Genomic DNA, 72089 nt, shown 5'->3' with positions numbered 1-72089 from the left:
AGATCAATAGAGATTGGTATATGTTCGTCATGCCTAAAGTCATACGATACGTTTTTGGCGATCCTCATATTATATCATACATGATAAATTCTTTTGCAGAATAATTCCCAATTGAATTCTATTCATGTAACTTTAGCTCATTCTAGTTTCAGTAGATACTAAATCCAGCTAAATTCTTTGACATATAATATAGGTTAAGAATCTCATTTAGACTCTTTGATGTTTAACTTAGTAAATGCTTATACATAGTTCAAACATCCTTTACTTAGATTTATTCACATGGGTCGAATATCTCCAATGGAGACTTTCGTGTTTGATTTAGTAAATGCCATTACTTAATCCAAAACAATATCATAAGATCTTTGTAAATAGATCTTAATACCCAGTATGTACTAAGTTTCGCCATGGTCCATCATTCATGAATAATCTCAAATCTAAGTCATTAGCATTTGAATGTTATTTTACAATAGAGAGATATGTGTGTGATACACATAGGACCAATTAAGTTTTTATGTACTCCCACTAAACTTCTTATATATCTATAAGAATCATGTACATTTTATGAAACTAAAATACTTATTAGCTTCACTAAAATACATTTCTAATTTCCCAATTGCTTGCTTAAATCTGTACTTAGATTTTATAAACTAGCTTTTCTTTTCAAGCATTTATTTGGATCCACAAATCCTATGACATACCATGTACATAGTTTCTTCCAACATTTGACTGAGGAAGATGTTTTGTCATCCAATTGCCATATGTACCAATATGCAATCATTGCTTGAATTATAGACTTAAGCATTACGATTTTGCATGAGGTTTCAACACAATCCACATCGTGAATTTGCTTGTAACCTTTAGCAACTAATCTAGCTTTGTGTGTGAACACAATTCCATGTTTGATGGTTTTTATCCTTAAAACAAACTTGCAACCAATAGGTGTGAAACTATTCTTGCAAATCAACAAAATTTCAATTTTTTCATCAAAACATTGAGTATGTTTTATGGCCTTTAACCAATTAAACATATAGTCTATATATGGCCTCTAACCATTTTAGGGAATCTATATTTCGTCATAGCTTTCTTACAAGTCACAAACTCATTAATCTATATGATAATAGTTTGACTGCAAGTTGTAGGTTTCTTCACTATTTAATAGAAGAATCTCATAGTTTCATTGACCTGATCTCTATGTTTCTTCACTATCTAATAGAAGAATCTCATAGTTTCAGTGACTTGAATTCTATGCCTACTTGGGTATAGAACATCAAACAATAGAATATCAATAGCCACTTGAAAGTCCTTTGAATATTCTGTTCTCCTTGAAGCACTTGTAAAGTCTTCTAAGAGATGTCTATTCTTTAAAGCCACTTGTAAAGTCCTTACAGAATAAGTTCGGATTTTCTGAAGCACTTCGAAAAGCCTCCGGAATGTCCGTTTATGTTTGTTGTTCGCCTCGAAGACTTTCGAGGTCTATTTTCTCCCACTTGTCATTTTGGAAACGAATCTCCAAAAGGACATTATTTCGAGCAAACAAACATTATGTTCTCAAAAATTCGTGGTAGAAACAATACCCTTGTGTCTCATTTGAATAAATCATAATGAAACATATATCTATACTTGGGCCTTAGTTTGTCGAATGACAAACACTAAGCTCCCACTGAGTTTTGCAACTCTCAGATATATTTTATGAAAAGTTATTCTGAAATTACTTTTCAATAGCTTTGACGAATTTGGTTTAGTTTGGTGGTAGTTGAGCATTTTGTTTTAGAAATTATAGGAAAAGTCTTTATGATCCATCATTAATCGAATCAAGTACTAATTGACTTCGATTATTCCAACTAAGATATGCCATATCTTATGGACCTAATTGTGAAATTACAACACACAATCATTGATGATCATATTTAGTCTCAAGTAATCATCAACATGATCTAACCTAGATCTTTATGATTTCTTGCCAAGTGGATTTTATACTTCTGAATCTTTGAACTAGCCAAACAGATTCAACTTATATCACATTTGAGTAAATAAACCTATATTCACTCAAATGTGAAATAATAAAGTCATAAAATCTTTCTTTAGCTTTGAACTCTATTGTCTAGGCGTTCTAACAATAGTTCATATCTTTTGTTACTTTCAACAAGTAAGACTAGTTGTCTTAAATTGATCAAGAAATCAATCAACTTTCAAAAGTCCATCAAAATAGAGCTTTTGAATTTTAACTTGTTGACATGGTCTAAGCAACAATGCCAAAGATTAGTGGAACTCAAATCAAGAGATTGATTTTAACCTAGTAAAGTTCTTATTGTTAAAGAGTTGTTTGTTTTAATCAAACATATTGACTCAACCCGTAAATGACCATTTCATTCAAATAAACAAACAAACATTGTTTTTGTTCTTCTGAATGTGAGTCTTTCTGTGTTTGAAACAGAAATTTAGGTATGCTGATTATGGAACAAAATATCCATTAAGTTCCAGCCTTTGAAAGGACTTAAAACAAACTAGATGACCCTACAACTAATGTAGCATTGCCATGCTTCATTTCCCACTTGTAGGTCATTAGTGTAGCCTAGCTTCCATTGTTTGAGTTATTACCGAAGTAAGAACCTCAAGCGGTATATGATACCAAGGAAGTTTGATTGCTAGGTCACTTCTCTTTAAACATAAACTTATAGGTAGAAATGGAATCGTAAATTCCTTTCATTTGTTCCTTTGTTTTCCTATTTCTTGTACCCTTTCTTATAGTCTTAAGAATTGACTTCTATAGTGTTGACTTTTATACTTTGTTAGACATGTCCAATGTCACCAACAAGGTTCTTTACCATTTTAATTTATGTTGAATATTTTGTTTCAACTAGATGATCTTACTAGAAGCTTCTAAAGTTCTCTAAGCATCGATCTACTCGAATGTCTAGGGTCTAGACTCATTCGAGAATTAAATGGAAAAAGATATTAGGTTGTTAACCATTGGTAAAGCTGAGCGTTTAAGCTCAATGCTTTGTGATCTCAAAACTACAATGTATTTTGAATTCACAAGTACCAATTGGTTTGCCATTCGATTTTGATATTCGAAAACAACCATAAAAGTCGCTAAAAGAAACGTACATTTTAAATTGCTCATTTTCTCTCATTTCCGTGAATCGTTCTTGGATTCACTACCAATCGAGGAAATTTACTGTTACCTTTCTAAAAGGATTTACTGCATTGCAAGATATTTAATTTAAAACATACATTGAAGCATGCAAAGTCTAAACATTTATCATGAGTAATAACTTGAAAATTAAAGCAATCATGCAATTTCAACAAGTTATTAGCATTTTATTCGAATTTATTGTTCCGGCAGGTGTGAATAAAATGATTCCAAGATCCTAAAATCATTGAAGAATTAAGCACAGTTTGTCGACTTAATCCTAAAACATCTTAGGTAAGCAAAAGCCTTTTGCTAATAGTCTAGAAACTATTCTTGGTTGATAGGTACGTCTAAGAACTTATTAGGTAAACCTATCGATTTTGCCACGACATAAAAGGACTCCTTACTTATATCGTTGAGTTTCACCAAAACTAACATGTACTCACAATTATTTGTGTACCTTGCCCCTTTAGGACCAATAAGTAACACCTCGCTGAGCGAAAACTATTACTAGATTGATGTAAAGGATATCCAAGCAAGTGTATATTTTGGCATGGCACCTTTTAACTCAATTTTTAAGTTTGGAACTTAAGGCTCTTACTATGTTGGTTAGATTTTAAGTGAACTAAAATCCTTAATCATGCAACATAATCAAGCTTTTGATCTCATGCATTTTAAGACATATTTAAAAGCAATAAATAACTTAAAACATGCATAAGATAAATGTGATCTAGTATGGCCCGACTTCATCTTGAAGCTTTAACTTCAAAGTCCGTCTTGAAAATCTCCGTGGGAGGCACCATTTTCTTCAAATAGGATAAGCTATAATTAAAACTAATTACAACTATTTGATGGTACGCAGACCATATTTGAATCGAAAAACAACTTTGGTACTTTAGACCAATTACATTCAAATTAATGGTACGCAGACCATATTTTCTATCCTATTTGGGCCATACTAGTCACTTCATAACCTACAAAACAGTACATATACAATATATACCATTCACCCATTCATTATCATGAATGGCCCACATAGCTGGTTAGTAAAACACATTATGCATCACATAAACATTTGCAGCAATTAATCAAGGGCACCAATAATCTACAAATTATTCAGTCCTTATTAATTCTAATCAAGTTGTTTTAACCTTAAGGATTTGTAGACCTAATCAAGAGTTTATGACTAAAAAGGGCTCCCACTTAAACCAATAAATTCATATGCTTTACTAATTTTAAACATAAAAATGTATTTCTAGTCTAACCGGAAACATACAAATTTAATTAAAATTTAAAGCTCATATAAATTTATAATTGAATCCAAAAAGTTTAATTTAATTTCAGTCGTATTTAAATTAATTCATGAATTTAATTTTAGTAAAATAATTAGAATAAATAAAATTTATTATAATTACAATATTCAAAATTAAAATCCAAGAAAATAATTTAAATTATTAATTTTAAAATTAATTAAAATTACGTAAACTGAAAATTTCAAATTAAAATTTCAAAACGATCTAATCGCAACGCAATAATCCCACACAACGCACGCCCATGGGCCACACGCACACAGCCATCGCTGGCCATGTGCGCGCAGCCCATGCGCTGCGTCGCATCGCTGCTGCTCATCATCGCAAGGCATCACGCGAGCTGGTGCTCGCTGCGCGCGCCAGCGCTCGACGCAACAAGCATGCTGCCGCAGCCCATCGCAGGGCGCAGTGCTCGTCGCACGTCGCAACAAGCAAGCTGCTTGCCATTGCTGGGCGCAGCGCTCGTCGCACGTCGCAACAAGCACGCTGCACGCCATCGCTGGGCGCAGCGCTTGTCGCACGTCGCAACAAGCACGCTGCACGCCATCGCTGGGCGCAGCGCTTGTCGCACGCACAATAGCGCTCGCTGCGCGCGAGCGATCGATGCTGGACGTAGCACTCGTGGCACGCGAGCTTGCGCTCGCTGCGCGCGAGGCTCCGCACGCTTGCGCGAGGCAGTGCGCGCTGTGGCGCAGCTCGCTTGCTGCCCACACGCGACTGCTCGTGCCTTGCTCTCGCCCTTGCCCATTCGCCCATTGCACACAGCCCACGACACAAGGCAGGGCTGCTGCCTTGTGCTCGTGCACCATGGCCTTGCTCATTGCATTCGTACCGCATGGGCGACGAGCTCCCTTGCTCGTCGTCACATGCCCGCACTATACAACACCCCTTAAGGGTAACACGTAGCGTCCATTGCTTTGTGCGTGCAAGTTATATGAGCGAATCGCATAAAATTTTAAAATTTTTTATTCAAAATTAATGACAAATTAATAAATAATATTAATTTCATAATTTTAGGGCGAAAAAATCGAAAATTTATTATTCAATTGATTTCCGATTAACATGGATTCAAGTCTAGGTCATAAAAATTTAAAATTTAACATAAATTTACAATTTTTATGGTGGTTTTTAATCATAGGTATCTAATTAAATTATAATTAATTATGAAAATCAAATTAATTCTAAATTATTCCAATTTTCAACAAATTAATCATAATTACAAATTAGATTGCATAATTAACAAGGCTAGGCATTCAAACTTGTTAAACATATACTGTAGGTCAATCAAAAATTCAAGATTTATCAACAAGAATCGCAAATATTTAATTTAACATCTTAAATTTACGAAATTTTGCATTCGGAAAACTAAAACCTCCGAAAAGTCATAGTTAGGCTTCGAATTTGAGAATTCTGGGTTCGGCCGAAAAAATATTTTTTGTGAAAATTTTAGACTGCCTTTTACATGCGGAATTGACACAAAAATCACTCGATTTGGATGAGTAACGAAGAAACTGCCGAAAAACTGCGTACGTATAATTAAATAAACGCAATTTGCAATTAATTAACAATTACGAAAATTAATCACCCCTTTTAATTCTTGCAAATTTGTAATATTTAACCATGTTCATGCAATTTAGATTATGAAAATAATAAGAGGCTCGTGATACCACTGTTAGGTTATGATACATATGACAATTCATAAATCATGCGGAAAAACCATAAAGCCAGGAAAACATATTATTTACACATAATCATTTAGCATAGTTTAGATGCATATACTTTGTTGCGTGCCTTCCCTAGCTGCGCCCGAACCGAACAAGAACAAGTCTTTAGGACTCCAAGTGTCGTCCCTCCGTAGATAGTCCACAGCACGTCCGGATCCGCCTTAAGCTTGACCAACTAGGATCGCCCTTAAGGTACTTAGAATTTTCGGCACATATAGGCAATTGTATGACTGAATTTTTGCTCTCAAAAATCACTTTGAATACTTGAATTCTCTATACAAAATAATGACCCTAGGCCTTTATTTATAGAGGTATGGAAAGGGAATCGTAATCCTATTAGGATACGAATTAATTAAACTAGAATCCTAATAGAATTCTTACTTAATTAATTTATCCTTTTAGGTTTAGGAATTTAATCATATGTCGAAACCTGATTGCTTTAGGATTCGTATAGCACACAAACACACACGCAGGCACAGCAGCCCACGAGGGGCGCCATGCGCGCGCGCGCAGCCCGCGAGCTCGCAGCCCACTGCCACAAGCCCACACGCTGCCGCAGCCTTGGCGCGCTGGGCCTGCCTTGCGGTGGGCCTGGCGCAGCCTTGGCTGGTGCGTTTGTGGCGCGCTGGCTTGCTGGGCGATGGCCCGGCTTCGTGCTGGGACTTCGTCTGGCAGGCCTCGTCCGATGCTAATTCGTATGATACGCTTCCGATTAATTTCCCGATTCCGGGATTCATTTCCGATACGAACAATATTTAATATTTCCGATTCCGGAATTAATTTCCGTTTCGAACAAATATTTAATATTTCCGTTTCCGGAATTATTTTCCGATTCCGATAATATTTCCGATTCTGACAATATTTCCGTTTCCGGCAATATTTCCGATTCCGGCAATATTTACCATTTCCGATAATATTTCCCGATACGTACCATGTTTCCGTTTCCGACAACATCTACGACTTGGATAATATTTATATTTCCGATACGATCCATATTTCCGTTTCCGGCAATATCATCGTTTCCTGAGCATTCATTTCTTGCCTGTGACGATCTCAGCTCCCACTGAAACCAAGATCCGTCGATTCCGAATATCCATAGATGGAGTATTTAATGCCATTAAATACTTGATCCGTTTACGTACTATTTGTGTGACCCTACGGGTTCAGTCAAGAGTAAGCTGTGGATTAATATCATTAATTCCACTTGAACTGAAGCGGCCTCTAGCTAGGCATTCAGCTCACTTGATCTCACTGAATTATTAACTTGTTAATTAATACTGAACCGCATTTATTAGACTTAACATAGAATGCATACTTGGACCAAGGGCATTATTTCCTTCAACTTCCAGATGGGCATTCAACAGAAGCGACACATACAGGCAGTGTTATGTTACCAGGAAATATGAAACTTGAGAATGTGTTATTTGTGCCGAAATTAAATTGCAATTTGATTTCTCTAACACAACTATTAGATGCAGCTAAATGTAACGTTCAAATTACTAATAAATTGTGTGTCATACAGGACCGCGAGACGAGGATGTTGATTGGAGTGGCTGAGCAAAAGGATGGAGTTTTCTTTTTTTGGGGTGTCCCTCAAGTGAAGGTTCTAGCAGTTGATAGTGATTCGTCAATGGAGTTATGGCATAAGCGTTTAGGGCATTCATCGGAGAAAGTACTTAGGAAACTTCCATATATGAGTCAATTTAGTAGCAAGAATAAAGATGGTTGTGATGTTTGTTTTCGTGCGCAACAACCCCGTGAGAGTTTTCCCATTAGTAGTAGTAGAGCTAGTAAAAGTTTTGAACTTGTTCACTGTGATTTGTGGGGACCCTATAGGACGCGTTCATCTTGTGGGGCGTCCTATTTCTTGACAATTGTAGACGATTTTTCGAGATCCGTTTGGGTTTATTTACTTTATAATAAACTGGAAGTTGAGGTTATGTTTCTTAATTTTGTGGCATTGGTTGAGAGGCAATTTGGTCAGAAAATAAAAAGGGTGAGGAGTGACAATGGCACGGAATTTAAGTGCTTAAAAGAGTATTTTTTTTCGAACGACATTATATTTGAGACTTCTTGTGTTGGGACTCCTCAACAAAATGGAAGACTGGAACGGAAACATAAACATATTTTAAATGTTGCACGTGCCATAAGGTTCCAAGGTCATTTACCATTAAAATTTTGGGGGGATTGTATTTTGGCGTCTGTAGAAACCTAATTCGTGTCTCCCCTCTGGGATGATGACGATACCATTATCCTTACTAGGCGGTTGGAGCAACTCCGTGCGGAAATCCCAATTGCTAAGAACATCTCCAAAATACAAGATTCAAATCCAATCCCCGAGGTCGTTCCCCTTCTGGAACTCGGTACAAAATACAATTTCAAAAACCAATTTAAAAATCCAAGTACAATCTCATCTAGTAGACCATTCCATTGGTTTTACTAAGCCTTTTTCACTCAAAATCATATAAGGCAAGTCAAATTCGAGCGCCGGCCCACAAAACCGAGCAAGCCGGGCCCCGTCCCGTACAACCGGAATTCAAAACCCGAAACGACTTGTTTTTTTACGCAAAATCAAGTCTTAGCCTCCAAGCAAACACTACGTGCCAAGCATCGTACTATTCGTACGAAGGTACCTCAATACAAGACAAATCAAGGACGGAGCCCGCGTCCTTGATTTTGGCAGCACTCATGCCACGTCACCAGCGCTGGGCGCTGGTTTGGTGGCCGCGCTGGCAATGGCTGGCAGTTTCCAGCCATTTTTCCTATAAATACCCCCTAATTTTCAGCATTTAAGGAGGCAACTTCAATTTATAACGTCGTAATGCAAAAATTACGCCTCAAATTCAAGTCCAAAAATCCTTCAAAAACACATACAAACTTCAAGTTCTAAGCAATTGGGAGCTCTAAAAGGAATTCTTGCCTAAACCTAAATAGGTAATTCCGAATCCCACAATATCCAATCATGTTTCTTTGATTTTCCTATTTCAAAAATGATTAGCAAGTTGGCATTTTTACTACTAAAAATGTCACTTGCAACAATCATACATCTTTTCAAAATCCAAACTTTTCAAAATACAAAAACGCAAACGTTCAAGATTCAAGGTTGTTCAAAGTTGTTTGCAATCACTACTTTGTGTTGGAAACAATGCAAAGAAAGAGTTTTATCATATTGTGAAAAAGTCCCACATTGGTGGAAGTGAAAAGTGGCATTTTCAAGTGGAGTATTTAAAGAAAAGGGTTTTGTCCCACATGGAAAGAAAATGAACTTTTCTCCTTGTTTAAATATAGGGAAGTGTTGTTTACTTCTTGAAGTGCTTCCCCTAGTGGTTTGGGCTAGGAAGGGAATCCCCACACGCGCGCCGCCGCCGTCCGTCCGGCCGATTCGTGTTCGTGGCACGTGCGCGCGCATTTATTACGGAAACGGTTCCTTGATTCTCGCTTCCGTTTTAATTACGAATTACACTTCAGATTTTCGGTTACAAGTGTTTTAAATGTCCCATTTGAATTCTGATCCTTTGGTTTTATTTCAATAATAAATTCTGATTTTCGGTTACGATTTTTGGTTCCTATATAAATCAACTTTGGGAATCAGTTGAGGCACACCGAAATAAAATTCTCCTCTTCATCTCTTCTCTGTTTTATTCTGAGCATATTATGAGTTCCTAGTTCGTTTTATTCTAGTGCACGTTAAAACGAATTGCTGTGTAAAATCTTGGGGGGCAACGCCTATTACGATTGCACCATAGTCGGGGCGAATTTTGCTTCTAAGACAGTGTTTTATAACACGTCACAGCCTTACATAAATTAAATATTCGGCCCACATTATATTCACATTTTCGGATTTTACAGTACTCTTTCTTACACTTTGAACTAGAATCACTTTCAAGTATGGAGTAATCAAAGATAACACCTTTTTAGCTTCTAAAGGTTTAGTCTTTTGAGATTCAAGACTCCATTTTTCAATATACAAGTTCAAGTTTTCAAATTTCAAGATCCCACAATGTTTAGGGTTGCTCATGACTACTTCCCCAAACTAGGATCCTTTCAAAGTAAGAGCACATCAAAGATCTAACCTTTTCAACATTAAAAGGCCCGATCTTTGAGATTCAAGTCTCTTAAGTTCCAATATTTCAAGTTCAAGTTCAATCATTTCAAGTTCAATATTTCAAGATTCAAACTTTCAAGTTCAAGTTCTATATGCAAAATCTAGGATACTTTGGGATGAGCAACTTCTCCCAAGTTGAGATTTTTGGCTTTGAATTCGTGTCGAGCGCACTTATTTTTAAGGAGCCGCTTGGCGTTCGAATCTCATGTGCCCAAGTACAAATTTCAATATCGCAATTTCAATTATGCACCTTTCAATATTGCAATTTCAATTATGCACCCTTCAATACCGCAATTTCAATATCGCACTTTCAATTCCGCAAGTTCAATATCGCACTTTCAATTCCGCATTTCAATTTCGCATCTTTACTTGCCTGGTCCTTCTAGGCAATGTGGACCTACTCCCTAGTCCGTTTCTAGGGGGTCTTGTATTTACTAATTCCGCACTCATTTACAATTGTGATGTTGCTTTATTTGCTTTATTGCTTTCATCACCATACATGATAAATACAACAAAATGCAAGGTTACATCACGCTTAACAAAGATAATTTCTTGGACAAACCGATCTTAGGTTCCCTTAAATTACCTTTAAAGCAAAGTGACCGCCATACAATTAGAGATTCTATTTGCTCTAAAATTCAAACCCACATAGTCTAATCTAGGGTATATTTTCGAAAATGCTATGTCACGTACTCGAATAATTTCTAAAGCTCACGGAATAAGCATCTCGTTCCCATGCCCGGATCTCACCCATCCGTTCCGAGGATTCAAAGCCTTATCCAAAATAGAGTCACTTGCGGTCTTCCCAATTGAGAATTTAAATAATGTTTGGTGGCGACTCCTTCGAGGTACAAAAATACAATGGTTTTCTAAAAAAACCGCCCCCTTGTAGGGAAAGAGCATACTTGTGATGCGACAAAAAAAAACACCCCCTACAGCGGCATGTCACTTGATTAATAGAACTCCTTCTGCCATACTTAATTACAAGACCCCGTATGAATGTTTTTTTGGTAAAGCCCCTGACATGGATGATGTTAAGGTGATTGGATGCTTATGTTATGCTCATAATAAAAAACATAGAGGTGATAAATTCTCTAGTCGTAGCCGCAAATGCATGTTTATTGGGTATCCTTTTGCTAAGAAAGGATGGAGATTGTATGATTTAGAAACAAAAGAGGTTTTTGTTTCTAGAGATGTGAAATTTGTTGAACATGTATTTCCCTTGTCAGAATCGCATGATACTACAATTGAGTCTAGTAGCATTGGGAATGGGGTTAATGGGGTTAATGAGGATGATTTTGAGGAGGTGAATTTTGGAGAAAATAGTGGGACTGGTGTTGGGTTCAGGCAGGGGGTTGTTGAGGCACCAACTACAACACCAACAACAATGGAGCAACGTAAGGAGGGGTTGACTGAAGAGGAAAATATAGAAGATGTAGAAAATGGGGAAGATGTGGTTGATGGTGGAGTTTCGGTAGTGGAAGGGGTGACTGAATTGGGGAGGGGAATGAGGACAAAGTTTCCCAACTCTCGTTACCGTGAGTATGTGACGCATACTATAGTGAAAAAGAAAAGTCCTTCCAATTGTTCACCCTCTACGTCGACTTCCTCAGGTACTCCTTATCCCATTACACACTTTGTAAACTGTGAACGTTTTTCTGACAGTCATAAGAAATATATAGCTGCCCTAAATGTAGGTGATCCTCCTAAAACCTTTAAGGAGGCAATGCAATCAAGAGGATGGAGACATGCTATGGGAGAAGAAATACGAGCACCAAAAGATCAGAAAACTTGGGTGTTACAAGAGCTTCCTCCCGGAAAAAAGGCACTTGGAAGCAAGTGGGTCTATACAGAGAAACACGATGAAGATGGGAATCTAGAGAGATTGAAAGCGAGATTGGTGATTTTCGAAAACCATCAGGTTGAAGGAATAGACTACAACGAGACTTTTGCTCCTGTGGCGAAAATGGTGATTGTACGAACATTCTTAGCAATAGCAGCAATTAAGAATTGGGAAGTACATCAGATGGATGTTCACAACGCCTTCTTACATGGAGATTTGGAAGAGGAAGTATACATGAAAATCCCTCTAGGTTTTGCTAATAAAAAGTCAAACATTGTGTGTAGGATGAAAAAATCGTTGTACGGCTTGAAATAAGCTCCCCGGTGTTGGTTTGTAAAATTAGCAACGACGTTGAAGAAATATGGATTTGTGCAGTCCTATTCAGATTATTCATTGTTCACATTGACAAGAGGAAATATTCAAGTTAATGTCCTTATATATGTTGATGATATGATTATTGCAGGGAACGATAAAATTTCCTTGTCTGCTTTTAAAGCTTATTTGGAGAGATGTTTCAAGATGAAGGCCATAGGAATGTTGAAGTATTTCTTAGGGCTAGAAATAGCTCGTAGTACTCAAGGTATTTTCATGTGTCAGCGGAAGTATGCATTGGATATCATCTCTGAGACCGGGTTGTTGGGAGCTAAACCAGCAGAGTTCCCCATGGAACAACATCATATGCTAGCATTGGCCAATGGAAAGTTATATGAGGATGTGGAGCAGTATAGGCGACTCATTGGGAGGCTTATTTACTTGAGTGTTACAAGGCCTGATCTCGCATACTCTGTACACATTTTGTCACAGTTTATGCAACAACCTAGGGAAGAACATTGCGAAGCAGCCCTAAGGGTAGTACGATATTTGAAAAAGAATCCAGGTCAAGGGATTTTATTGAGGTCGGACAGTGACTTAAGCTTGGAAGGATGGTGTGATTCTGATTGGGCAAGTTGTCCTCTCACTCGGAGATCCTTAAGTGGATGGTTCGTATTGCTTGGGTTTTCTCCCGTGTCTTGGAAGACAAAGAAACAACCCACTGTTTCTCGTTCTTCTGCAGAGGCAGAGTATCGTTCAATGGCAGCCGTTACATGTGAGTTAAAGTGGCTAAAACAATTACTTAGAGACTTAGGTGTAAAACATGAGAAAGGAATGAGACTTTATTGTGATAGTCAGTCGGCATTGTATATTGCACAGAATCCCATTTTTCACGAACGGACTAAACACATTGAGGCTGATTGTCATTTTGTGAGAGATGCGATTACAGACGGACTTATTGCACCTTCATATGTCCCAACAAAGATACAACTTGCAGACATTTTTACAAAAGCCTTGGGAAAAACACAGTTTGAGTTTTTATTGCGCAAGTTGGGTGTTCGAGATCCACACTCTCCAACTTGAAGGGGGGTATTGAGATGTTTATGATCCTTGATTAATTAGAAGTTATTAGGGGAGTTATATGGTGAGTTTCTTGTACTTAACTAGGAGGTGTTATTAAAGAAGTTACCTACTTAATTAGGAGGTATTAGTACGGTAGTTTCATTGCCTTTGGGAAATTGTAACTTTCTTTGTATTTGCATATAAAAGGAATTGTACATAATGAATGAAAGAAAAGACACGATTAAGTTGAATCTTAACAAAAAGTTATCTATTTTTTAATGATAAATTTTTTCATTTGGATAAAAATTATTTCTTCAAAATCAATAATAATGTATAAATTAATCATTTAACCCTTTAAAATGTTTATATATCAACTTTTTATTTTTATAATATAAAAGTTAAAAAAAAAGTAGATTAAAGTTACAAAAAACTACATAAAAGTAATCTTGGTGTACGATAAATTTGTTGTACACCTTGTGCGCGCAAGACCTTTTGATTAGTTATTTTGTTTTTGGAAAAATATGAAACTGTGCTCTCTAATAGCGTTGTAACTACTGCCTTAAAAAAAAAATTGGTGTAACTACTGAACTGAACCGTAAAGAAAAAAAACGTTGTACTTGTAACCACGGAAAATATAAGAAAAAGTGGCATTATTGTCATATGTGAAATGTGGGCAACGGAGTAATTTGTATGGCCAACATGTGTAACTGTCACGTGATAGTTATTTTGTGATTTTAAATAGTAACTATATGCGTATTACAGTAACTATGTGTTTTAAAGAGTTACTATGTGTTTTGTAGAGTTTCATTGCGATTTGTGTCTAGCCCACTTTATATACGTTTTAAACTTTTTCATTTTTCAAAATTCAGATGTACATTCTGTTAATTTCTCTTTCATTTCTCTCTCTTCATTTTGTTAGGTTATGATACATATGACAAAACATAAATCATGCGGAAAACCTTAATGCCAGGAAACATATCATTTACACATAATCATTTAGCATAATTTAGATGCATACACTTTGTAGCGTGCCTTCCCTAGCTGCGCCCGAACCGAACAAGAACAAATCTTTAGGACTCCAAGTGTCGTCTCTCCGTAGATAGTCCACAGCACGTCCGGATCCGTCTTAAGCTTGACCAACTAGAATCGCCCTTAAGGTTCCTAGGAATTTTCGGCTAAAATGGTTGCAAGTGTTTGGCTGATTTTTTCTTCAAAATCTTACCTTTGAATACTTCAATGTTGTGTATAAATGTGTGACCCTAGGCACCTATTTATAGAATTATGGAAAAGGACTTATAATCCTATTAGAATACTAATTTAGTTTAATTGGAATCCTGCTAGGACTCTATTAAATAAACTTTATCTATTAGGATTAGGATTTAATCATATGACGAATCCCGATAGCTTTAGGATTCGTGTAACACGCACACGAGCAGCGCACAAGCACCGCACGCCCGCGCGCAAGCCTTGCGGCCCACGCCGAGCGCACAACGCTGAGGCCCACTACTCGCAGCCTGCCTGATCCGTGCGCGCGCCCAAGCCTTGGCTGGGCCTGGCCTTGCGCTGGGCCTGGTCGAGGCTTGGCGTGTGGTTTGTTGCGCTTGGCTTGCTGGGCGACGACCTGGCTTCGTGCTGGGCCTTCGTCTAGCAAGCCTCGTCCGAGGCTAATTCGTACGATACACTTCTGATTAAATTCCCGATTCCGGAATTCATTTCCGATACGAACAATATTTAATATTTCCGATTCCGAAATTAATTTCGGTTTCGAACAAATATTTAATATTTCCGTTTCCGGAATTATTTTCAGATTTCGATAATATTTCCGATTCTGACAATATTTCCGTTTCCGGTAATATTTCCGATTCTGGCAATATTTCCATTTCCGATAATATTTTCCGATACGTACCATGTTTCCGTTTCCGGCAACATCTACGACTTGGATAATATTTATATTTCCGATACGATCCATATTTCCGTTTCCGGCAATATCATCTTTTCCGGAGTATTCATTTCTTGCTTTTGACGATCTCAGCTCCCACTGAAACCAAGATCCGTCGATTCCGAATATCAATAGATGGAGTATTTAATGCCATTAAATACTTGATCCGTTTACGTACTATTTGTGTGACCCTACGGGTTCAGTCAAGAGTAAGCTTTGGATTAATATCATTAGTTCCACTTGAACTGAAGCGGCCTCTAGCTAGGCATTTAGCTCACTTGATCTCACTGAATTATTAACTTGTTAATTAATACTGAACCGCATTTATTAGACTTAACATTAAATGCATACTTGGACCAAGGGCATTATTTCCTTCACATTTTCTCTCTATGCTTTTCAAAATTTAGCCCAAATTTCTAGGTTTTGTTCGATTTTCTTCGTAAATATCTTATAATTCTTATAATTGGATCTATTAGATGAGGAAAAATTGGAGGAAGTAGTAGATCAAGAAGGAGGTTCGTCGTTGCCGAAATCAAATCGAAGAATTTGCACTCGTCTACAAATCTTCGCAAGAATTTTTAGAGATCACATCTCGGTTTGTTGTTTTTTAAACAATTTTAAGTCTATTTTTATTTAAAATTGAAAATATTTGTTGTTTTGGAGAAATTAATGTTTATGTTTTGCCGAAATATCGTTTTCACTTCGTGAATTCGATCAGTGACTTCACAATTTTAAATAGTAACTATATGAGTAATACAGTAACTATATGGTTTAAAGAGGTACTATGTAATTTTAATGGTTACTATATGTGTACAATAGTTATTATATTATTTTAATGGTTACTATATGTGTACAATAGTTACTATATGTGTACAATAGTTATTATTTTGTTGAGTGATTTGAAATGTTTGTTGTTTTGTTGAAATTAGGGTTAGTGTTTCACATAGTTAGTATATAAATAATATAGTCACCTTTAATTTATGTTGCGAAATAGTGTTTTTAATAGTCACTGGAATGTTCGTTGTGTTTATGTTAGTAGTAGTTTTTAGAGTAACTATATTTTTTTTAAAAGTTACTATAACTTTAAAACAGTAACTATGTGTTTAAACTAGTTACTATATTTTTTAGAAAGTTATTATAAGTTTAAAACAGTAACTATGTGTTTAAGATAGTTATTATGTTATGAACAGTTTATAGTGATTTTTTGATAAATATTATTTACTATACGATTACATTATGTACTATGTTATTTAGAGTATGTTTTTGGCCGCTTCTTAGATAGTGACTATATGATTATAATGGTTACTATATGTGTAAAATAGTTACAATATTATAATAATAGTCACTATATGTTTTATATTGTTACTATATGGTTTATATAGTTACTATATATTTGAAATAAGTACTATGTTTATTTTATCATGATTTGTTACCATATGTTTATTTTCTTCAATAGTTACTATATTATTTATATAGTTACTATATGTTTGAAATATGTATTATGTTTATTTTATCATGATTTGTTACCATATATATGTTTATTTTCTTCAATAGTTATTGTATGTTTTATATAGTTATTATATGTTTGAAATAGGTACTAATGTACTATGTTAGTTTATTATGTTATGTGCATGTTTTTTATGTTTATTCTACATTTATAGTGATGTAGTTTCTATATTGTGAATCGAGTTACTATATTATTATCACACCAACTATGTCTGCAACTTTTTGACTAAATGACCATCAATAATATTTATAGGTACTATATCTTGTATTATAGTAACTATATGTTTGGTATAGTTTTTTATGTATATTATAATATTATTTTTATGTTGTTTGTTGTCCTCTATGTTAGTAGTAATAAGAGTTACTATGTTATGATCACAATATGTAGACACCTACTTTTGTCCCCATTTCCGAAAGGGAAGGTTCGATGATGAAAACGTAAATCTCCACTTGACAACGCATCTCCTATAAAATAACGAATCTCATTACCCCTTTTCATTTCACCCGAAACCTGCTATTTATAGAAACCTGCTATTTATGGAAACCTGCTAAAAATAGTAACTGCCGTAATGGGTAGTTGTTAAAAGTGGCAAGTCATAAAAGATAGAAACCTGTCAGAATTAGGTAGTTGTTAAAAGTTGTTAAAAGTTGCACTCCAACATAAATCCTAAATGAGATAGAAATTGCGAGAGAATCCTATTCCTAATATGATTCGAAAGTAAGAGTCACGTATTAGTTAAAATCCTAACGAGCCTAGAGTTCGTAACGGGCCCAGACGCATCCCGTCACAAGGTTAATACGCACTAAAAGACTCAATTACATCTCAAATACTCCGGATTCTAGGAATCCGAATCTGACTAAGAAAAACAGCCCAGATCCTATTTTCAACGCCTGGCTCTGGGCGCCGAAATCTTCGGCGCCCAGGCCTGGGCGCTGAAAATACCTGGTACGTGTTTTTTCCTAATTCCTCGTGGATTAGAGTTCTGCAATTCTATCTTTCCATGAACTCTTTTCTATAAATAGGGCCTTAAGTTCGACGTGAAACACACAACACACAAATATATTCTGAGTATTGACTCTAAACCCCTAAGCCTAAGCCTCACGCTGCAAAACTGATCACGCGTTCTGTCGCAATCGATCCATAAATCGAACAGAACGTATCCCGTCCCATAATTTGAGATTCGTTAAATAAAAGGAGAAATAGCAAAGTCAAAGTGGTTAGTTTTCTGAGAACCGTGACGCACCTCTCAAGGGTGCGTCGTAATGTGTCCCTTTTCCATGGTTTAATTGCTTTCCTCGCCCTTTTATGAACTGTTAAACTAACTGAAATCTGATTGTTCGATCACGCTTAATAAATATGATATTTTTGGGAAATTTGATTATCATGCTAGGTCCCTTAAAACAATCTAAATCAGATAATCGCGTTCGATCTAGTACTATATGTTGCATATTGATAAAATCAACTCAGATTAGTTAAATAGTTAACGCATGTCCCTTCTATTATTTATGCTGAGCTAGTAAGGATATCCTGCCTCTGGAGTTATCGAAGAGCGAGTACTCCTCTTAGTAGTTACAGTCCCCCGAACCCTCAATCTCTACCCTGCGGGTGTACGTTGAGCGATCCCCACCACCAGGGATCACAAGGGAACCTACGGTCGTCGTGGTCAAACATAATTGCACTCCCTTTATGTCACGATAACCGGGTTTTGTCAGTTTTTCTCATTGTTGTTAAAAACTGAATGGCGACTCCTATATTACTAGTCAATTGGGTGTAAACTCACAGGAAATCCAATTACTCTTGATTTGACAAAAAGAAGCGTCACACCCACGAGGGACGAGGTCACGCATTAGCCTCGTGCTTCTTCGACCCCCTCACAGTGGCGACTCCACTGGGGATAGTGAAGGAAATACTCGTGCTTGTAGGTAATCAAAATAGCCGAAGGGTGAAACGATCCTACCCCGCGTTTATTTCCCAATCAAGTTGGGACGACCTGAAAATCAGCATATTAATGTGAACGGACAGAACCGCATAACGAATCTTGGCTCCCTTGGTGTTTCATCTTGGGAGTTGGGACTAAGGATACCCATCGCCAACCGGGGGGTGCATACGCTTCGAATGTTGTCCACTCGGCACTTTCTCTAGTAGTACACCCGTCCCAAACCCAATCGCTCGCTCATTAGGTCCCTCTCGCCTACATGCCCCCTTGGCTTGCACTTGCGGGTTGGCCTCTTGAGCGAAATTCGTCTGCTGAAGACACTACCTCGACCGGGGCATGTGTTGGATCTACGATAGAAGCGGTACCAAGCCAGGCGCAAATAACTACCCATAGAAGCCTATCATAAACTACATGACATATTATTATTGCCTCATGATGGAATGTTAGTTATGTGTAGCGAAATATATGATTGTGTGTGACAAACTGTCCTAGAAAAACCAACGACCTTAAAAATTGCCCAAACATTCATAAACCAATTTGCCAAAGAGTTATACCGAAATACGTGTTCCGCAAACCCGAACGATCGCCAAAAAAATAAGCGACGCTCGGGATGGCCTGTAACGAATCCCACAAACGCTGCACAACGCGTAAAGGACGTTATTAGGCAAGCACGCAAAATCGAAGTCGCATAAACAAAAGTAGACGCAAACAGAAAACGAGAACCAGCCAGGGACGCATTTTCAACGCCCCTGGCTGGGCGCCAGAATTTCTCACGCCCTACGCTAGGCGCTGACAATATTTCCGTTTCCGGTAATATTTCCGATTCTGGCAATATTTCCATTTCCGATAATATTTTCCGATACGTACCATGTTTCCGTTTCCGGCAACATCTACGACTTGGATAATATTTATATTTCCGATACGATCCATATTTCCGTTTCCGGCAATATCATCTTTTCCGGAGTATTCATTTCTTGCTTTTGACGATCTCAGCTCCCACTGAAACCAAGATCCGTCGATTCCGAATATCAATAGATGGAGTATTTAATGCCATTAAATACTTGATCCGTTTACGTACTATTTGTGTGACCCTACGGGTTCAGTCAAGAGTAAGCTTTGGATTAATATCATTAGTTCCACTTGAACTGAAGCGGCCTCTAGCTAGGCATTTAGCTCACTTGATCTCACTGAATTATTAACTTGTTAATTAATACTGAACCGCATTTATTAGACTTAACATTAAATGCATACTTGGACCAAGGGCATTATTTCCTTCACATTTTCTCTCTATGCTTTTCAAAATTTAGCCCAAATTTCTAGGTTTTGTTCGATTTTCTTCGTAAATATCTTATAATTCTTATAATTGGATCTATTAGATGAGGAAAAATTGGAGGAAGTAGTAGATCAAGAAGGAGGTTCGTCGTTGCCGAAATCAAATCGAAGAATTTGCACTCGTCTACAAATCTTCGCAAGAATTTTTAGAGATCACATCTCGGTTTGTTGTTTTTTAAACAATTTTAAGTCTATTTTTATTTAAAATTGAAAATATTTGTTGTTTTGGAGAAATTAATGTTTATGTTTTGCCGAAATATCGTTTTCACTTCGTGAATTCGATCAGTGACTTCACAATTTTAAATAGTAACTATATGAGTAATACAGTAACTATATGGTTTAAAGAGGTACTATGTAATTTTAATGGTTACTATATGTGTACAATAGTTATTATATTATTTTAATGGTTACTATATGTGTACAATAGTTACTATATGTGTACAATAGTTATTATTTTGTTGAGTGATTTGAAATGTTTGTTGTTTTGTTGAAATTAGGGTTAGTGTTTCACATAGTTAGTATATAAATAATATAGTCACCTTTAATTTATGTTGCGAAATAGTGTTTTTAATAGTCACTGGAATGTTCGTTGTGTTTATGTTAGTAGTAGTTTTTAGAGTAACTATATTTTTTTTAAAAGTTACTATAACTTTAAAACAGTAACTATGTGTTTAAACTAGTTACTATATTTTTTAGAAAGTTATTATAAGTTTAAAACAGTAACTATGTGTTTAAGATAGTTATTATGTTATGAACAGTTTATAGTGATTTTTTGATAAATATTATTTACTATACGATTACATTATGTACTATGTTATTTAGAGTATGTTTTTGGCCGCTTCTTAGATAGTGACTATATGATTATAATGGTTACTATATGTGTAAAATAGTTACAATATTATAATAATAGTCACTATATGTTTTATATTGTTACTATATGGTTTATATAGTTACTATATATTTGAAATAAGTACTATGTTTATTTTATCATGATTTGTTACCATATGTTTATTTTCTTCAATAGTTACTATATTATTTATATAGTTACTATATGTTTGAAATATGTATTATGTTTATTTTATCATGATTTGTTACCATATATATGTTTATTTTCTTCAATAGTTATTGTATGTTTTATATAGTTATTATATGTTTGAAATAGGTACTAATGTACTATGTTAGTTTATTATGTTATGTGCATGTTTTTTATGTTTATTCTACATTTATAGTGATGTAGTTTCTATATTGTGAATCGAGTTACTATATTATTATCACACCAACTATGTCTGCAACTTTTTGACTAAATGACCATCAATAATATTTATAGGTACTATATCTTGTATTATAGTAACTATATGTTTGGTATAGTTTTTTATGTATATTATAATATTATTTTTATGTTGTTTGTTGTCCTCTATGTTAGTAGTAATAAGAGTTACTATGTTATGATCACAATATGTAGACACCTACTTTTGTCCCCATTTCCGAAAGGGAAGGTTCGATGATGAAAACGTAAATCTCCACTTGACAACGCATCTCCTATAAAATAACGAATCTCATTACCCCTTTTCATTTCACCCGAAACCTGCTATTTATAGAAACCTGCTATTTATGGAAACCTGCTAAAAATAGTAACTGCCGTAATGGGTAGTTGTTAAAAGTGGCAAGTCATAAAAGATAGAAACCTGTCAGAATTAGGTAGTTGTTAAAAGTTGTTAAAAGTTGCACTCCAACATAAATCCTAAATGAGATAGAAATTGCGAGAGAATCCTATTCCTAATATGATTCGAAAGTAAGAGTCACGTATTAGTTAAAATCCTAACGAGCCTAGAGTTCGTAACGGGCCCAGACGCATCCCGTCACAAGGTTAATACGCACTAAAAGACTCAATTACATCTCAAATACTCCGGATTCTAGGAATCCGAATCTGACTAAGAAAAACAGCCCAGATCCTATTTTCAACGCCTGGCTCTGGGCGCCGAAATCTTCGGCGCCCAGGCCTGGGCGCTGAAAATACCTGGTACGTGTTTTTTCCTAATTCCTCGTGGATTAGAGTTCTGCAATTCTATCTTTCCATGAACTCTTTTCTATAAATAGGGCCTTAAGTTCGACGTGAAACACACAACACACAATTATATTCTGAGTATTGACTCTAAACCCCTAAGCCTAAGCCTCACGCTGCAAAACTGATCACGCGTTCTGTCGCAATCGATCCATAAATCGAACAGAACGTATCCCGTCCCATAATTTGAGATTCGTTAAATAAAAGGAGAAATAGCAAAGTCAAAGTGGTTAGTTTTCTGAGAACCGTGACGCACCTCTCAAGGGTGCGTCGTAATGTGTCCCTTTTCCATGGTTTAATTGCTTTCCTCGCCCTTTTATGAACTGTTAAACTAACTGAAATCTGATTGTTCGATCACGCTTAATAAATATGATATTTTTGGGAAATTTGATTATCATGCTAGGTCCCTTAAAACAATCTAAATCAGATAATCGCGTTCGATCTAGTACTATATGTTGCATATTGATAAAATCAACTCAGATTAGTTAAATAGTTAACGCATGTCCCTTCTATTATTTATGCTGAGCTAGTAAGGATATCCTGCCTCTGGAGTTATCGAAGAGCGAGTACTCCTCTTAGTAGTTACAGTCCCCCGAACCCTCAATCTCTACCCTGCGGGTGTACGTTGAGCGATCCCCACCACCAGGGATCACAAGGGAACCTACGGTCGTCGTGGTCAAACATAATTGCACTCCCTTTATGTCACGATAACCGGGTTTTGTCAGTTTTTCTCATTGTTGTTAAAAACTGAATGGCGACTCCTATATTACTAGTCAATTGGGTGTAAACTCACAGGAAATCCAATTACTCTTGATTTGACAAAAAGAAGCGTCACACCCACGAGGGACGAGGTCACGCATTAGCCTCGTGCTTCTTCGACCCCCTCACAGTGGCGACTCCACTGGGGATAGTGAAGGAAATACTCGTGCTTGTAGGTAATCAAAATAGCCGAAGGGTGAAACGATCCTACCCCGCGTTTATTTCCCAATCAAGTTGGGACGACCTGAAAATCAGCATATTAATGTGAACGGACAGAACCGCATAACGAATCTTGGCTCCCTTGGTGTTTCATCTTGGGAGTTGGGACTAAGGATACCCATCGCCAACCGGGGGGTGCATACGCTTCGAATGTTGTCCACTCGGCACTTTCTCTAGTAGTACACCCGTCCCAAACCCAATCGCTCGCTCATTAGGTCCCTCTTGCCTACATGCCCCCTTGGCTTGCACTTGCGGGTTGGCCTCTTGAGCGAAATTCGTCTGCTGAAGACACTACCTCGACCGGGGCATGTGTTGGATCTACGATAGAAGCGGTACCAAGCCAGGCGCAAATAACTACCCATAGAAGCCTATCATAAACTACATGACATATTATTATTGCCTCATGATGGAATGTTAGTTATGTGTAGCGAAATATATGATTGTGTGTGACAAACTGTCCTAGAAAAACCAACGACCTTAAAAATTGCCCAAACATTCATAAACCAATTTGCCAAAGAGTTATACCGAAATACGTGTTCCGCAAACCCGAACGATCGCCACAAAAATAAGCGACGCTCGGGATGGCCTGTAACGAATCCCACAAACGCTGCACAACGCGTAAAGGACGTTATTAGGCAAGCACGCAAAATCGAAGTCGCATAAACAAAAGTAGACGCAAACAGAAAACGAGAACCAGCCAGGGACGCATTTTCAACGCCCCTGGCTGGGCGCCAGAATTTCTCACGCCCTACGCTAGGCGCTGAAGTTGCTGCTTGGCCTTCTGGTCAGGCGCAGCAGCCTCGGTGCCCGCGCAAAAGGAAAATACGTAGCACAAAAAAAAACGTCCGTAAAAAGAATTGCTACGAGGGCGTAAGAAAAGCACTCGATTTAAAAAGCGACTCGTAAAAAGTTAATAACTCTTTGCGTCGTTGTTAGGCCTCCTACGACGACAATGCTTGGCACTAAAAACCGAACATGCTAATAATTATGAATGTCACACGGGCAAGTGTTTCGAAAATCCAAAGAATGACCAAAAGAAAGAACTAAAAAGTGTACCAACAAAAGAAAGAGTGAAAAACCAATAAGAGAGAGTCGAAGTCTAGACTAAGTAATACTTGAAACTTTGGGACCTAAACTTTAGCTTATCTTATGCATAGGACTGGTCCTGCCACTTGGTGTCGATCAGGAAATCAACGGTTAGTGCGCCTCGAAGATACATCGCCAGCACCAGGTTTAGTGACTCCAAGCTCCGTCCGTCATCCCTCATTTCAAGGATCTCCGCTTCCCCAACCTCGATTCGCACCCTCAAACATGTCCATCGAAGAATTGCAAGAGCAGATGGCTCAAATGACCCAACTCATGGGCCAACTGAAAATGGAAAACGAAGCCTTAGCGGCTGCGCAAGCCAAAAACGACCTCGATAACGAGAAGAGGATTGAAAAAATGGTCCTACAGCAAACCATGGGGAGCAAGTACTTCTCCCTCGATCCTGAACCTTTTCCTGGCAAACTACCAGAAAAGTTTAGTTCATCAGACTTACCAAAGTTTAAAGCCACGGATAATCCCCGTGATCATCTATTGAGCTTTGTGAATGCCATGAACTTGAAAGGCGTGGACAAGTCCATGTATTTACCTACCTTTCCTTTGTCCTTGGAACCTGTGCCGCTCAAATGGTACTATCACCAGGACCCTAAGCTCTTCCCCACTTGGGAAGACTTTGTCAATGTCTTCATCAAGCAATACTCGTCGAACATGGATTTTCAAGTCACCATGCGCGAGCTGGAAGTTCTCTTCCAAAAGAAAAATGAGGGTTTCACAACCTACTTTGCTAGATGGAGGGATCAGGCGGACCAGCTAATCAATAGGCCTCCCGAAACAGAATTGGTCCAAATATTTATTGACAACCTGGACCCGGCCTACAGACAGCACCTTAGGTACCTGGGACTTGACACTTTCAAAAGAGTTTATGATGTGGGAATAAAGATCGAGGATGATCTCGCAAAAAAAATACAAAGTAAACCCGCATACAAAAGCAATACCTACAACAGGGGCAACACATCCCAAGCCCAAGAAGTCCATGCCGTAGAGGAGACTCCCGCCCGAAGAAGCCCTGGAAGATGGGTCCGAGACCGAAAGTTTGCCCCACTCGGGTCGACTTTGGTAAAAGCCTTTGAAAGACTAACCAATCAAGGAAAGTTGAGACTTATAGGCCCCACCCGTGACCCTCCTGTCAAGAACAAATATTGGGTCGAAGGTACTTACTGCAAATTCCATCAAGGAAATGGGCATGACACCGAAAACTGCTGGAATCTAAAACATACGATCTAGGACATGATAGAGGATGAAGTGATACCTCTCCCTAACGTTGGCAAACCCAACAACAACAAGAGCCCACTCGGCTCTTGTCACATCTCTCTCGACCAACCAGAAAATGAGAACTTTTACCCTACGGTGTACATTACGCCCCAAGGTGCACCACCCGCTGTGGTCCCTATGGATCGAATCGAGAGAGAAGTGTGCGGTGTGTGGGATGATGATGCTGAAGATATTTACCTATCTCAAGTGTCGGGCCAGGACCTCTTTACTGAAACTTGGCCCGGGTATGCTCTCATTGACACCACCCCTCAGGAGCCCGAGGTCGACAACCTCACCCGATCCGGAAGGATATACCAACCAGATATTCGCCCACCTCCTATGGACGATATCCCAGTTAGGCAAACTCCTGAGAATGGACGGCACACCACCGTCGCGGAAGTCATTGAAAATCCTCTCTTGAAACAACTAAAAAGAACCAAAGCCGAAATTACCATCTGGGATCTCATGTGTACTTCAAAGGAACATCGCGAAAAGCTTATTCGCTCACTCGACCTCATCTCAGTATCTATAGATATCACACCTGACTCACTGGTTAGCCATGTCACGAGAGATGCCGGAGAAAAGGCCATAGTTTTCACTGACAAAGACTTGCCCAAAGAGGGGGGTGCTCACAACAAAGCCCTTTATCTAGTGGTTGGATGCAAAGGACAAAACATCCCCCTAGCGCTCGTAGATAACGGTTCGGCGGTCAATGTTTGCCCATTGCGAACCTCCCATTTCTTGGGGCTAGGAAATGATGACTTCCAAACCTCCACGCAAGGGGTACGAGCTTATGATAACTCCCGAAGGCCTGTGTTGGGAAAAATCAACCTCACCATACAAACCGGGCCTGTGGCACGCACCACGGAGTTTCAAATAATTGACATCAAGCCCACTTTCAACCTCCTCTTGGGGCGACCTTGGCTCCATGACTTAGGAGGTGTGGCTTCTACCTTGCACCAAATGGTTAAACTTAACCATAACGGGGTAACACTAGAAATCCGCGCCCCTCCTCTCGACGTCAGTTGTACTATGGTTGGAACGGCCGAAACTGCAGACGACCTTTACGGATTTCAAATGGAAGAAACAATCCAGTTCATAGAAGATTATGATCCAGCATTCCTAGACCCGCATGCATCCCGAGTCATCCCTAGAATGCTGTTAGCTCAAGGTTATTTCCATGGAACCCCATTGGGCATAAGGAAGAAGGAATGCACATTCCATCCTTTACCCAACAAATCTACTCCCTTTGGCTTAGGCTATGAACCAACGGAGGAAGATATTGCTGACCGCCTGTCTAGGCTACGCCTTAACAAGGCCAAACAAACCACCCTCCTTCCCCCATATCAAAGAACCCTTAACGGGATGTTCGTTCGGGAAGGAGAAGGACACCCATGCTGTGATTTCCCTGAACCCTTCGTTTAGGATGGCTTGCTAAAACCAGGATTTGAAATCTTCCATCACTGCCACACCTTGGATGAGGCACCCCACCTCACCAAGACTAAAACAACTGAAATATTGGACGACCAGGCTCTATGGACATTGTTTAACGAATCGAGGCCTATGGAGGACGAGACTGTGACGACTACCCTAGCTTTACAAGATGAAGGTTTCGATCCAACCCGGTTAATCGCTCCTGCATCAACACTAGAAGAGATCGAGAACGGATGGGTGAAGACATATCAGTGGGTCAATGCAAAAGGAATAGAATTCAAGATGAGTACCGGTGAAGGACCAAAGTTTTACGAGACTAAACCCAAGGCTTGAGCCACATAGAGCACCGTAGTAAAAAGCGCCTAGTAGTTCTTTAGATTGGTAGAAAAATAATAAAGACTTTAGATGGTCCTAGGACCCCTTAGAATATAGGTCAAGTTTGTTTCAGTGTGTTTTCCTTACTTTCCAAATTAATAAAGGCGTAATATTTCTCCTAAAATTTTATTCTAACACTAAGTAAACACCAAATGTACTTGCAAAATACAAAAATAAAGAGGCGGCCCACTCTAGGTCCAACAAACGAGGCCCACTCGGTCTTGAAATAGTGCCATGGGAACCAGTTCCCGAAACCCACAAAATAAACCGCACCATCCCATTCATATCCCCAAAAACCTAAAAAGTCAACCAGTGTTATCACAAGAGTCAATCCATGCAACCCAAAGAAATCAAAGGAAATCAAAATCCAAAACAATGCAAATGTTACCAAAAAAACAGATTCATAAAACATAATTCCATCATACCCTTCACTAACAACGCGCACCTCAATCCACCCAAAAAGCCTACACAAAGATCTTCATATCTTCCACACCTTAACCCCATTTTTAAAGCCGTTTCGAGTCACAGGATAGAAAAAATTAATCCGGACAAAAATGCATCTCAAGCTAACAGTCAAAAAGGCCTCCGAATTAGCCTCGAAATTGATTTTAAATACGAACAAAATCAAAGCACTAAAAAAGAGAAAAAAGAAATAAATGCAAGAACACGTGAAGCAAAGCGTCAAAAACGACCGCCCAAGTCATTTTCAGCGCCCAGGGCTGGGCGCCGAAATCTTTGACGCCCCAGCCTGGGCGTTGAAACTCTCTGTCTGCCTAAATTTTTTTTTAGAAGTGCTCGTCATTTTATCCGCACATAACGGAAAAATAACGAACACTTGGGGGGTACAACACGTATCCAAATAGGCTCACCAAAAAATATAGCCATACAAAAAGTAGTCGAATTTCATTTTTTTTACGCGACTTACGGCAAACAAAAACGGCAGACGAAAATAATGATAATACTTCACTCATTTGACCGATTAAGTAATATGCTACCACCTCAGGGCATATCTATTAAAATCTGGCATCCTAGAACTTATTCTAGCCAGAACTACGCGCGACCTGACTCTGACAAGATACGTAGGCAATCCTTACCAAGGATTCGGTCCAATAAAAAAACAAACATACATAAATTGTGCAAAAAGTGTTAGACATGTAAAAATATAAAAAGAAGGAGAAACAAAAAATGAAAATGAAAAAATAAAATACGCCTTTATTGAAAAATAATAAGAAGGAAAACAAAGTGCTAAGAAATGAAAAAACAAACACAACTGAAATAAATAAAGGGCACCTACACCCTAGCAAGAACTACACTACTCTAGTTCTTCCGGATCATCAAATAAAGTCTTGTAGAGGGCAATGTTCGCAGGATCCACCCCCACAGTCTTCTGCGCTGCCCCAATATCAATCTCCATAAGAACCGGCTCCTGGACACTAACTTCCAAAGATGCCAAGGCTTCAGAAACATTCTCAGTTATAGCCCGCTCGGCCTCAAGGGCACAGACAATGGTGGGAGAAGGATTATTATCATCAACTAGACTAGTCGCTGTTTCTACAGGCGGCTGAGCCTTCCTAACCCATACATTGTTCTGACGACGATCTCCGCGAGAGCTTGCATTTCTTTTAACAACAGCAGGCCCCTTCATGTTAGGCATCTTTTTAGGCCTGAAACTGGAATGGGGAGGAACTTCCTTTCGCTTTCGATCAGGACGCGCTTTCACGGTCTTAATACCATAGGTACGAGGTTTGGCAGAAACAGGACCCTCATACTTAACACGAATACGAGGTATCAAAAGCTCAGCCAGCTCCCCATTTCGAGCCTCGGTCCTCACAGCTTTATCATCGGAGCTCATCCACAACTTGTAGTTTTCAGAAAGACCCACAAAGCCATTTGTAGCTACGGCCCAACGCGGGAGACCATCATAATACTTAGCCCACGCTAGAACCCGTGCTTGTGAAAAGGCCGCTACCTTAGGTGGTGCCGTATTAGAAAAGGGGATAGTCTGCCTTAAACCATATTGACGCATTACTCAGTAAGGGAAAATATAAATGGGTAGAGATAGCCCCAACAAGGAAACATAAACCGATACATCAGAACCCCCCGTCATAGTAGTCAAACCCCACCACGGTACCACCCACTTAATAGAACAGATGCCATAAGTAAAAAAAGGAGGCCCATTCGACCTCGTCCTGGCCTTGGTGCAAGTATTTTCGGTTACCCAAGGCTATAGGGCGATAATGTTTAGGATCGGCAGGAGCTTCCAAGAGCCTAAGCCGTTCCACGAGCCAAATCTGCAAAAAACGGGTACGATCAAAAAATAATAATAAAAAGAAAAAGGTTCCTGTGGCGCAGTTTCAACGCCCAGGACCAGGCGCCGAAAATTCCAGCGCCCAGCCCTGGGCGCTGAAACTCAGCCCCAAGGCAGGACGAATGAAAAATATATATGAAAAAAAAAACGTATACGTGCGCAAAAAAATTGATTACCTGCAGTAATAGGGGGCTTCCCTTAAAATATTCAGATTTGGCGTCCTTCTTCAGCTCATCCGCACTCAGCAAAGTCTCGGCAACCACCAAAGGCATAATAGAATAGCAACTTTCCATCTGGCTAATAAAGGGGATCAACCTTATATCACCGAACTCACCATTGTTATTCGACAACAAATAGTGATTCAATAAGCAAAATACAAGGGCTCGAATATTCAATTTCTGTTCGGTCATATTCTTACTAGGTCTAAAGTGATGTTTTACAAGTTTTGCCAAATTAACTTCATCACCTACAACAACTTCAGCAAGCATGTTAGCATCTAGTCCTAGAAAAGCCCCTATGGTTGTTTTACTCTCTTCAATAGTGCCAGGAGTGGCAGGGGTAGCATTAGTATGATAACCAAGGATCGCAGCAAATTCATCTGGCAAAGGACATATTTCGTTGCCCCGAAAGACAAAAACATGATGATCGGAATCCCAAAAGCATAGGGCTGTGTGCAGAAAATTATAGTCAATGTTAATTTGTTGTAAGCCTAAAAGTGCCTCTAAGTGGTATTCTTTCAACAAAGCCTTTTCTGTAGGATTAAGGGCCCGTAGCCAACGCCTAACAGTCCGTTGGAGTGAGAAAGTAGGAATCGACATGACGAAAGCAAGGAGTAATTAAAACACAGCAAAGAAAGAAGGAAATTGAGAGTGATGGAAAATAGGGACGTATCTAGCCCCTATATATAGCTGAACGCATCAAGTGACATCCTGATCCCATTCGGAAACGCGTTAAGAAATCCGAAAGTCAAAATTCGCCAGGAAATGACTTTCAGCGCCCGAAGCTGGGCGCCGAAATAATTAACGCCCAACCTTGGGCGCCGAAAATGCAGCCCAAGGCCCAGATTTCACAAAACGCGGAGCAGGAAAAGACTTAAAACCATGTTGCTAGACACGAGGCCCTATGTACAATTAAGATCAAGCCCAAAAGCACCTTTAAGCTCCCAAATAGCAAAAATGAATGGTAAAACTTGGTCGAAACTTAGACTTGTCTCAAGAAACACATATGTACACTTTTCAAAACAAAAAATATCAAGGTCATTCTTCGAAACACCAAAAAATGTTGTTAAGTCGTTGGTTTCTCAAATAAAAAAATATTTGTCTGTCAAAGGATTAAATCGGGCCAAGCTAAACCGAATGATATTAAACCTTGTCGCCCGAAGACTGAAGTCGCACCCCATGACTTCGCCAAACTAGCACACCACTATGAAAGGTCGCTCGCACATACGAGCTCGACCCCAAACATGATTAAAAGACGCTATGAAGCATGCGAAAAATGACCACCAAAGCCCGAGTGCTTGGGGGCTCGCGAAAAGTATACTCCAACAGAGAGCGCGCGATCAAAATCACATTCCCGGGCTGCGCTATACACAAGTCCTGTGTTTGGATAATCTCAAAACAAAAAGGGAAAAAAAAAAGGTATTTTAAAAATATCGTTAACAGAAATATACTCAGTGTGGGCCCACTTATAGGACACACCTAATCAGGAAATATTGCGACCCACCAACAGGTTGTAATCACAAAAGCCCTTCTACATAGGCAAAATGAAAAGAAAGTAAGAAATTCAAAATGGGCTCGCCCACCTTCAACGGGCGGGGTCTGCGTCACTAGCCGCACAGGTCCTCAGTTTGCGAAAAATAAAGTCTTCAAATTCAAAATAGGCTCGCCATCTTTAGCCGGCGGGGTCTACGTCACAAACCGCGTAGGTCCTTTTCTTCAAATTTCAAAAATAGATTTGTCCACTTCTATCGGACGGGGGTGTCCACCCTTAGCGGACAGGCTCGCCATCTTTAGCCGGCGGGGTCTGCGTCACTAACCGCGCAGGTCCTTAGTCGCTGCAACGATAACCTTTATCGGTTTTCCCTTTTTCCAAAAATTAAAGGATCGGTTTTCCCTTTTTCCAAAAATTAAAGGATCGATTTTCCCTTTTTCCAAAAATTAAAGGATCGGTTTTCCCTTTTTCCAATAATTAAAGGATTGGTTTTCCGTTTTTCCAAAAAAGAACGATGTGCTGGATTTTCCTTCGTTTTACGTCCCATAAAAACAAGGGGGTTTTCTCGTTTAGCTAGCCCTGAAAATGAGAATCTTTAAAAACATTTTTACCTCGTGGTTGGGCTTGGCCAGGCCCAATTACACTCTATAGCTTTGATTTCGAAAAACATCTGTAGCTACTCCCAATGACAAAGTGAGGGAGTTCCTACGCCTATTTAGATACTTCCAATGACAAAGTGAAGGAGTGTTCTATACTATCCGTTGACAAATCCCAATGACACGTGAGGGATATATCGACATTTCAAGTGATGACCCTTAAGTCAAATGTTATCACTCGGGGGCTCGTGAGACCCTCGCAAAAACAGGTCACCATGGCTTGTGTGGCGCACTCCGTCTAGTACTTTGACCATCGTCTTATTCCAAGACTCAGTCAAAGTGGGGGCTAACTGTAGACACCTACTTTTGTCCCCATTCCCGAAAGGGAAGGTTCGATGATGAAAACGTAAATCTCCACTTGACAACGCATCTCCTATAAAATAACGAATCTCATTACCGCTTTTCATTTCACCCAAAACCTGTTATTTATAGAAACCTGCTATTTATAGAAACCTGCTATTTATGGAAACCTGCTAAAAATAGTAACTGCCGTAATGGGTAGTTGTTAAAAGTGGCAAGTCATAAAAGATAGAAACCTGTCAGAATTAGGTGTTGCACTCCAACATAAATCCTAAATGAGATAGAAATTGCGAGAGAATGCTATTCCTAATATGATTCGAAAGTAAGAGTCACGTATTAATTAAAATCCTAACGAGCCTAGAGTTCGTAACGGGCCCAGACGCATCCCGTCACAAGGTTAATACGCACTAAAAGACTCAATTAAATCTCAAATACTCCGGATTCTAGGAATCTGAATCTGACTAAGAAAAACAGCCCAGATCCTATTTTCAACGCCTGGCTCTGGGCGCCGAAATCTTCGGCGCCCAGGCCTGGGCGCTCAAAATACCTGGTACGTGTTTTTTTTCCTAATTCCTCGTGGATTAGAGTTCTGCAATTCTATCTTTCCACGAACTCTTTTCTATAAATAGGGCCTTAAGTTCGACGTGAAACACACAACACACAATTATATTCTGAGTATTGACTCTAAACCCCTAAGCCTAAGCCTCATGCTGCAAAACTGATCACGCGTTCTGTCGCAATCGATCCATAAATCGAACAGAACGTATCCCGTCCCATAATTTGAGATTCGTTAAATAAAAGGAGAAATAGCAAAGTCAAAGTGGTTAGTTTTCTGAGAACCGTGACGCACCTCTCAAGGGTGCGTCGTAATATGTCCCTTTTCCATGGTTTAATTGCTTTCCTCGCCCTTTTATGAACTGTTAAACTAAGTGAAATCTGATTGTTCGATCACGCTTAATAAATATGATATTTTTGGGAAATTGGATTATCATGCTAGGTCCCTTAAAACAATCTAAATCAGATAATCGCGTTCGATCTAGTACTATATGTTGCATATTGATAAAATCAACTCAGATTAGTTTAATAGTAACGCATGTCCCTTCAATTATTTATTCTGAGCTAGTAAGGATATCCTGCCTCTGGAGTTATCGAAGAGCGAGTACTCCTCTCGGTAGTTACAGCCCCCCGAACCCTCAATCTCTACCCTGCGGGTGTACGTTGAGCGATCCCCACGACCAGGGATCACAAGGGAACCTACGTCCGTCGTGGTCAAACATAATTGCACTCCCTTTATGTCACGATAACCGGGTTTTGTGAGTTTTTCTCATTGTCGTTAAAAACTGAATGGCGGCTCCTATATTACTAGTCAATTGGGTGTAAACTCACAGGAAATCCAATTACACTTGGTTTGACAAAAAGAAGCGTCACACCCACGAGGGACGAGGTCACGCATTAGCCTCGTGCTTCTTCGACCCCCTCACACAATAACTATATGATTATAACAATAACTATATCCGCAACCCTGCTCGTATATGTCTATCATTAATATTAAGAGATACTATATCATGTATAATAGTAACTATATTGTTTTTAATAGTTACTATGTTATCATTATGTTCTTTTATGTTCTTTTATGTTCTTTTTATGTTATTTCTTTGTACTCTATGTTATTAGTAATAAAAGTGACTATATTATTATGACAGTAACTATATGACTATAACAATAACAATAACTATATCTGCAATTCTGCGAGTATCTTACCATCGCTAATTCTAAGAGTTACTATATGATGCATAATAGAAACTATATGCTTTACATAGTTACTATGTTATTTTTTCATATATATTTAAATGTTAAATCATTAACTTAGTTTAAATATTATTGATTCAGAAATACAAAGATGATGCACCCAGAATTGAAGTCATGCAAAGAATAAATTTTGCAAGGAAAATAAAAGCAAGAGAAGAAGAAAATCCTAACAAAAATGGAAACCAAGGACGTGGTAGAGGAAGGAGAGGACGTGCTGGTGGAAAAAAGAGACGTGGACGTGTCGATTAGTATTTTTTAGTTCAAAAAATATTTGATTTTAACTTGGTTTATTTAATAGATGCAAATAATTAGAATGTCGTAGCTAAAGCAACTTACCAAGTAGTTAATGTTTTCTTTATAACTGTTTAGAAGTTGTTATTACTTTTACTTTTGATATAGTTACTCTTTTTTATTTCAGTAATTATGTGATATACAATGGTAACTATATAATAGTAAAAGTTACTATATGACTGTAATACCTCGTATTTTTATAATATTTATAAGTATATTTTATTATATTTATAAAGCATTTTACGATTAATTAGCATTTAAATAATATTTAAATGTATTTTATTTAAATGAATTTTAATTAATTAGAATATTTATTATTTTAACTAATTACGAAACGAATTTAATTCTTTAGTCGGGAAATTAAATGGGTTGCAAATGATTTTTAAAGGCTTCGGGTTTTAAATAAAAAGTCCAATTCGTTTTATTAAACGAGCCCAATCAAAAGAATTTAATTCAAGTCCTAAGCTAGCCCAATCATTTAATTCCCTAAGCCCAACTCAAATCTCCTAAGCCTAGCCCATCAAGGGATTAGGGAGCCTATAAATATGACTCCCCTTCATTAAATAAACCCCTATTTTGTCATAAATCCTTTTCTCTCTTTCTTGCCCATCACTCCTCTTTCCCTCTCCTCTTGTCCGGCTCGGTCCACATGCAGCAAGCGCGAGCCTTTCTCGCTGCTGCCCTCTCGTTGCTGTGCGTGTGTTGTTCCTGTGTGGTGCTGTCGCTGCTGCCCACACACTCGCACACTCCCTCTCTTCCTCTCTCGTTCCGCGCCCAGCAGTGCTGCACGCTGCTGCGTGCCTTGCCCTTCCTCGCCCACTCGCCTCTCGCATCCCCGCACCAGCGCAACAGCGCCCTGCCGCGTGCCTTCGCCCCTACTGCTGCTCTTCGTTCTGCGCTGCACACACACACACGAGTGGTGTGTCGTGTGTTGTGTTGTTTTGTTGTTGTTCGTTTTTCCATCTCTTTTCGCCCAATCACTTTGACCATTGTTCCGTGCTATAGGCCGGATTGGTATAATTCTCTTCTTCCTTACCTATTCTATTTAAATTCCGTATTTTAAATTATAATATTAATATTGTTTTGAGTAATTAAAATGCTGGGAACCGGTTATGAATACCGTGGTTTGAGGATTTGCGTGTGGTGATTCATTAGGCTTGTTTTAATTATTAAAGGACGAATTTTCAGATTTGTTTATTGAATAAAGAATTGATTTTTATGATAATAAATTAGTTTTATTGGGATTTTCAAGTTAGGGTTTTAACCTAGACCTAATGAGTCAATTGATTAGCATAATTAGGTGATGATTTTAATTATGATAATCAATTATATTTTCAGATTTGAATAAAGGTTTAAAGTGTCGATTTTTATTGATTTTAAAGGCGGAAAAAGTATGTTTTCGTACTAGGGATTGGTTTTGCAAATTGAGACGTTTATATTGTTGAAAAACGATTGAATTCTAAAGTTTAAATGAGGTTTTAAATTTTATAAAGTTGCTGGAAATTTAATGAACATGGAAATAATTTAAGTTTCATTATTTTGATGATAGGAGGTGATTTCTTGTTGAGTGCTCGTTATTGCAAAGTGGCCCCTACGCTTAGCTATTCAAGGTACGTACAAGTCTAGGGCGACCACACCTTTTGTCAATGACATTACATGATTGTTGATGATGTGAATTATATTGTGTGGATTCATATATGCTTTGGTGAACGATCATGTGGATTAATATTATTGGAATGATTGAATTGTTGGTTGAACAAGCATGTTGAGTTATTATGAGTATGAATTTCCTTGTCAATCATGTTGTTCAATATTTATGCATGTATGGTTTGTTTCACATGCAAGGGATGGATTATTTATTTGTATGCTATTGTACGGGATGTCAAGCATACTTTGAGCCAATTATTCGTACCTCGTTGTACTATTTATTTTACCACATGTGAAGCGTTAGCTTACCCAAGCCACCGCACATTAGGGTTCAGTTGGGAATATTATGTATGAAATGAATTAGGATTTGTCGTGCAAGGGCACAAACCTCCGATTCACCTATCGGTCTATCTTTGTTACTAAACCAAAACCAGAGACTGTGTGGGTGGAGGATGTTAATGTGCATGATGTGGAGTCTCACTTTGGTGAGGAGGAACATGGTAGTAATTTCACAAGTGTCTTGCTTTATTGATCACAAGTCCTAAAGCATTAAAATAAGATTGTTTTGGTTGTTGTTTATTAATTGTATGTGTGTATGATTGGTGAGTCTTGAGTTCGCCTTTAATAAAATATTAATAAAGGTAAAGTGCAACCAGAACAAGCTTCAAAACTCTTGGAACGTATATACCTTGAGTATGAACAATGGGGGGAGTCTTGTCGGAAAGCTCGTACTCCTACTAATGATACAAGACGTTGTTTCATTTATATTATGCGCAGGAATTCCGTCGGTATGGCCCGACGCTCGGTATGGCCCGAATTTATTATTTATTATTTGGTGTTGGCTCCCATCACCTTTCTTTTATGGAATATTCTTTTGGCCCGTTCGAAACTTATTCTAAATGAATTGTGAGTCAAGAGTCGAGTCAAGAGTCGAGTCTTGTATTCATGATTGATTGTTTATTATTATATGTCTTTTGCATGTTGATTAGTACTTAGTGAGTGATGCATGTTTTAGTTTCATTCATTCTATGCTTGTAAGTACTCAGCTTTTGCTGACTACGTGCTTTGTGTGTTTTGGTCATGGCCTTTGCCTTAATGACCCTATGATGATCTATCATTTGCACTTGCATTGATGGGGAGTAGAATAAAATAGCAGGTTGGTAGATAGGAATCATGTGGCTTGGGATGATCGAGAGAGTTGCATGTTTTCGTATTTCGAACCATTTAATAATACTTTAATTATGTTTGAAATGTTTGGACTATTTATGTTTTGGTTTTGGGCCATTATGGTTCCAAATTGTAGGAGGCCTCGATATTTTATTAATTATGTTTTTAAAAGTTAGTTAACATTAAATTCTGCTGCGTAATTCTGGTAATAGCCTTAACCGTTATCACGGTGGCGGTAATGCTTTAGTAATTCCTTTATTTTAAGTTGGAAAATGATTTTATAAAAGCAAGGAATTATTAGGGTGTTACAATGACCTCTAAAGCATCTATATTCATATTGTTTATTTTATAATATAGTAATTGTTCTACAGCTAAAGTTACTTTTCTATATGATATAGTTACTCTTTGAATAGAATAATTATTCTCGTCGAAATGACTATATTATTATTATTTTCATAGTTACTATTTTGAAGATATATTTACTTTAAAGAACCTATAGTTTCTATAATTTACTATTTTTGTCTGCAAGAATGAATATATAATTATTCTTATTTTTATATTAGTTGTTTTACAGTTAAAAGTACTTTTCTAATGATATAGTTACTCTTTGGATAGAATAAATTATTCTTATCGAAATTACTATATTATTATTATTATTTTTTCATAGTTACTATTCTGAAGATATAGTTACTTTACATAATCTATAGTTTCTATAATATACTCTTTTTGTCTGCAAGAATGAATATATGATTATTCTTATTTTTATAGTAATTTTTTTACAGTTAAAATTACATTTCTATATGATATAGTTACTCTTTGGATAGAATAATTATTCTTATCGAAATGACTATATTATTATTATTTTTTTATAGTTAATATTCTAAAGATATAGTTACTTTACAGAACCTATAGTTTCTATAATATAAGACGCCGATTACCGAGTTCACGTTAATTTATAAAAACACCCTGGTCCACGCTAACTATAGCGTGGATCAGGTCCATGCAAGTGGGATCGAATCAAAACAGGGGTTAAAGGGGAATTTAAAAGAGAAGTTTTTTTTTTTTGACAAAAAGGAAGCAAACAAAACAAATTAAAAGGAAAGCGAAAGAAGATGGCGTTGACGGGCTTGGCCTGCAAGCAAGTGCGCACTTTCCACCAACAACCTAGAAACCTTGTAGACGGAGAACGGACCTAACAATTCCAACAGACGACGAACCTCAGCCAGAGACCAAAGAACAGAGACAGGAGGAAGCAGAACACGTTGCAATAAACAAACCAAAAATGAGGAGTCCGTATAAATTAACAAAGAAGAAAAACCCCTCCGAATCGCAGCACAGAGACCAAGTTCACAAGTTCTCAACTCAGCTTGAAGAGCAGAACCCAAAATGCAGGCCTGAGCGCCACCCCCAAGAGTGATAAGCGAACTGGAGTCCCTGAAAACCCAGGCCACCCCTGCTTGGTTAGAACCTGAAACCCAGGCCCCGTCAATAACAAGGCATATATCAGGCCGAAGCGAAGAAAAATGCTGAAGACTGAAAACCAACTGTGAGGGTGTCGATTTTCCCCTCTTCTGGATTTGGCAAGCATATTAAGTAAGTAGGGACTAACTGTGGCCGTTAGCCTCTTTTTACTAGTCTTTAGGAGTCGTCATTCAGTTTAAAAAAACGGACAAAACCCGGTTATCGTGACATGCCTGGAGTGCAAACATGTGTGATTCACGACGGCCATAGATTTCCTTGTGATTCTGGTGTGGAGATCCCTCAACGTAACATCCAGCGGAGCAGAGATTGAGACTTCGGGGGACGTTTAATAATACTAGGAGTGCCCAGCATTAGCCCACGCGGCGCGGTCCTTACTAGTTCAATTGTGACGATGATGGGACATGTGTTATTCTACATTACTATTGATTGATTATAACGCACATATATTTATTAAACAGACGTCAAAAGCTGATTTCGATTGATTTAAGGGGCTTAACAATGAACCGGTTTGTCCAAGTATTATCTGATTTAGGCGTGAACAATATAACAGATTAAAGTTAGCAGATTTATATAGTGGGGGAAAGCAATAAAAAGATAATTCACGTTTCAACAAAGCCTAGGCTTTACAGCGGGTCTCAGGAACACCTACCACTTGACTTTACTTGCTTTCCATTTGGCTTTCGAACTTTCCGACTGACTAACTACGGGACAGGATTCTTCCAGAGTTTTGAGTATTTTGGGGCTTAGGATTGTGTCTAGGTTTCTGCAGCACTTTGACAGGATTCAGTGATCAGGCGGTCGTGTGGGCAGGGTCTACTTAACAGTGTGTTAAATACGGCAGACACACGAATCCTGATTTAGAAAGCTTCGGTCAATACCTAAGCTTAAGGGTTTAGGGTTGGAATTGTGTGTGTTCTTTTCCGGTTTTCAGAGGCCCTGTTTATAGCAAAATAGGCCAGAATAAGATAAATTTCGGAAAGAGAATTTTCTGACCCAGATCTGTTGAGCGCTAGAAAATTCCAGCGCTTGGATCAGGAGCACTGGTTATTTCTAGCGCAGGCATTTTGAGCGCCAGATCTGCTTTATGTGACAGCTGGATAATTCTATCTTCTTGCGTGATTATATTAGAATCAAACTGTAGCGCTGGAATTAATCAGCGCTGGTGGTTTGAGCGCTCGAAATTTGTGACGCTTACCCTGCCAGCGCTTGAATATTCCAGCGCTGGTGTTGTACTTCACTTGTACCAGTCTAGGCGGTTTTTTCACCGAATCTTATCATGTTTTCTAACCTCTAGGAGCATAAGTGGGATTGCAACTCTTAGTCCTCACCTAATGATGAATCGTAAAGCGATTTGAACACTTAGATATTTTATCTTACGTGGTTGCTATTCTGGGTAGCGTTCATGTATGGCAGTTACTATAAATAGTAGCTTCTAGAAATGGAAATGTGGGTTACGGGATCGCCAGTCAGTCAAGGATCGTTCGCTGCATGTTTAGGAAAGCATAGTCAAGCGGTGTTTGGTTTCATCATCGAACATACAGTGTCGGGCCTAGGGACAAATGTAGGCATCTACAGTTAGCCCCCACTTTGATTGATTATGAGCAAGACGATAATCAAAGTATTGGTAGACGGAATGCGTCTGGGACTTGAAGGAAATAATGCCCTTGGTCCAAGTATGCATTCAATGCTAAAGTCTAATAAATGCGGTTCAGTATTAATTGATTAAAACAAGTTAATAATTCAGTGAGATCAAGTGAGTTGTATGCCTAGCTAGAGGCCGCTTCAGTTCGAGTGAAATTAATTATGTTAATCCACAGCTTACTCTTGACTGAACCCGTAGGGTCACACAAATAGTACGTGAATGGATCAAGTATTTATGTGAATTAAATACTTTGTTTATGAACATTTGGAAAGGACGGATCTCGGTTCCAGTGGGAGCTGAAATCATCAAAAGACAAAATATAGAATGCTCTGGAAATGATGATATTTCCGGAAACGGAAATATGGATCATGACGGAAATATAAATATTATCCAAGTCGTAGATGTTGCCGGAAACGGAAACATGGTACGTAACGGAAAATATTATCGGAAATAGAAATATTACCGGAATCAGAAATATTGCCGAAAACGGAATTATTACCGGAATCGGAAATATTGTCGGAATCGGAAATATTACATATTTGTTCGAATCGGAAATGAATTCCGGAATCGGAAATATTACATATTTGTTCGAATCGGAAATAAATTCCGGAATCAGAAATATTACATATTTGTTCGAATCGGAAATGAATTCAGGAATCGGAAAACGAATCGGAAGCGCGACGTACGAAGCGATCGACGAACGAGCTTGCAAGACGCAAGGCCCAGCACGAAGCCAGGCCTAGCGCCCAGCAAGCTCGCACGCGCCGAGCTAGCAGGCCGAGCAGCAGCAGTGCCTAGTGGGCCGCGTGCATGCTGCCAGCGCCTAAGGGCCAGCGAGAAAGTAGCAGCACTCGTGGGCTTGCGAGTTGCGAGCTGCGGGCTGCATGGCTACGGGCTGCACAACAGCGTGGGCTCATGGGTTACGCATGCATTGCCTTGGCCGGTTGGGATTACTTCCTTGTGAAGTAATCTCGTTTTCCTAATCTACTCAAATTGGATATTTTGTTAAATCTGAAATACTTAGGTATTTGATTAAACGTAAAATTCTAATGATATAATTTAACTAGAGTCCTAATGGATTTAGTTATTGGAATCCTAGTAGAATTCTAACTCCGTTATTTCCACCCTATAAATATGTGGTTCATTATCACAATTTATAATGCAATTCAATAAGTATTCACATACATTAAGTTCAAGAGATAATTTAATAATTTGCCTAAAAATAATAATAAGCTTTCCGAGTGCACATAATACCTTAGAGAATATTCTAGTTGGTTGAATCTAAGGCGGATCCGAACGTGCTGTGAATTATCTATGGAGGGGCGACATTTGGAGTCCTAAACTTGTTCTTGTTCGGTTCGGGAGCTGCTAGGGAAGACACGCATCACATTGTATGTATCCTAGTTATGCTAATTGACTATGTGGCAATTAATTTGGATACCTGACTTTATGGTTTTTCCGCATGAAATATATTGTTTATATTTGTCATAACCTAACAGTGGTATCACGAGCCTCTAATTAATTCCATAATCAATTATAGTTAACATGGATTAAATTTTATAAATTTGCAATGAATTAAAAGGGTGATTAATTTCGTGTATGTAATTAATTGCAAATTCGTGCGATTATTTGATTATATGTTCGCAGGATTTTTCTGCATTTTTGTCAATAATGGTCGGAATCTTATAATTTTATAGTGAATTTCAAATGTAAACGACGTTTTAAAATTTTGACAAAAATCAAATATTTGTCGCCGAACCCAGAATTTCCAAATTCGAAGCCTAACTATGACTTTTCCGAGGTTTTAGTTTTTCGATCGCAAAATTTGTATCTTTTATGATATTAAATTAAATATTTGCGAATCTTGTATGTAAATCTTGAATCTATGATTGACCTACTGTATATGTTCAACAATTTTAAAGCCTAATCTTGTTAATTATACAACCTAATTTGTAATTGTAATCAATTTATTGAAATTCGAATAATTTAGAATTTGTTTTGATTTTCATAATTAATTGGCAATTTAATTAGGACCCTATGATTAAAAACCACCATAAAATATGTTAAAATTGAAAATTTTTAAAATTTTATGACCTTGATTTGAATCCCTAAAAATAAATCTAATCGGAAATTAATTTGAATATTAAATTTTCGATGTTTGCCCAAATTCAATGAAATTAATATGAATTATTAATTTGTCGATTAAATTAAAGTATAAAAATTATTAATTTTTATAAAACCCATCACCAATCTTGCACGCACGAAGCAATGGAAGCTAAGTGTTACCCTTAAGGGGTGTTGCATAGTGCGGGCATGCGACGACGAGCAAGGGAGCTCGTCGCCCATGCGGTATGAGGCAATGAGCAAGCAAGCATGCGTGGCAGGCAAGGCCTGTGCCGTGTGGATGGTCGAGCAAAAGGGGGAGCGATGCATCGTAGTGCAAGGCACGAGGTAAGGCAACAACATACGAGCAAGGGAGCTCGCATGCCGCTGCGCATGCCACGGCCCAGCGCGCAGCCAGCGACGAGCAGGCAACATGCATAGCGAAGGGCTATGCGCTGCGATGGTGCGTCACTCGGCCACAACAACGCGGGCCTTGGGCGCTGCTTCGTGCACGCGGCCCATGGCGCTGCGGATGTTGGTGCTTGGGCGAGGCTTGGGCTTCGGCCTAAGGCCTTGCCTTGGTATGTTTGGGCCGTTTAGTTTATGTTTCGGTTGAAAACGATTTTAATTAAATTTAATTTCGTAATTTAATTTTTTCTCGGAATTTAATTTTGATTAATTTAATTATTATAGATTTATTTATATTAATTATTTTACTAAAATTAAAACCTTGATAAAATTTAAATTAATTAATTTTAATCAACTGAAAATAAAATTAAAGGAATTAAATACTTTTTATATGAGCTTTAAATTTTAATTAAATTTGTAAGTTTCCGGTTGGACTAGGAAATACAATTTTATGTTTAAAATTTGTAAAGCATGTAAATTTCTTTGTTTTAGTGGGAGCTTTTAGTCATTAAACTCTTGATTAGATCTACATTCCTTTAAGGTTAAAACAACTCGATTAGAACTAATAAGGTTGAATAATTTGTAGATTATTGGAACCCTTTGAATAGTTGCTGCAAATGTTTATGTGATGCATAATTTGTTCTACTAACTTGCTATGCGGGCCATTCATTGATAAATGAATGGGTGAATGGTATATTGTAAATGTATTGTTTTGCAGGTTATGGAAAGTGACTAGTATGGCCCAAATAGGATAGAAAATATGGTCTGCTTACCATTAATTTGAATGTAAAATTGGTCTAATGCACCAAAGTTTTTATTTTAAATATGGTATGCGTACCATCAAATAGTTGTAGTTAGTTTCAATTATAGCATATCCTATTTGAAGAAAATGGCGCCTCCCATGGTGAAATTCAAGACGAAGTTTTCAATCCATTTTCAAGACGGAGTTTGAAGTTGAAGCTTCAAGATGAAGTCGGGCCATACTAGATCACATTTATATCTTATGCATGCTTTAAGTTATTTATTGCTTTAAATATGTCTTAATTATGCATGAGATTGTGGCATGATTATGTTGCATGATTAAGGATTTTAGTTCACTTAAAATCTAACCAACATAGTAAGAGCCTTAAGTTCTCAACTTTAAAAAATTGAGTTAAAAGGTACCATGCCAAAATTACACTTACTTGGATAACCTTTACATCAATCTTAGTAATAGTTTTCTGCCATAGCGAGGTGTTCTTATTGATCCTAAAGGGGTAAGGTAGACAAATAATTGTTAGTACATGTTAGTTTTGGTGAGACTCAATGATATAAGTAAGGAGTCCTTTTATGTCGTGGCAAAACAGATAGGTTTACCTAATAAGTTCTTAGACGTACCTATCAACCAAGAGTAGTTTCTAGACTATTAGCAAAGGATTTTCTTACCTAAAATATTTTAGAATAGAGTCTAAATACATAATGTGCTTAATTCTTCAATGATTTAAAGATCTTGGATTCATCTTATTCACACCCGTCGGAACACATAACTCGAATAAAATGCTTGATAAATATTGAATTATGCATGAATGCTTGAATTTAAGTTTATTAAGAGAAATTGTGAATGGTTATGTATTTGTTTATTCTTTTCAATTGTATTTTTAACTATGGAAAACAACAATTCATTCAACATCCGATCAATTCTCGAAAAGGAGAAGTTGAACGATAAAAACTTCCTTGATGGGCAAAGGAACTTGCAAATAGTTCTTATGCACGAAAAGAAGGTGTATGTCCTGGAAGAGTCGATGCCCAAAGTCGCGGGCGACGGGGTCACTCAGGCAGCCCTCAATCGTTGGATTGATGCCAACAAGGATGTAAAATGTCTAATGCTTGCAACCATGAGTGTAGATCTACAGAAAACGTTCATCAACTCAGATGCTTTCACGATCATCAGTGAGTTAAAGAACATGTTCCAAGATCTGGCTCGAGTCAAAAGATTCGAGACTCATAGACAAATTCTTGAGACCAAGCTCAAGAAGGGCGAGCCCGTAAGTCCACATGTTCTCAAAATGATTGGACTCATTGAGAATATGAGTCTACTGGATCAGCAGTTCTCTCAGGAAATGGCTGTAGACACTATCCTGCCTTCTCTTCATAGCGGGTATGATCAGTTCAAGCTGAACTACAGTATGAGTAGTCTGGACAAAACGCTCACTAAGCTTCACGCACTAGTAGAAAAAACCCTTATTGCAGCGGGCTTTTAGACCCCTGTTGCAGCGTACATCGTATGCTGCAACTGGGGGGCCTGCAACAAGTCTGAACTTGTTGCAGCGTACAAGTTCGCTGCAAAAAGTGATTTGTTGCAGCGGGCTTTTAGATGTACGCTGCAACAAGTGCCAAAAAATTGGCAAAATTTTGGACTTGTTGCAGCGTACATATAAAAGCCCGCTGCAACAGACTCAACTTTTTGCAGCGTACATTTATTTGTACGCTGCAACAAGTCTGAATTTTTGCGAAAATTTTTTCCCTTGTTGCAGCGTACAACATATATGTACGCTGCAAAAAAGCACTTTTGGCGGGAAAATTCTAATTTTGTTTAGGGATACCTAGAGTGCCTTGCACCAAATATAGAAACCTGTCAAAACAATAATAGAATAACGCAACCTGTATAACAAATATAAAAACAACAACTGGAGTTTTGTATACTATATATCCCAAAACCAAAGTGCACATATTACATTTAAATATATGTTCCAATTTCAACATAAACATACATTTTAATATAAAATTTATTCTATAACAACTAAACCAACTCGATCAAGCGCGCTAAAGCCAATAATAAATACTTGTTGGTAAAAAACTTAGCCCATTGCTCACGAACCACATCAAATTCCTCGCATAAGGCGCAATCCTCGGAGTGTAGACCTTTACAAAAACAGAAATTTAAATTAAACATTAGATTAAATACAAATTAAATATCACATTTTAACATTCAAGAAACTAATGACAATGTCCTAATAGTCTAAAATGAGTCCTTAGGTTCTTTAGTTCAAAGTTGGGAGCGAAAATGTCATTTTAGCCTAAATATGTCCTATAACGACCAAACAAGCCTTAAATGTGTATAAGTAGTTAGAATAAGTCTTAGAAACTTAAAACTAAGCATATTAAACATGTAATAAGTTTAAAATAAGTCCTTAGGTTCTTTATTTTAAAGTTGGGATCGAAAATGCCTTATTTTATCCTAAATATGACCTATAACGATAAAACAAGCATTAAATGTGCATAAATAGATTGGAATAAGTCTTAGAAACTTAAAACTAAGCATATTTATCATATAATAATTTAAAAATGAGTCCTTAGGTTCTTAAGTTCAAAGTTGGAAGCGAAAATGTCATTTTAGCCTAAATATGACCTAAAACGACACAATGAGCCTTAAATGTGCATAAATGGATTGGAATGAGTCCTAGAAAGTTAAAAATAAGCATATAAAACATTTAGTAAGTTTAAAATGAATCCTTAGGTTCTTTGGTTCATAGTTGGGAGCGAAAATGTCATTTTAGCCTAAATATGTCCTATAACGACCAAACAAGCCTTAAATGTGTATAAGTAGTTAGAATAAGTCTTAGAAACTTAAAACTAAGCATATTAAACATGTAATAAGTTTAAAATAAGTCCTTAGCTTCTTTATTTTAAAGTTGGGATCGAAAATGCCTTATTTTATCCTAAATATGACCTATAACGATAAAACAAGCATTAAATGTGCATAAATAGATTGGAATAAGTCTTAGAAACTTAAAACTAAGCATATTTATCATATAATAATTTAAAAATGAGTCCTTAGGTTCTTAAGTTCAAAGTTGGGAGCGAAAATGTCATTTTAGCCTAAATATGACCTAAAACGACACAATGAGCCTTAAATGTGCATAAATGGATTGGAATGAGTCCTAGAAAGTTAAAAATAAGCATATAAAACATTTAGTAAGTTTAAAATGAATCCTTAGGTTCTTTGGTTCATAGTTGGGAGCGAAAATGTCATTTTAGCCTAAATATGTCCTATAACGACCAAACAAGCCTTAAATGTGTATAAGTAGTTAGAATAAGTCTTAGAAACTTAAAACTAAGCATATTAAACATGTAATAAGTTTAAAATAAGTCCTTAGGTTCTTTATTTTAAAGTTGGGATCGAAAATGCCTTATTTTATCCTAAATATGACCTATAACGATAAAACAAGCATTAAATGTGCATAAATAGATTGGAATAAGTCTTAGAAACTTAAAACTAAGCATATTTATCATATAATAATTTAAAAATGAGTCCTTAGGTTCTTAAGTTCAAAGTTGGGAGCGAAAATGTCATTTTAGCCTAAATATGACCTAAAACGACACAATGAGCCTTAAATGTGCATAAATGGATTGGAATGAGTCCTAGAAAGTTAAAAATAAGCATATAAAACATTTAGTAAGTTTAAAATGAATCCTTAGGTTCTTTGGTTCATAGTTGGGAGCGAAAATGTCATTTTAGCCTAAATATGTCCTATAACGACCAAACAAGCCTTAAATGTGTATAAGTAGTTAGAATAAGTCTTAGAAACTTAAAACTAAGCATATTAAACATGTAATAAGTTTAAAATAAGTCCTTAGGTTCTTTATTTTAAAGTTGGGATCGAAAATGCCTTATTTTATCCTAAATATGACCTATAACGATAAAACAAGCATTAAATGTGCATAAATAGATTAGAATAAGTCTTAGAAACTTAAAACTAAGCATATTTATCATATATTAAGTTTAAAATGAGTCATTAGGTTCTTAAGTTTGAAGTTGGGAGCGAAAATGGCACTTTAGCCTAAATATGACCTATAACGACACAATGAACCTTAAATATGCATAAATGGATTGGAATGAGTTCTAGAAAGTCAAAACTAAGCATATAAAACAATTAGTAAGTTTAAAATGAGTCCTTAGGTCAAACAACTACCAATTAATTAAAACCTATCAAACAACTACCAATTAATTAAACCAATACAGTGATACCAAATGGGGCCTTAGCATTCTTATGTCAACTATTCGATGCAATCTAAATGTGTCCAATCTTAATTGGAAGCTGATAGCAGATTGATATGCCTAGGCAAAAGGTTTAATTATTTCACCTTCCCCTAGCTACAACTTTCAACTAAGTAAGAGGTTCTTTATTTTGTACAATAAGAGTACATCATTATACTTAACAGAGATCAATATGCATTGTGTACTACTTAAAACCTTCATATAGGATCATTACTCCTCCAAAAAGACAGTCGCAACTCCACATAACCTGTTCGTTTTTTAATGAAAATTCCAATTAGGAAATAAATAAAGTTCAGAAAAGACAGCTTCTAAAGACTTACATTACCTATTGTACCAATGCCAGCCAATGCGATTCCCAGCCAATCTACAACATTCATAAGCTCCTTCAAGTAAAAATGGGAGAAAATGGAAAGTATAGCAAGTCCACATCCAGAAACAGGTTGGATGACAGATACCTGAAATGGTTAGAAAGCGACCAGAAGATCAAGTTGGTTTCAAAAGAATATAGCCAGCTTAAAACGGGCAAGATAGAAAAAGGAAAGTATCAAGATGCTGACCATTAAACACTGTTGTATGCAGCATAAGCTTCAATTACAGTTGACAATTGAGAATAAAATACACAGAATTAAAAGAGGTTGTTGAGAAAAGATGCAAGAACTTGAGAAAAAGTGAAGTTCATGGTACCAGGCTACCAGCAATTAACAAGAAGATTATAGGAAAAAAAATACAAACCAAGAAGTTAAAGAGAATATAGTGTTGCAAGTGCAAGCAGTATAATGCTGCTTCTGCTACAGACCTACAGTATACACTCAGCAAGAAACAATAAACAATCGAAACATATGATTCACTAATGAAAAAACAGACCCATGCTTAAAGCAGCTTACAGACAGATGCTAGATACCAAGGTGACAATCACAATTCATAGGACAAGCAAAAATAAGGAAAACGGGAAGCGTAAATCTCATAACAGCTATCATAAGACAAAAGACACTATTAACACAATTTCTACATTATGTATACTCTATGAATAAAGGACATACTGGCTTGTGCTTTGTTTCTAGCAAAATCATCCTGCACAGTGCACACTAGTAGCAACTCTTCCATCAAAGTAAACCTTCAAGCATCAGTTTCTAAATACCAGTTGGGGATAAAGGGATGTTCGTTCATTACAATATGCACCATTACGTATAAATGTCACAGAAAAGACAACACGAAACAGTTTTAAGGTTCCTCGCCATATCGCTTGTCCCTGAATCCCCACCACCGCAGCGATAAACACCAAAGTACAATACATAATTTCCCAACAAGGGCTAGTTGAAACTATATCATGAACTTTAGCTTAGTTTCTAATTGCCTGGATAGCAAACCATTGTCTTTTCCAGTAACTACAGGAACACACCGGAACAGCCAACAGCCAACAAAATCAACAAAATCAAAATAAAAATAAAAGTTGAACAAACGAAAATCAAAAACGAAAATCAAAACGAAAATCAAAACGAAAATCAAAAACGAAAATCAAAAACAATAATCAAAACGAAAATCAAAAACTAAAATTGAACCCTAATCTGAAAACGAAAATAAAAAACGAAAATAAAAATTGAACACACCATACCACCGGAACCACGACGCCGAGCAACCACCGGAACCACGACGCGACGGGGAGATGCTGAACCACGGAACCAAGACAGCGACGCAGGGCTAAACCACGGAACCACGGAACCAAGACAGCGACGCAGGGCTGAACCACGACGCGACGGGGAGATGAGCAACCAACGGAACCAAGACAGCGACGCAGGGCTGAGCAACTCTTGGGTTCGACGGCGACGCGAGCTGAGTTCGACGGCGACCTTGGATATTTGTTTAAGGGAAAAGGCTTGGAGCTATAGCAGAGAAGGAACAGAGATTGAGCGCGGTTTGTACGTTGCAACTAGGAAAGTAAAATTTTTAATTTGAAACGCGGACTTGTTGCAGCGGGCATTAACATGTACGCTGCAATAACTACGGGTTGTTGCTGCGGGCTTTTATTTTGTACGCTGCAACAAACGCATTTGTTGCGAACAACTAAAATGTACGCTGCGATAACCCTTTAAAGGGTTTGACCCGCGTTGACCGACTGGTTGTTGAAGCGTATTTATACTTGTACGCTGCAACAAGGGGGCTGCAACAGGGGTTTTTTCTACTAGTGACGGTATGCTGAAGACCGCTGAAAAGAATCTCAAAAGTGATAAGAAAGATGTGCTTATGGTGCGTGGGGCAAGTTCAAGAAATCTGGCAAGAACAGGAATGCTAAGAAAGGTGGCAAGAAGGCCAGCCCAACTAAGCAAGCTGGCGGCACCAAGTCTGAAAAGAAGAAGGTGAACCATACCACTTCTAAATCTGAATGCTTCTACTGTAAGAAGAAAGCGCATTGGAACAGAGATTGCTTGAAGCTTAAGGAAGATCAGAAGAACGGAATGGTCGTTCGATCTTCAGGTATTTTCGTTATAGACTGTATACTTACATATTCAACTTCTTGGGTATTAGATACAGGTTGTGGCTCATACTTATGTTCCAATTCACAGGGACTAAGAAGAAGTAGAAGGTTAAGCAAGGGTGAAGTCGACCTACGAGTGGGAAATGGAGCAAGGATTGCTGCTTTAGTTGTAGGAACTTATTATTTGTCGTTGCCCTCTGGGCTAGTTTTGGAACTGGAAGAGTGTTTCCATGTTCCAAGTCTTACTAAAAACATCATTTATGTTTCTTGCTTAGATGCTAAGGGATTTACCTTTTTAATGAAAGACAATAGTTGCTCGTTTTATTTTAAAGAGATGTTTTATGGATCTGCTAGATTAATCAATGGACTTTATTTATTAGTAAGGGTATGTTGGGTATTTGTACGAATTGTGAGGGGTATTTTATGAATTATTGAAACTTGATGGGCGTTTGGTGAATTATGGCAAAACTCGAGGGCATTTCATGAAATTTCCGTTTATTCTAATTATTTTACTAAAATTAAAAACCTTGATTTAATTTAAATCCAACTGAAAAATAAATTAAATAAGTGGATTAAATTATAAATTTATATGAGCTTTAAATTTTAATTAAATTTGTATGTTTCCGGTTAGACTAAAAATACATTTTTATGTTTAAAATTAGTAAAGCATATGAATTTATTGGTTTAAGTGGGAGCAATTTTAGTCATAAACTCTTGATTAGGTCTACAAATCCTTTAAGGTTAAACAACTTGATTATAATTAATAAGGACTGAATAATTGGTAGATTATTGGTGCCCTTGATTAATTGCTGCAAATATTTATCTGATGCATAACGTGTTTTACTAACCAGCTATATGGGCCATTCATAATAATGAATGGGTGAATGGTATATATTGTATATGTACTGTTTTGCAGGTTATGAAGTGACTAGTATGGCCCAAATAGGATAGAAAATATGGTATGCGTACCATTAATTTGAATGTAATTGGTCTAAAGTACCAAATTTGTTTTTCAATTCAAATATGGCCTGCGTACCATCAAATAGTTGTAATTAGTTTAATTATAGCTTATCCTATTTGAAGAAAATGGCGCCTCCCACGGAGATTTTCAAGACGGACTTTGAAGTTGAAGTTTCAAGATGAAGTCGGGCCATACTAGATCACATTTATCTTATGCATGTTTTAAGTTATTTATTGCTTTTAAATATGTCTTAAATATGCAAGAGATCAAAGCTTGATTATGTTGCATAATTAAGGATTTTAGTTCACTTAAAATCTAACCAACATAGTAAGAGCCTTAAGTTCCAAACTTAAAAATTGAGTTAAAAGGTGCCATGCCAAAATAACACTTACTTGGATATCCTTTCTTCATCGATCTTAGTAATAGTTTTCCGCCATAGCGAGGTGTTACTTATCGATACTAAAGGGGTAAGGTACACAAATAATTGTGAGTACATGTTAGTTTTAGTGAAACTCAATGATATAAGTAAGGAGTCCTTTTATGTCGTGGCAAAATCGATAGGTTTACCTAATAAGTTCTTAGACGTACCTATCAACCAAGAGTAGTTTCTAGACTATTAGAAAAAAGGCTTTTGCTTACCTAAAAGATTTTAGAATTGAGTCTAAATACATAATGTGCTTAATTCTTCAATGGTTTTTAGGATCTTGGAATCATTTTATTCACACCTGCCGGAATACATAACTTGAATAAAATGCTTAATGAACATTGAATTATGCATGTATGCTAGAATTTAAGTTTATTAAGAGAAACTGTGAATGATTATTTATTTGTTTATTCTTTTTCAATTGTAGTTTTAATTATGGCAAACAACAATTCATTCAACATTCGATCAATTCTCGAAAAGGAGAAGTTGAGCGGGAAAAACTTCCTTGACTGGCAAAGGAACTTGCAAATAGTTCTTATGCAGGAAGAAAAGGAGTATGTCCTGGAAGAGGCGATGCCCGAAGCCGCAGGCGAAGGGGTCACTCAGGCAGCCCTCAATCATTGGATTGATGCCAACAAGGATGTGAAATGTCTAATGCTTGCAACCATGATTGCAAATCTACAGAAAACGTTCATCAACTCAGATGCTTTCACGATCATCAGTGAGTTAAAGAACATGTTCCAAGACCTGGCCCGAGTCGAAAGATTCGAGACTCATAGGCAAATTCTTGAGACCAAGCTTAAGAAAGGCGAGCCCGTAAGTCCACATGTTCTCAAAATGATTGGACTCAATGAGAATATGAGTCGGCTGGATCAGCAATTCTCTCAGGAAATGGCTGTAGACACCATCCTCCATTCTCTTCATAACGGGTATGATCAGTTCAAACTGAACTACAGTATGAATAGTCTGGACAAAACGCTCACTGAGCTTCACGGTATGCTGAAGACCGCTGAAAAGACGCTCAAAAGTGATAAGCAAGATGTGCTTATGGTGCGTGGGGGCAAGTTCAAGAAATCTGGAAAGAAGAGGAATGCTAAGAAAGGTGGCAACAAGGCCAGCCCAACTAAGCAAACTGGCGCCAAGTCTGAAAAGAGGAAGGTCAGTCAACCCACTTCTGAATCCGAATGCTTCTACTGCAAGAAGAAGGGGCATTGGAAGAGAGATTGCTTGAAGCTAAAGGAAGATCAGAAGAACGGAACAGTCGTTCCATCTTCAGGTATCTTCGTTATAGACTGTACACTTGTGAATTCAACTTCTTGGGTATTAGATACAGGTTGTGGCTCACACTTATGTTCCAATTCACAAGGACTAAGAAGAAGTAGAAAGTTAAGCAAGGGTGAAGTCGACCTACGAGTGGGAAATGGAGCACGGATTGCTGCATTCGCTGTAGGAACTTATTATTTGTCGTTGCCCTCTGGGCTAGTTTTGGGACTGGAAGAGTGTTTCCATGTTCCAAGTCTTACTAAAAACATCATTTCTGTTTCTTGCTTAGATGCTAAGGGATTTTCCTTTTTAATAAAAGACAATAGTTGTTCGTTTTATTTTAAAGAGATTTTTTATGGATCTGCTAGATTAGTCAATGGACTTTATTTATTAGATCACGACAAACAAGTTTATAACATAAATACGAAAAAGGCCAAAAGGGATGATTCAGATCTCACCTATCTGCGGCATTGTCGATTAGGCCATATTAACTTGAAACGCATGGAAAGACTTCAAAAGGAAGGAATTCTAGAACCATTTGAGTTAGAGGATTTTGGTAAGTGCGAATCATGTTTACTTGGCAAAATGACAAAGCAACCTTTCTCCAAAGTTGGAGAAAGAGCAACCGAACTATTAGGTTTAATCCATACAGATGTATGTGGACCAATGAGTACAAATTCTAGGGGTGGTTTCAGCTACTTTATCACTTTCACTGATGACTTCAGTAGATATGGTTATGTCTACCTAATGAAGCATAAGTCTGAATCCTTTGACAAATTCAAGGAATTTCAGAGTGAAGTAGAGAATCAATTAGGCAAGAAGATTAAAGCACTGCGGTCTGATAGAGGCGGTGAATATCTGAGCTATAAATTTGATGACCATCTGAAAGAATGTGGAATTCTATCAGAATTGACTCCTCCTGGAACACCACAATGGAATTGTGTGTCGGAACGGAGGAACAGAACCTTGCTAGACATGGTTAGATCAATGATGGGTCAGGCCGAACTTCCAATAGAATTTTGGGGACATGACCTAAATACAGCCGCACTCACTATAAATAGAGCTCCGTCTAAAGCTGTTGAAAAGACTCCATATGAGTTATGGTTTGGAAAGCCTCCAAAAGTGTCTTTTCTTAAGATTTGGGGATGTGAAGTATACGTCAAACGATTAATTTCAGACAAACTTCATCCAAAATCTGACAAATGTATCCTTGTGGGCTATCCAAAGGAAACAAAGGGGTATTACTTCTACAATACATCTGAGAACAAGGTGTTTGTTGCTCGAGATGGTATCTTTTTTGAAAAGGATCACATTTCCAAAATGACAAGTGGGAGAAAAGTAGACCTCGAAGAAATTCGAGTCGAACAACAAACTCTAGAGAATGCTCAAGATGACATCCAGGATGAAACTCAGAGATCTTTAGAAGTATCTGGTGAGAATCATGGTCAATCTAGAGATGTAACCCCACGTAGATCGCAGAGATATAAATCTCAACCGGAAAGGTACTTAGGTATTTTGACGAACGAGAGCTATGATGTTCTATTACTTGAAAGTGATGAACCTGCGACTTACAAACAAGCTATGACGAGCCCTAGCTCCAAGCAATGGCATGAAGCCATGCAATCTGAATTAGACTCCATGTCTGAAAACCAAGTATGGGATTTGGTCGATTTGCCATATGGCTACCAAGCCATTGGAAGCAAATGGGTTTTCAAACTGAAAAATGACAAGGATGGGAAACTTGAAGTTTTCAAAGCTAGATAGGTTGCAAAAGGTTACAGGCAAGTCCACGGTGTGGATTATGATGAAACCTTTTCACCAGTTGCAATGCTAAAGTCTATTCGGATAATGTTAGCAATCGCTGGATATTACGATTACGAAATATGGCAGATGGATGTCAAAACCGCTTTCTTAAACGGCGTTTTAACAGAAACTGTGTTTATGGCACAGCATGAGGGTTTTGAGGATCCAAAGAATGCTAAAAAGGTATGCAAGCTAAAGAAATCAATCTACGGATTGAAGCAGGCATCCAGGAGCTGGAATATACGTTTTGATGAAGCAGTCAGTGACTTTGGTTTCATCAAGAACGCAGACGAATCTTGTGTATACAAGAAGGTCAGTGGGAGCAAAACTGCTTTTCTAGTATTATATGTCGACGACATATTACTTATCGGAAATGACATTCCTATGCTTGGGAAATGTTTTTCGATGAAGGATCTAGGAGAAGCACAATACATACTGGGCATCAAGATTTACAGAGATAGATCTAAAAAAGATGATTGGACTTAGTCAAAGCACTTATATCAAAAGGGTCCTTGAAAGGTTCAATATGGCAGACTCCAAGTGAGGCTACCTACCCATGTCTAATGAAATGACTCTAAGCAAGACTCAGTGCCCAAAAACACTGGATGGGTGTAGACGAATGAGTGGGATTCCATATGCATCATTGATTGGTTCAATAATGTTAGCTATGATATGTACACGCCCGGATGTTTCGTACGCACTTAGTGCTACGAGCAGATACCAGTCAGACCCAGGAGAGGCACATTGGACTGCTGCCAAGAATATTCTTAAATACCTGAAAGGGCACAAAGATGACTTCCTGGTCTATGGTGGAGATGATGAATTAATTGTTAAAGGCTATACGGACGCAAGTTTTCAAACCGACAAAGATGATTTCAGATCACAGTCTGGGTTTGTCTTCTGCCTCAATGGAGGTGCAGTAAGCTGGAAAAGTGCTAAGCAGAGCACCGTTGCGGATTCTACAACTAAAGCGGAGTACATTGCTGCACATGAAGCAGCAAAGGAAGATATTTGGCAAAGGAATTTTATAGGTGAACTTGGTGTAGTCCCCTCCATTAAAGGACCAATAGCTTTATATTGTGACAATAATGGAGCTATTGCACAGGAAAAGGAGCCTAGACACCACCAAAGAGTCAAACATGTACTTCGTAGATTTCACCTTCTACGAGAGTTCGTTTAAAGAAAAGAAGTTGAGATAATCAAGATTGGAACTGACGACAATATCTCAGATCCATTAACTAAACCTCTGCCGTAAGCGAAGCACAACTCACACAATGTAGCTATGAGAATCAAGCATGTTGGAGAATGGCTTTGATGTCCTTAATTAATGTTTTAAAGTTTTAGAGTTTAATACTTTGGAAAACGTTTTGGTTAACCATTCATATAAATGAATAGAATTTATTTTTCCATTTAATTTGTGGCTTATTAAATGACTAGTCCTTTTAATTTGACAATATATTCAAGATAGACTGTCAGGACCAGTCCTGTGACTAAGAAATGTCTATCAAGTGAACTTGAATGTCAAAATTTGAAAATGGTCCCTGGTTGGAAGTTTTCTATTAAGGTACACGCATAGAAAACGCTAGACAAATAGAATGCAAGATGACTAGTAGTTTTGTTTCTTGAACTATGTCGACATGGCAATGTCGCAATCATTTGCATAGATACTTACTTTGAGAAGACTAGTATCGAACAGACCTATGAAACTTTACTATAAGAGATCAAAATCTGTCATAACTAAATTTCATTATATTATTAGACACTAATCCTCAATACCTGAGTAATTTGAGATTACTTGTTTGAGAACTGGTTACTTTGACGTTGTCAACCGTCGCACCGTAAAAGGAGACTATAACGGCAACGCTCAGGTAATCACCTATCAAACGAAGTCTAACCTCAAGATCACAAGATTGGGATTGTCCTCCAATAAATCGGGATAAGATGCTGAAAGTTGTACAAGGCCACTCGGATAGCTAGAAACTGAAAAATGCATGGTGAGAGGGGGTCGAAAAAGCACGAGGCTAATGCGTGACCTCGTCCCTCGTGGGTGTGACGATTCTTTTTATTCAATCAAGTGTAATTGGATTTCCTGTGAGTATACACCCAATTGACTAGTAATATAGGAGTCGCCATTCAGTTTTTAACAACAATGAGAAAAACTGACAAAACCCGGTTATCGTGACATAAAGGGAGTGCAATTATGTTTGACCACGACGGCCGTAGGTTCCCTTGTGATCCCTGGTGTGGGGATCTCTCAACATACACCCGCAAGGTAGAGATTGAGGGTTCGGGGGACTGTAACTACCGAGAGGAGTACTCGCTCTTCGATAACTCCAGAGGCAGGATATCCTTACTAGCTCAGCATAAATAATTGAAGGGACATGCGTTAACTTTTAAACTAATCTGAGTTGATTTTCGCAATATGTAACATATAATACTAGATCGATCGCGATTATCTGATTTAGATTGCATTAAGGGACCTAGCATGATAATCCAATTTCCCAAAAATTTTATATTTATTAAGCGTGATAGAACAATCAGATTTAGTTAGTTAACAATTCATAAAAAGGGCGAGGAAAGCAATTAAATCATCGAAAAGGGACACATTACGACGCACCCTTGAGAGGTGCGTCACGGTTCTTAGAAAACTAACCACTTTGACTTTGCTATTTCTCCTTTTTATTTAACGAATCTCAAATTATGGGACAGGATACGTTCTGTTCGATTTATGGATCGATTGCGACAGAACGCGTGAACAATTTCGCAGCGTGAGGCTTAGGCTAAGGGGTGGAGTCAATACTCAGAATATGAATTGTGTGTTGTGTTCTTTTCACGTCGAACTTAAGGCCCTATTTATAGAAAAGAGTTCATGGAAAGATAGAATTGTAGAACTCTAATCCACGAGGAATTAGGGAAAAACACATACCAGGTATTTTCAGCGCCCAGGGCTGGGCGTTAAAGATTTCGGCGCCCAGCTCTGGGCGTTGAAAATAGGATCCATGCGATTTCAGCGCCCAGGGCTGGGCGTTGAAATTGTTATTTGGGCTGTTTTCTTGTCAGATTCGGACTCTTAGAATCCGGAGTGTATGAGACTTAATCGAGTCTTTTAGTGCGTATTAATTTTACGACGGAATGCGTCTGGGCCCGTTACGAACTCTAGGCTCGTTAGGATTTTAATTAATACGTAACTCTTATTTTCGAATCGTATTAGGAATAGGATTCTCTCGCAATTTCTATCTCATTTAGGATTTATGTTGGAGTGCAACACCTAATTCTGACAGGTTTCTATCTTTTATGACTTGCCACTTTTAACAACTACCCATTACGGTAGTTACTATTTTTAGCAGGTTTCCATAAATAGCAGGTTTCTATAAATAGCAGGTTTCGGGTGAAATGAAAAGGGGTAATGAGATTCGTTATTTTTATAGGAGATGCGTTGTCAAGTGGAGATTTATGCTTTCATCATCGAACCTTCCTTTTCGGGAATGGGACAAAAGTAGGTGACTACAGTTAGCCCCCACTTTGACTGAGTCTTGGAGTAAGACGATGGTCAAAGTATTAGACGGAGTGCGCCACACAAGTCATGGTGACATATTTTTGCGAGGGTCTCACGAGCCCCCGAGTGATAACATTTGACTTAAGGGTCATCACTTAAAGTGTCGACATATCCCTCACGTGTCATTGGGATTTGTTAACGGATAGTATAGAAACTCCCTCACTTTGTCATTGGAAGTATCTAAAGAGGCGTAGAAACTCCCTCACTTTGTCATTGGGAGTAGCTACAGATATTTTCGAAATCAAAGCTATAAAGTGTAATTGGGCCTGGCCAAGCCCAACCACGAGGTAAAAATGTTTTGAAAGATTCTCATTTTCAGGGCTAGCCAAACGAGAAAACCACCTTGTTTTTACAGGACATAAAACGAAGGAAAATCCAGCACATCGCTCTTTTTTTGGAAAAAAATGAAAAACCAATCCTTTTATTTTTTGGAAAAGGGAAAACCAGAAAAAGTTATCGCTGCAGCGACTAAGGACCTGCGCGGTTTGTGACGTAGACCCCGCCGGCTAAAGATGGCGAGCCTGTCCGCTAAGGGTGGATGCCCCGTCCGAAAAAAGTGGACGAATCTTGTTTTTGAAATTTGAAAATAAGGACCTACGCGGCTTGTGACGTAGACCCCGCCGGCTAAAGATGGCGAGCCTGTCCGCTAAGGGTGGACGCCCCGTCCGAAAAAAGTGGACGAATCTTGTTTTTGAAATTTGAAAATAAGGACCTACACGGCTTGTGACGTAGACCCCGCCGGCTAAAGATGGCGAGCCTGTCCACTAAGGATGGACGCCCCGTCAGAAAAAGTGGACGAATCTTGTTTTTGAAATTTGAAAATAAGGACCTACGCGACTTGTGACGTAGACCCCGCCGGCTAAAGATGGCGAGCCTGTCCGCTAAGGGTGAACGCCCCGTCCGAAAAAGTGGACGAATCTTGTTTTTGAAATTTGAAAATAAGGACCTACGCGGCTTGTGACGTAGACCCCGCCGGCTAAAGATGGCGAGCCTGTTTCATTGTGTTTTTTGAAGATTCTATTTTTCGAAAACTGAGGATATGCGCGGCTAGTGACGCAGACCCCGCCCGCTGAAGGTGGGCGAGCCCTGTCCGCTAAGGGTGGACATCCCTGAATTCGTCTTTCTATTTGGAACTCGCGCGGTTCGTGGCGCGATCTTGCCCGATTGAGGTGGGCAAGTCCCTATTTCATTTGTTCTTGTGATTTCTTTGAGAAATTTCTTTTCTTATTCATTCTCGCAGGAGCGAATTCTTTCGAGGGATGCTCGGGTTTAGTTATAACCTGAATGTGGGTTGACAACGTGCTTAGACGGACCATTGTCTTGTGGTCATCATCTTTCATGGTTTTGAACTAGTCTTTACGGATCAATCTTGCCACTACCTAGGTCCTTGATTAGGGGACTATGTATAAGCATCAACGGCGACCTTTGTCTTGAGGTCGTAAACCGGTTTTATTTTTTGAGACATCCAAACACGGGACTTCGTACAGCGTTGTCTGGGAATATTGTTTTTACTTTGCACAATATATATTTTCCTTCGAGCCCCCCAAGCATTCGTGCTTGACGGTCATTTCTTGTCAAAGAGGTTCCTTGGGGATACGCATTCTGTAATGTCCTTGATCGTGTTTGGGATTGTGCTCGTAAGTGCGAGCGATCTTTGTAGTGGTGTGCTACTCTTAACAAAGCCGTGAGGTGCGACTTTCAGTAAAGGAATCGGCAATTTTCAAGTCGAATAAATATGGCAGGGCTCTATAGAAGTCAGAGCTGTTTTTTGGGTCTGGGATCATTTTTGGCGCCCATGCCAGGGCGTTAAAGAATTCGGCGCCCAAGCCTGTGCGTTAAAGATTTCGGCGCCCAAGCCTGGGCGTTAAAGATTTCGGCGCCCAGCGCTGGGTGCTGATAATATTTTCTGGCGAGGTTTCTTGATGACAAAGTTGGCCTCTTGTTCGTTCGTTTTCTTTTTTTTTCTTTTGAACGCGTTCGTAAATGTTCGATACTTAGAAAAGATGATATGTATGTGCGAACGAGCGTTCATAGAATGGCCGTTGTGTGCGGTCCATTAATCAGTTTGCTTGAATCATTTTTTTTTTGAGCAATGACTGATTTTGAATAGTTTGCTTAGAAGCTTGGTAGGGTTCAGGCCCATTCATGAAGTGGGCTCAAACATCGTGCCCTTTCGATTGTTCAAACATTTGTTTCATGATTTTTTTTTTATTTTGCTATGGTTGTTTCGTAGCTTGGAGCCCCCAAGTATGCATGTTGGGATGCTTCCTTTTGGCGTACGATTTTTGTAGGTTCTTTCGAGAAAGATGCCTTGGGGTTCCGCTCGTGTAGGTGCGAGCTATCCCTTCCAGGGTAGGTAATATTTTGCTACCTTTAATCCTTAATGTAGAAGTCGTGTGGCTTGCATTTCGAATTTGGGCGATAAGTAGTCTTTGCCTCTTACTCTTGGTCGTGCCCGCATTAGTGCGATATGCCTTACTCTTTTTTAGACTTGTACCGTGGGACGGTTGAACTTATGGTGCAACGTAGGCTTGCGTGGCCTAACGGCGTGTCTTAGAACATTCCTCCAGGTGTTGGGATATCATTATTATTTTTTGCATTGGAGTACTTCATCACGCCTCGTTCAAGTACTCGAACAAGTGTAGCACCTTCTGCGTGAGTTTGCGCGGCTTATTACTTCGTTCGATGCGAGGATTCATAGGTGTTTCTTTCTTATTTTTATATCTGGGCAAAACTTGGCTAGCAGAAAGATTCAGCGCCCAGGCTGGGGCGTTAAAGATATCGACGCCCAGCTCTGGGCGTTGAAAATGATTTATGGGTATATTTTGACAGTTCTTATCCTTAATTTTTTTTTCTTTCGCTTTTGCTTTGGAACGAGGTAGACTGTGTAACGGGCGCTTGTAGGGCGAGCGTTATGTGCAGTAGTTTGATCGGAGTGTTGGTGACTCGCGATTTTCAGTTACCCTTGTTAGTGGGGTGACTTTATATATTCTAAGTAGCGCTTAGAATTTGGGAGGGGTTGTAGCCATTTTAAGGTTCGTTTTACACGATTAAATCTTAGTTGTGCCCCTATGATGTATGTATAGCATTAGCGTCGAGAATTTGCGATAAAATGGTCATTTCGAGCATATTTAGAGTGTTTCTCTCAAGCCCCCAATTGTAGCTACGGGATGGGCTTGGTGCTATAATGCTTTGCATACGTCTTTATGCATTCATGGTGACATGGATCATGAATAGTTTGAACCAGACTCGTTTAGTGCGAGGTATGTTCGAGTAGTGATTTGCTACTTTTCCTTTTAATGTCGTATTGTGCGACGTTGCCATGGTCAAGGTAGTCACATGTTGAAGTGTGCCTTGATCAAAAGCTAGGTGCCTTTCTTTACCCATAATCCTATTTAGAAATCTCTTTGACTCACTTGCAACATCGAGATAAATTCATACTTGGCTTAAACCAACGACACTTTATTATGTTCGAAGAACTTTTTTTTTGAAGATAATTATTTGAAGATTATTTGAAATCCGAGTCCTACTGTGTACAATCCGAGGTGTCCTAAGTAGGTTGTCGTATAGAAGGGTTCGTACAGGATTACATGAGTGAATCAAAATACTATTACGATTTTTGGAATGCTGTCTAAGGATTTGCTGGAAGCCAGGGTGCAGGCGTCAAGATATTACTTGTGCCCGTTTGGCATATGCTTTAGGCTTTTAGGGCCATCTTTTCTAGAATTGTGGGAACATAAACCGTTTTCAAATTGACTTGGATTTACTTGGTGTATGTCTGTGCAAAAGGTCAAGGTATACTTAGTTCTTTCCCTAGCTCTTTCATTTCAATTTTTAGCCCCCAGTTGCTATTATGTCCTCCCATTAATGATGCTTTTAGATTTCGATTTTAGATGCCCGTGTCATATGTCTGAGTAGGGTGAGCCTTGGTTAAGTGCCAAGTCCTATTGACAATGTCTGTTTCTTTTTTATTTTTTCAAGGGGATTAGCAAGCATTTGAATTACCATGAACGGGTGCCCTGAGTTCGAAGGAACGATGGGGCGATGCCGTAGAACAATCCTCTTTATTGCAAGCTTACTGCCTTTAGTGGTGAAAGAAGGTCTTTAAGAGAACGACTATGTCTAGTGGTGAAAGAAAGTCTTTAAGTGAGTTTGTTCGCTTTAGGGAGGGTCAAGTCAAGTATTTTAGAGGTGTTGGACGCTTGCGCTAGCCCCCATTCAATTGAGGCAAAGCGGTCTTTTGAGTCTTGGCTAAGTGCCCAGGAGTGTGAGTGCTCGTTCTGGCAAGGGTACGTGCCCTTTATTATTTTTCGATGTATGCTCATTAATTTTGGCACCTTGATGACTTGGATTCTTCCTTTGACTTAATTTTTCTTTCGACTTGGGTTGCAAGTAATTAAATTACAATAAGGGACTCTATTTCTTATTCTTGTTATTCTATAGGCTTTAATATTTTTGCAAATTGGTTGGACCGAATCATGGATTGCCTACGTATCCGCCTTAAATAGATTTAATTTGGAATCAGGTCTTGCGTAGTTCTTAGCCTAGAAAATGGTTTCTTAGAATGCCGAACTCGATAAGTATGTTCTGAGATGGAAACATATTATTTGAAACGGTAGAATAAGTGAAGTTTATTATTATTTTAATCTGTTGCTTTGCCGTAAGCCAAAGATTTGTTTTATATTTTTTTTGATTGAGTACATGTATTTTTTTGGTGGTACGTATATCTGAATACGTGTAGTACCCCCCCAAGTGTTCGTTATTGTTCCGTGTATGTGCGGATAAAATGACGAGCACTTCTGGACAAATTTTAGCAGGCAGAGAGATTCGGCGCCCAGGCAGGGGCGCTAAAGATTTCGGCGCCCAGCTCTGGGCGCTGAAAATGACTTCTGGGCGGATCTTTTTTGGTGCGCTAAATGCTTCTTTTTCTTTTTAGACTAACTTTAGAGGCGCTTTGCAAAGTTCCTTTTTTATTATTTATTACTTTTTTGTACTTTTCATTTGTTTTCCTTTTTTATTCGTGACTCAAGACGGTTTGAACGATGGGTTGAATGAGATAGGATAATTTGTATAGGTATTGGTCAAGCATGAGGATTACATCCGCTAGGACTCACAATTTGCAGCCTCAAGCTAGGGTCATGAGTTTACATCAACCAAGGCCAATGAGTAGCATGGGGACGGCTCACAGGTATATCAACAGGATGTATCCAAATAAGTTATATGGTCATTATACTAATGGTGGTGGAAGAGCAGGTTTTGGAAATAATGGGTATGACGCACGTGTCAATGGCCGTGCGTGGTTTGCAGTTGATAACAAGTTCAGGAACAAGAGTCGAGGTAATGGTTTCTTGGGTTACGGCAATGAGAACATGGATGGGTTAAATGAGCTGAACAGGGACCCCAGAGCGAAGGCGTCTAAGAGCATAAGGATTGGAAAGGGTAGACATCGTAGAATTTTATGATTTGGATTGGTTGACTCAATTCTTTTCCTTCGTTTACTTGGGTAGATTTCGTACTTTGGGAGGTACGGGCTAAGTATTTCATGGCTCTTTTTGCTCTCCCTTTTCTCTTTCTTCTTAACTATTTCATGGCTTGCTCTTTTCGCTCTCCTTTTTCTCTTTCTATTTTTTCTTTTTGCTTGGGATTTCTCCCCAACATAATTTTTTTTATTTGGGCTAAAAGGTAGATGGTCTTTGAGTCACGGAGCGAGACTGAGTGAGCCTCGTTTGGAAGGCCTATAGTGGACCTTTAACTTTAGTAGGCCTAGGGTGGACCTTTAATTTCAGTAGGCCTAGGGTGGACCTTTAAACTGTCTTACTTTGCAAGAGTATTTAGTCGTTGCTTAAAATGTGCAAATAGCGTAGATTCAAAATGTTGTTTTTACCTTATTGAAATTTAGCGAAAGAATTGCATCGAAAATAACTTTTTTTTTTTGCTTCTTTTCAGATTCCAGTTTCTGGGATTTAATTGGAAGTTGTGATTTAGACTCGAACTTTCATTAATCTTTCTGATTATAACCCGTGTAGGAATATAAGGAGGTGGCCTAGACTCAAAATAATGACGTGGCGTAAGCCTATAACACTTGACCAAGCGACTCTCAGACTTAGGCTAATTGGACCATAACTTTCGTTGGTTGACACTTTAGATTTTAACCCTTGGGTGTTCATTTGTCATGCGCCATTTTGCTTAATGTTGGCAAGGTAGTTAGTTGGGGAGATCGAATTTTCATTTTTGTAAGACTAGAATCATTAGTGCGGCTTCTCTCTTAGTGTGTATTGCTTTACCCCAATGGTAGCCTTATGGCATGCCGATTTGGGTATTTTCATGGTTTGTCATGTTGCATTCATGGAAAATCTTGTAGTCCGTACTTAGGAGTATTTAAAGGAGCGAGTGGCTCGAGAGGACTATAATAGTCGTGACCCAATGTGATCATAAGCCTTGAGGCCATTAATTTTTCTTGCCAATGGTATTGACACCTTAGGTTCACTTTGGGGGTTGTGCGACTATGGGGAATGATTTTCAGAATGTGACCATTTCCATTTTGCAAATAATATAATATATCCTTTTTATGGGTGAGAGAGAGTATTGAGGCCGTAGACTCTTAGCAAGGGATGACAATTACATATGGGTGCTTATTGATTTAAATGTTAGGAAGGGAGACTCAATATGGTTTAACCTTTTGACTTGCAGAACGACACCAAGCATTAGGACCGATTCTATGGATAAGACAACTAAGACTTAGGATTTAGATTGTACTTTGGCATAGCCTAGTCTAGACTCGGATTTTTTTTTTTATTTGAACATTATTTTTACTTTGAAAACTTTATTCGAACATTATTTTTTTTTGAATACTTCGCCCATGTGACATTCAAGGTCGTTTAATTAGCATGCTCGGTTTTGGTGCCGAGCATCGTCTTCGTAGGAGGCCTAACAACGACACAGAGAGTTATTTATTTTTATTTATGAGTCGCTTTCTAGAATCGAGTGCTTTTCTTACGCCCTCGTAGCAAAAAAAAATTTTCACGAAAAGTTTTTTTTTGCTACATATTTTCTTCATGCGTGGGCACCGAGGATGTTGTGCCTGACCAAAAGGCCAGGCAGCAACTTCAGCGCCCAGCGTAGGGCGCGAGAAATTTCAGCGCCCAGCCAGGGGCGTTGAAAATGCGTCCCTGGCTGGTTCTCGTTTTCAGTTTTCGTCTACTTTTGTTTTTGCGACTTTAATTTTGCGTGCTTGCCTTATAACGTCCTTTACGCGTTGTGCAGCGTTTGTGGGATTCGTTACGGCCATCCCAAGCGTCGCTTATTTTTGTGGCGATCATTCGGGTTTGCGGAACACGTATTTCGGTATAACTCTTTGGCAAATTAGTCTATGAATGTTTGGGCAATTTTTAAGGTCGTTGGTTTTCTAGGATAGTTTGTCACACACAATCACATATTTCGCTACACATAACTAACATTCATCATGAGGCGATAATAACATGTCATGTAGTTTATGATAGGCTTCTATGGGTAATTATTTGCGCCTGGTTTGGTACCGCTTCTATCGTAGATCCGACACATGCCCCGGTCGAGGTAGTGTCTTCAACAGACGAATTTCTCTCAAGAGGCCAACCCGCAAGTGCAAGCCAAGGGGGCATGCAGGCGAGAGGGACCTAATGAGCGAGCGATTGGGTTCGGGATAGGTGTACTACCTGCACAAGTACCGAGTGGGCAACATGCGTGGCGTATGCACTCCCCTATTGGCGAAAAAAGGTATCCTTAGTCCCAACTCCCGAGGGAGCCGAGATTCGTTATGCGGTTCTGCCCGTTCACATTAATATGCTGATTTTCAGGTTGTCCCAACTTGATGGGGAAATAAACGCAGGGTAGGATCGTTTCACCCTTCGGCTATTTTGATTACCTACAAGCACGAGTATTTCCTTCACTATCCCCAGTGGAGTCGCCACTGTGAGGGGGTCGAAAAAGCACGAGGCTAATGCGTGACCTCGTCCCTCGTGGGTGTGACGATTCTTTTTATTCAATCAAGTGTAATTGGATTTCCTGTGAGTATACACCCAATTGACTAGTAATATAGGAGTCGCCATTCAGTTTTTAACAACAATGAGAAAAACTGACAAAACCCGGTTATCGTGACATAAAGGGAGTGTAATTATGTTTGACCACGACGGCCGTAGGTTCCCTTGTGATCCCTGGTGTGGGGATCTCTCAACATATACCCGCAAGGTAGAGATTGAGGGTTCGGGGGACTGTAACTACCGAGAGGAGTACTCGCTCTTCGATAACTCCAGAGGCAGGATATCCTTACTAGCTCAGCATAAATAATTGAAGGGACATGCGTTAACTATTAAACTAATCTGAGTTGATTTTAGCAATATGCAACATATAATACTAGATCGATCACCATTATCTGATTTAGATTGCATTAAGGGACCTAGCATGATAATCCAATTTCCCAAAAATTTTATATTTATTAAGCTTGATAGAACAATCAGATTTAGTTAGTTAACAGTTCATAAAAAGGGCGAGGAAAGCAATTAAATCATCGAAAAGGGACACATTACAACGCACCCTTGAGAGGTGCGTCACGGTTCTCAGAAAACTAACCACTTTGACTTTGCTATTTCTTCTTTTTATTTAACGAATCTCAAATTATGGGACAGGATATGTTCTGTTCGATTTATGGATCGATTGCGACAGAACGCGTGAACAATTTCGCAGCGTGAGGCTTAGGCTAAGGGGTGGAGTCAATACTCAGAATATGAATTGTGTGTTGTGTTCTTTTCACGTCGATCTTAAGGCCCTATTTATAGAAAAGAGTTCGTGGAAAGATAGAATTGTAGAACTCTAATCCACGAGGAATTAGGAAAACACGTACCAGGTATTTTCAGCGCCCAGGGCTGGGCGTCAAAGAATTCGGCGCCCAGCTCTGGGCGTTGAAAATAGGATCCATGCGATTTCAGCGCCCAGGGCTGGGCGTTGAAATTGTTATTTGGTCCGTTTTCTTGTCAGATTCGGACTCTTAGAATCCGGAGTGTATGAGACTTAATCGAGTCTTTTAGTGCGTATTAATTTTACGACAGAATGCGTCTGGGCCCGTTACGAACTCTAGGCTCGTTAGGATTTTAATTAATACGTAACTCTTATTTTCGAATCGTATTAGGAATAGGATTCTCTCGTAATTTCTATCTCATTTAGGATTTATGTTAGAGTGCAACACCTAATTCTGACAGTTTTCTATCTTTTATGACTTGCCACTTTTAACAACTACCCATTACGGCAGTTACCATTTTTAGCAGGTTTCCATAAATAGCAGGTTTCTATAAATAGCAGGTTTCGGGTGAAATGAAAAGGGGTAATGAGATTCGTTATTTTTATAGGAGATGCGTTGTCAAGGGGAGATTTATGCTTTCATCATCGAACCTTCCCTTTCGGGAATGGGGACAAAAGTAGGTGTCTACACATGGTCGTGTTCAGATGAATCATAAGCTATGATTATCTGTTTATTTGATCAGTTGAACTATGAAACCGAGAAATACCTCTGGACATAATAAGGATGACTACTCTTACCTTATGTTCACGAGCAAGCATCAAGCGACAAAGGAATTAGGCAATACACACTTGTCCCTAAGGACAAGTGGGAGACTGAAGGAAATAATGCCCTTGGTCCAAGTATGCATTCAATGCTATGTCTAATAAATGTGGTTCAGTATTAATTAATTATGCAAGTTAATATTTAAGTGAGATCAAGTGATATGTATGCCTAGCTAGAGGCCGCTTCAGTTCAAGTGGAATTAATCATATTAATCCATAACTTACTCTTGACTGAACCCGTAGGGTCACACAAATAGTACATGAACGGATCAAGTATTTAAGTGAATTAAATACTCTATTTATGAACATTCGGAAACGACGGATCTCGGTTCGAGTGGGAGCTGAAATCGTCAAAATGCAAAATATAGAATTCTCCGGAAATTATGATATTGCCGGAAAAGGAAATATGGATCATGACGGAAATATAAATATTATCCAAGTCGTAGATGTTGCCGGAAACGGAAACATGGTTCGTATCAGAAAATATTATCGGAAATAGAAATATTGCCGAATCGGAATTATTGCCGGAAACGGAAATGTTGTCGGAATCTGAAATAAATTCCGGAATCGGAAATGTCAAATATTTGTTCGAATAGGAAATAAATTCCGGAATCGGAAATATTAAATATTTGTTCGAATCGGAAATGAATTTCGGAATCGGAAAACGAATCGGAAGCGCGACGTACGAAACGATCGACGGACGAGCTTGCAAGACGCAAGACCCAACACGAAGCCAGGCCCAGCGCCCAGCAAGCCCGCGCGCGCCGAGCAAGTAGGCCGAGCAGCAGCAGCAGCGCCCAGTGGGCCGCGTGCAGCAGCTAGCGCCCATGGGCCAACGAGCAAGCAGCAAGCACTCGTGGGCTGCGAGTTGCGTGCTGCGGGCTGCACAACGGCGTGGGCTCAAGGGCCACACATTGCCTTGGCCGGTTAGGATTACTTCTTTCTGAAGTAATCTCGTTTTCCTAACTCTACTCAAATTGGATGTTTTTGTTAAATCTGAAATACTTAGGTGTTTGATTAAACATAAAATTCTAATTATATAATTTAACTAGAATCCTAATGGATTTAGTTATTGGAAACCTAGTAGAATTCTAACTCTATTATTTCCACCCAATAAATATGTGGTTCGTGATCACAATTTATAATGCAATTCAATAAGTATTCACATACATTAAGTTCAAGAGAGAATTTAATAATTTGCCTAAAAATTAATAATAAGCTTTCCGAGTAAACATAAAACCTTAGATAATATTATAGTTAATTGAATATGAGGCGGATCCGAACGTACTATGGACTATCTACGGAGGGGCGACATTTGGAGTCCTAAACTTGTTCTTGTTCGGTTCGGGGGCAGCTAGGGAAGGCACGCATCACATTGCATGTATCCTAAATATGCTAATGGACTATGTGGCAATTAATTTGGAATCCTGGCTTTATAGTTTTTGCGCATGAAATACATTGTTTATATTTGTCATAACTTAACAGGTACCCACACATGTTCATCAATTTATAATACTAATACAGAAAACTCATACTGTTTATTTATAGAAAATAATAATTGTTTTATTATTTTAACAAATAATACCTCCATTTCAAAATTACTAATCGTTTTAGTCCGTTTCATAATGTTAGTATTTATTTTATTTATGAACATGGAAATTAACCATCTTATCTTTCTTACCCCACAACATGTACTCCCTCCGTTACATAATGTTCCTCACTTTTCCATTATGCGCGGTCTCCAATGCACTAATTTGACCGTTAATAGTTTTAATTTCGCATTAGAAAAAATTATAAAAATATGATATTTAGAAAATTTATATTGAAACGAATCCAATGATATCCCACGATTTAATATTTTTACTCTTAATTATACTATTAATTACGGTCAAAGTTTTAAAACTTTGACCATATGAATAGTAAACATGAGGAACATTATGGAACAGATGGAGTATATGTTTTTTCTCAATTTATCTCACTTTATTCATTTTTTTTCTACCAACAACCAGCATGTAGTACACATTTATCAAATTTATCAGTATTTATTTATATTCACCTATCTTTTGACACTCTATTTCTCATTTGTCTTAATATTGTTCAAATAACAACCGTCATGATCATTTTGAAATGAAGGTAATAATGTAATATGCATCAGAAGGTTATTTCTATTATTATATTATAATATTATTTTTCTAGTGAATTTTAAATATACTTCCAACGTTACTGACTTATGTTCTATTATTCTGGGTAGTATATGTATCCAGATACAACCAAGGATAAACATTTAGTAATTGATACTCTATGTCATTGTTCTAGTAGTGATGGTCTTGCTTAATACATATAACCACTACCAATGAAACTGATAAGCGTGTTTTCCGTCGTTGATAGATAACCACCTATGCAAACAATATTTATAAAACCACTTCAACTACCGGCAAGCGGTAAGCAAAGGGATCGTCCCAAAGAAACGGTGAATTATTGAGTTGGAAGTCAATCTAGTTCGATCAAAGATTTGTTTTGAATTGTCACTTTTTAAGAGTCTAAAAACAAATAAAGAACTATGTAAAATTGAATCAAGAAAGGGAAACGTTAGGGAATCGGGGATAGTCTAGGGAAACCGGGGGAAATCAATTCAACTATTTAGCAATGGTGATCATGCAACGAAATGGTGATTAGGCAAATGGCATCTAAAGACGAACCCGCCACCTCTCGGATAGGGAACGCTAAGCGTCTAATCCACGGAAGAGCTTTCGCCTAATCCTAGACTAAACTAACTAGCATATAATAGGTACCGCCATTTGATCAACACAAGATAGGCCCACAATGTCTTGCCAAACCTATCCTATGGTTCCATGGAAATCTAATCAAATAGCATTTGCAACTACCACTCAACTAGCATGGATTTCCTATAATCAAATCTTATTTAATCACATGAATCAACCAACAATCAATAATCTATTTCCCCTAATTCATCCCCTAGTTTCTCCCCTTTCCCTAACCTAAAACTACTCACTAATCATCCTAACAATCAAGCTATCCATTAGTTCAAAACTAGCTAACATGAAATTAAAGGAGAAGAAGTAGAGAATTGGAAACTCAATTGCACAATCAAATCAAAAACTGAAAATCAAAGTAACAAGCAAAATTGAAATCAAGAACTCAAGGTATTGAGGAATTGCAAAACAATTATCAACTAAGCAAGTGCAAGAATTAAAGAACTAAGAATTCAATTGCATAAAGAAGAAAAGAGTTGAAGAAAATTACTGAATTGATGCTTGGAATTAAAGAGTTTCTCTCTCTAGATTGAAGAACAAAATCACAAAACCTCTAAAATGTATTTCTGAAAATGAAAACGTAAAATATGAAAGAGTCAAATATTAAAAGCGTAAATTGAAAATAATCAAAAATCCTATTTATACTAAACCCCAAAAATAAGAGATTTAAACTCGAAAACTGAATCTCGCGCAGCCGTGCGAACGGGCAGACCCAGGTGCGATCGCATTGGTGCGATCGTGTTGTGCATCTATGCGAACGGGCCCTGCGAGGATTCTTCTCCTTCGTGTCGTGCGAACGTGCCCAACAACCGTGCGATCGCACGGCTGTAACTTTGCTAATTCTCAGAAAATCCTCATGTGCTCGCACAGGAAACCCGTGCGAGCACACGGAAATTCCGTGCGAGCGCGCGATTCTGTGGTGCGAACGGGCTACATCACTTGGAGTTTCTGCCTCCTTTTGCGGATTTGTGCGAACACACACATTTGGGGCACGAGCGCACACACTGCCTTGACTTTGGAGCCAACTTTGTAGACCCGTGCGAGCGCACGTAAGTTCTGTGCGCTCGCACGTGACCTGCTCGAGCAAATCTCAGCTATTTTCCATCATTTTCAACATTATTACCTGAAAAACCCAAAGATGGAAAAAGGGAATAAAAATGAAGCAAAACTATATAAAACTATCAAAAAAAGCATAATAAAACTCTATAAAATCCTAGCCTAGAGCGACATAAATGCCGCTCATCAAACTCCCCCAAGCTAAGCGTTTGCTAGTCTC

The sequence above is a fragment of the Spinacia oleracea genome, chromosome 4 (genome assembly GCF_020520425.1).
Source record: "Spinacia oleracea cultivar Varoflay chromosome 4, BTI_SOV_V1, whole genome shotgun sequence".
In the NCBI taxonomy this organism is placed as follows: Eukaryota; Viridiplantae; Streptophyta; class Magnoliopsida; order Caryophyllales; family Amaranthaceae; genus Spinacia; species Spinacia oleracea.
Note: the sequence above shows the minus strand (reverse complement) of the source record.